The following is a 60,948-nucleotide window of genomic DNA, read 5'->3' on the forward strand; positions in this document are numbered from 1 at the left end:
AAACCAAAGTCGCCGTAATCCTTTTTTGAAGGTAACTAGCGTCTCGTCTAGCAGCAATGACATGACAATATTGATAACGGCAATACTTTATGATCATATGTCTTACGTTTTAAAAGAACGTTTACATATTTCTCTATAAATTTTTCCATAGATAAAAAAAAAAAAGAACATTTGTCATAGCACGAACCTCTGTTATCACATATATCATTCCGCGAACTCGATACACTCATATAGGTAAGTGCATTTATTAGCCATTCATCATAATTTCAATCAATAAGAGGATCTAGTTCTTGCAATATCGCATGTCGATCTAGGGCTATGACAAAAGCTACCTGCATATGTAACCCAAAGAAAAAGTGACTAAGATAGATCATTCTATAATAAACGGCTAAAATATACAATTCAGCGTTGCACCGAGACTTTTTTTTACTGTACTGAAATATCTATGTATCTATTCACTTGAGAACAGAAGCTTCGAAGAATGAAGCGATCAGGTCTTTTTGACTAAATTACGATAACTTGATTCGACCTTGTTACCTGTATTCCAACAAAGACGCTGAACTAAGCATACAATAGAAGGTAGTATCATAAACGAAATAGATCAGTAGACTATCGGCAGTCCGATATAACATCATCCATCATTTACTTTACACATAATCGTAATTATCGGTTCCACCCTTTTTCGCTTCGAACAACCCAGTTCTTTGCACTTCAAAAAGAACTATCAACCATTTGCAATACAGGTAACACTGCCTAACGTGCTAGGGACATCGAAGTTTGATAAAGCACCTCGAGGGTGAGCATGCACAATTCGATTCCTGACCTATCTGGCATATAAACGTCCGTAGTCATATTGTCAAGAATATTTTTTTATATTAACAGATGTAGCAAACATATCATAGAGCCGTTTTCCTTCTTTTCGGTGAAAACATAAACTTATCTCGTTGGGAGGCGAGATGCAAGTTAGGTGAAAAGGATATAAGGTTTTTCCCGCTTGTGTAGTTACAAATATTATATTCGTACACACGTCTATCGAATAAGAATGGATAGATGCATCTTCTGCGGACATACGCCTCAACATGCAGCGCGCAACTCATCGTTTTCCCTGTCTGGCCGCGTGCGCATAACCAATATATCATGTACACGCAAAAAACGCTCTCTATATAATAATACGACTTATAGTCTTCTTGCCGCTACATGACCTTGATCAGCCTTGGTCTTCAGCTGCACTTGTCTACTGTGATAGGCGAATAAACCATAGATAAACATTACACGCCTTATTGAGAACGAAATCACGTTCGTTCATTATCTTCAAATTGTAGGATGAGGTGCTGGCGCTGACCGACAGGTGTGGCAGACGTGGCAGATCGAGCCTCTAATCTCCAATAGAGGGGAACGTTGCTTTTTCATCTACGCAAACGGCATAAACCATAACCACATAATAATGACAACTTACAACAAGCAAAAATAACAATAACTATTTCGTTCAGCATTTAATGCCACCACAATTATATGGTTTTGCACTCAGTTTTTTAGGCTTGCGTATAAGGACATGTAAATGACGCTAAGGTCGCTTAATTCGAATAAATACACGAAGCTAGTATGTGTACGTATTTTCAACGTGACTTCATCATGAAGTGTATGCGTAAGCCACGATGGTTAAACCAATGAGTCAGCGAATTTTCGTTCATCTCTCGCTGAGCTACACACTGACTAGCAATTCGGTGTACGTAATCCGACTGTATCACTAACTGTGTCACTTGTCATGCTAAACTTGTAACTTTAAGTAAACGTTTTAACACGTTAAGAAATATATAGAATGTGTATTTGGATAAAGTACGCTTTACGTCGGTACACTACTGGAAGTTTAATATACTGGTAAATGATTTCTTTCGGCTATTTGTTGCTTGAATAAAGGGTCAATTATATTTCAGATCCCTATTCAACAATTGCGAATAATAACTGATTGTTTATAGCAACAAAAAGCTAGCTAATAATAGTAGAAAAACTTATATTGCCCTTGTTCCTCAATTATCCGATCGCGTTCTTCCCCGATACGTTGAACGAGCGTATTTTCTAGTGTGGATACCCGTCCGCACGTTCTAAAGGCGAAAACAATGCAGGATCTTTTTTTAATAGAGGCCAGTGCGTGATTGCTACTCTTTCGTCGTGGTCCCTGTTTCTCTCTCTCTGTATATGTACATCTTTTTTTTTCCTTTTCGTTAGTCTATGATAGATAGTGCTTGAGTAGTGAATAATATGGATACGATCGTCGAACTTACATGACTCCAGTGGCCGTCTTACGGAAGTATGTGTTCATCGTAAAATTTTTTATGTTTGTAGGTGGGAACAATGTCTTCTGATCCCACCAATGAGTCAGATCGATGATTTTTGGCCCACTTCGTCGGACGATATTTGAAGCCAATCCCACCGATACTGCGAGTATCAAAATCAGAACCAGCTTTGTATAATATGACGAATATTTTTTGCGTGCCATCATTCTAATAAATTGCTCGTTGATCGTTTGTCCGTCCCGCTAAACTTGAGTCAATCCAGGTTTCACTTGTAATCAAGTTTCTAATGGATTGTAACCACTTTTCTTCATTAAATCCCGTTCGACTGTTTGAAACCGCACAGATTTAGCCAGTTATCGAAACGGTATTCGAGATACTTCTTTTACTACCTGATTTTTGCCTGATTGTTGCACTTACTAATTATCAATATGTATTCTATGTATATTTTCTGCTTGATCCAACTTGATTTCACAACTATTCACCATAATCCTTTTGCGGCAACTTTTATTTATCGTAGTACCACTTTTTGCGTGTACACTGATATATCCTCATTTGAGCGGGCTAAACACCAGGCTGTTGTTGACAGCCACGCACTATGTGTTACGTCCTGGTTCCCCTCATTTCTTTATCGGCCGCCTCAATTGACGCTCGTTCAGCCTCATTCATGTGCTTCAACTACTTGGAGACAACGATAAGTTCATAGTAAACGATAAAAGATACGTTTAGGGGATGCGCAGTCCGACTGCCACGATTTTTCAGCCACCCTGCAGCTTGCAAACAATCGGTCGAAGTACAGATTCATTGGTTGTGGTATGAACAGTGAGTACCAGAAAACAGGAAAAGATCCTCTATCGCTTTGTTAGGATGCTCCGCACCGCAGAATTGATGTGTTCTTGTTATACCGTAAAAATCACTCTCCGATATCCAGTTTGCGCGTCATTCATCTCATAGGCATCGGCATCATAGGAAAGCCTGTATCATTTACAAAAGGTACGTCAAACCTATTACCACCTTCCTATAGAATTAACTACCTCAGTTCCACCAGCTCGTCCTGCTAGCTCTCTTAGGACATTGTAGTGCTACTATTCATTTCAATGTGGGCGATAAGATCTCCCGTCTACCGGCAAGTTACATCAGCCTGCCAAATAGATTGGGATCGCACAGCGAAATTGGCTTGATACGCTGTGGTCTTGTCGAAAGAAGGGGTGTCTTTTACATGATGTTATGTGCAGCAGGAACTGCGGAGGGCTGCCGATTGTGTGTCAACCAAGGGGCAAAGCATCCAATCATTTATCCAGCCAGTCAGCGAGCCGGCCAGCCAGTCAATCAGGTCACTAGAGACCCTTTCCCTGGCCCACTCTTGCTTACAACACGGGGCGCCCAGCCACCGGCGCGTACGGCTTATTCACGCCATAGCACTGCGAAGTCCTTTAAGAGAGAACCCCACTATATAGTGAACCTGGGGCTCCATTCAACGCTGGCCTTGTGTTGGCCTACACAAAGAAGGCAAATGGAGCTACATAAATACATACATACGTACACTACCGTTACTAGTACATAGTGCGTCGTAATGCGAGCACTACAAGATGACACACAAATTACTACACGCTACGTATCTGCGCTGTAGGCAGTTTTCACGGCGCTATGAATGAAAACACTAGGGGTGCTAATTAACTATGGGAACAATAAAAATATAAAATAGTGACCATTAGAATCATCATTGCCGAAATGACTATGGGCTATGGACAACAACAAGAAGTAACAAAAGAATAAACCGAACTAAACTGTTAACGGTGAAAGTTGACCGAGACGGTCAATTTTCTGAGCGAACACAGCCATCATAAGCTAAAATGGATATCGATAATAATCAGATGCTTCGAAGCTGCCAGACTGCAAAGATCAACAGAGCTATAACGTACTTGATGAACGTGTGTAAGTTAGATTTCAGAGGCAGAAGCGAAGCGAAAACCTAAAACTGGCCACGCTTAGAAACCGGGTCCTGTTTCGTATAGCTCATCAGGACCCAGTGTAGTACGTAGATAAAGTGGCGCCACAAGATATGCGGTCTAGTATACCCATTACCTATTTATTACTTTTCATGATAGGATTATTCATTTTATTGACCTTTTGCTCCAGCCAAAAACCCCAAAGGGAACTTTATGTTGATCCCGTCGTCATCAAGTTGGGAACCTTAACTCTAAGTTAGTCTAAGTTGTGTTCAGCAAGTGAGCGAACCAACTATGCGAAAAGAACGAAATTGCCCCGATAATTTGGCAGGATAAAATCATTTCGGCGAAGGCAACTGATACTTTCGTTTTGTAGCCTAATATCACATCACAAAGCTGGAGAAATACGAAAAAAGCTTTTGTGGGGCAGGCCTTTTTTTAGGAGTAAAAAGTTTTCTGATTTTGTACATTGCGTTTATTAGACAGAAAGTTGCGTTATAGAAAAAAAATAAGTTTCACACAATCTTGGAATTATTGTAGCGAGAGACACTGTCAAAATAATATTCCAATTCTCTACTGCTGAAAATTCTAAAAATTCCTGCAGAAGGACCTCATGCTTAAAGTAACGATGTGGCCTCAAATCATGGCAGTAATTTTAATGATATATTGCCAATTATTTTTCTAATTAGTAATAACATTTTTGTAAAGAGTAAATTTAAAAAACATTACAAGCCATAGGTGGCATATCGAAGTAATTGTTATGTGAAGAACTTGCACGGCAAGCGGTGCTTAACAATCGCAACGGAGCCCGAGGATCTCACGTACGAGAGGTTTCGTTAAACGTTACCCGGTTGATTTCTCAGTACGTACTCGATACACACGTATATTTTATCTTATACTGCCGCTTTTGTTATATTACTTCTCTAAACTGTGAACATGTACTGACTTCGACGATGATAGAATTTCATGGGAGACGACACCTTGTGGCGTTAGTATGCTTCGACTGCCGCTCTAGTACGAACCTTCTTGATGAGAGGTCATTCAAATCTTAGATAGATGATAGAATTAGATCTAACTAATTTCAGTGCGGCAGGACACGGCCGGGCTTATGGGATAGCACGGGTTTCGCGCTGAACAATCGGAGCTGCAAAGGGGTCTCTAGTCTTTACTTCGACGCGAGCACCGCTAACTGCCCTACATTCTCACACTACAGATCTGTCAAAAACAATTCGATTATTGAATTATTTGCAACCATTTTATTCTCCAGCCATTTGTGGACGTTTAGGCCTTCACTCCGAGAAAAGAAGTATCTTTCGCTCCCAACCATTCTTTTAAAGTTATTAGTTAGAGTGATCGACGAGGTAACTAACTATATCACGAAATTGGGTTTGACCCAAACAATAATTTTACCGTAAAATCCGTTGTCATTGACATTCTGGTTCATGTCATAATGGACGTAACTTATTTTAATGGAATTAGTTAAATATCGGTAGTATTATATGCGAAGCTTGTATGTCTACTAGTGGCAGAAAAAACTCGTAATAGATACAAGAGTGAGCTTTTCTTTTTTTGTGAAGCCAAATTATGCAGAATTTGCAGTTTGTGCTGTTTACTGATATCCGTAATCGACTGACAAATCCGTAGCTAATTGTTAATATCATAATTAATGTTTGCAGGTATACAGCAGGCAAGTGTTCTTAAAAGTTCTTAGTTCTTAAAGGTCACAACTAGTACGGGCTGGCTGGAAATTATAACGCGATAATCATTCACTACTTCACGAGCTTTACAAGTGACGTTTTTTAGAAAAAAACTTCAGCAGAAATACTTTTTTGACTAACCATTAACATATCTAAGCCAGCTTCAGATTCTCTAGTAAAATATATATATATATATATATTTCGGTTTTTAACACCGGTTCTATACAAGTGCAAATGGAATTCGTATTAAGAACCAAATTATTCGGAAGAAAATCACTAGGTGTCAGTTAATGATCAAACGGTCTTCTATTGTTAAGGTTGTATTGCATCTGAATCAATCACTCTAGTTGACTAGTTCAGAATGCTCAGCTTTCATTACACTCTAGGACAGCCTATTAAACTGAGCTCAAAAGGGCTTGCTTCATCGGATACGATATCTAAATGAAAACTTTCTGTAACACTGTACCTTAACAAAAATAGAAGATGCAGCGAATTTACGTATGACAGATATCTCATTTCCATCATTTACCACAGCTTTAATTCGGGCCTAAACATTATATAAAAACATTTCAAATATCCCCTTCAAATTCTGCGAACACCCGGATAATAAAGATACGAATAAACAAGTCAACATTGCCATATCGACCCAGATTCAATCTCGCTTAATAACGCTCCACGGTAATCCAATAGACTCAAATTCGGTCTACTAGACGACCATATGCGTCCATCCCAGGATACTTTGGGTTCTTAGTCAGCCGATCCCGCACTAATCGATCTTTATAAGCCAGTCTACCATCTTGTTGGAACACGTATGGCCTTCTTTCGGAGTCTTCGGCCATCTACAGCTGCTCAGCTGTTCATAAAGCATGCAGATAAATTTGCTTAGTGATACGTTCGCCTTTCTGGAACAAGTATGGTGGCACGGCGTTTCCTTCACTAGATATCTCACCCAGAACATGAAATAGCCGAAAATTCATATCTTCTAGCTTGTTAAGCAAGTTAGCAATAATTTATAAGGTTCAAGCTTACATCGATGATGATGACTTTTCGTCGGAGAAGGTTTTAAACGACCTATTCGTTTATTCTTGAGAGCACCAGATAGCAAAAAATATTATCTAAATCTCCTGGTTTTATAATACTCAGGGAGCATCTGTCTGACCTTTATTACCTCTGACGTTTACCTGACATCTTCGTGAATGATGTGTGATATCGTATGCGCACTCATATCATATCTCTTCACTAACGCCCCGATTCCATTTTTATCGGCAGAAAGTACCCCCAAATTTGCCACTGTCCTTTTGTGTTTTCTGTAATGGACTTTCGGATGTGCTCTGGTCAGACCATGTTTTACTTCCTCTGCGACCACGTACCCATTAGCGATGCGGTACTCAGTTGATTTGAGATGATGGAAGAGGTTTATATTCTCTGTGATGACTCGGCCCACATGTAGAGATTAAAGATAACTAGTCCTAGCTCAAATACTGAACCGCCCATGATGGGAGAATGACTAACATGTTGTTTGCTAAATTTGAGAAATACTCGTCAATCTAGATTCGAAAGCAGGCGTAAAGGCAGTTCGTTTCCTGCTGAGAGCCAGCTGCTTAAGGAAATGTCTAGTGGCGGTACCGGACGTAAAACTCGAAGCAGACGGATGTTACAGACAGCCAACGGAAGAGTGTCCCAAGCTCGGTGCCGTATTTTATATGTATATACATATATGTATATGTATGAAAAGTGGGCCTAAAGTTTGTCCGAGTTTTCACTTCAGAGTTGTTAAAATAGCAGGAGATACACCAATTTATTACCGTAATAAATAACGAACTCACCTATAGAACACATTTGTATCCGGGCCACCCCAATATCGTCCTTCTAGTTTGTATGATACCATAGTGGAATGTCATGGCGTTAGTATCTACGGTACTATAGATATAGGGTATCTAGTCTTCTTGTCCCTCTATCCCTCTAGTTACAAACAAGCGATGGTTGGCAGATTGTCTTACGCTAAACATAACCATGTTCACAGTTCGTGAGATACCGATTTGAAGCAGCACTTGTTTCTTCGTATAGACTACGGACGATACTTCCCGGCGACTAAGATAACACTGAAGTGAGATTACAGAAACTGCAGCCCGGGAAATAAGACGAAGTCGTCGCGGTATGGGACACTGTGCATGCTGATCGGACGATTTTAACTTGACGTCGCGCTAAACGACGAGAACTCTACAACACATTTTGCAGCTGTGGGGTTGCATGGACAACAGTATATATGGAACATCCTGTCCCTTTACGTAGTCCTTGATGAACACGGTAAACGACTGATGAATACGATATTGAATTATGCAGGATCGTGACTCAGAACTGCCTGAAATGGATAGGCTTATGCAAACGGTTCCTAAAAGGACGCTTAAACGACATTGTTGTCCATGTGCGGGTGCGTATGAAACGTTCCAGACCGAGATAATGTACCAGTAAAAATACTATCACATTAGCTCGCTTTAGCTTTCAATTTCGGGGGGGTATTAAAATAGAATGGTTAACTTCTGATGCCATTGACTATTCTGGTCATTCAACTGGTCTTATTCGCCAATTGGATAAAATCGTTAATCGCTGATCAACTGTATTTTTAATGTACCTCATCTTAATATTACACCTTATTTTTACTAAAGTGTTATTATAGTGGTCTTACTAAAGCTGCTGTACAGTAAAATCCGTTTCTATTGTGATCAACTGCGTATCTCCTGCTACTTCAATGAACGCAAAACAGTGACTCCCCAATTGTCCGAAACTTTTAGCCCATTATATAATTATATGAATGTATATATATATATATACATTTTGCAGAGCGCTGATTGACAAAATTCGTTTCATCTATCGAGTTCTACGCCATTCCCTAAATACCATTTTATACGCCATATATAAATACGCCAATACCTAAATACCGAATACCCTAAACACCATATATATATCATCTTGCCTCATTTGTATACAGAGTACGACATCTCCATCGAAATGGACTTCAGCATGCTGCTTGTCGTAGCGGACATACGTTAATCCCATACTGCCAGCTACCAGAAGAACCTCAGTTATAGATACACGTAGATTTTGCGTAAAAAATTAAAGGTAAAATTAATGAAAAGGTGAATATCAATTGCCAACTGAGTCCTCAGGTTGAGCTCTAACGTTTGATTTTTATGCCCACTGTCTATTGCGTTTGTTGGCCATTTGAACCCCTGAGTTTCTAAAACCTTTGCTTTATTACTATCTCACAATCTAGTTTCGCTGAAATGTTCTTTGTGCGGCATATTTGAGCGACACTCAAAAAGGCTCTGCTTAATTAATGGTAACTGGATTGAAGAGGGATTGTATTTTGCTTGACGAGTGGTGAGTCGTTTAGGTTTCCGATCTCCTGTGTTGGATAATAATTATTTTAAATATACACGACCGCTAGGAATGACATTTCTGCCACATACAAACATTTATTGTTTTTTTTTTTTATTTACGTCAAATAATGTTTAGAAACAAATAATAAAAAAATATATATATATTTTAAAATATATATTTTAGATCGTACTGTCGAACTCCTGCAATAAACAATGAGTTAGCACGTGTTATTTGTTGAATATTATTTGCAAAAGAACGATCCTGCTAGTACAGAATGCTCAATATTAATATGAGTTTTGTTTAGAAACTACGATTATCATATTTTCTATTATGGTATGATTGATTTTAACCGTCTCCGTCAATCGTAGGATTACTGCATTATTACTGACGAGAAAACGTGTCGATATACGTAAATAGGAACACTTGTGACGTAAATAGGAACACACTTGACAGAATCGAACAGCTCAACAAGAAGAAAGGTTTGCGTACTAAACATGGGGTCTACTTGTGCAGGTGAGGTTTGAGATGATGTTCAATAACAGCAGCAGATGTAAGAACGAGACCGCTAAGGCATCTCCGTTCCCACAACGGATATTGGAACTCTTTAACGTTGAAGCAAATCACAAGGGTAGGTTACTGTGACTTCGTCCAACACTTATACACTGGAGTTCATCGGCATCTACAAATTAGGCAGTATGGAGTCAATCGTCAGGATCCAGCTACGATGTATACGCGTCCATCATAATTACAAAACGATATCTTTTGTGGCGTCCCACTTTGTAAAACGTAAACAATCTATCGTCACACGAATCAAAATATCTGTCGTCTCTGCAATAAATCATTGCAAGGTCCAATAATGAAAATAGCGCAATTGCTACTACATGTTTATGTTCTACTAAGACGAAAAATCTGACGACCCCAAAGAGTAAAAAACTAGCGTAAATCGACTGATGGAGAACCACATGGCGCAAAAAGGGTCAACAGACAATTGCAGGAAAGACGTGTACAATAGGTAACAGGTGGAATAGACACAAAAAACTAAATAATTCAGGTTTCATATACGGTAGCTACGATGACAGAGATGCTGAAAGCACTGTACAGAAGCAGTAACATGAAAGATCAATAGCACAAGATCAACACAGAGGCATAAGGAAATTAAGAACACGAAAGCAGCTCTAGGGACGAATGAACGCACTCATGGGATGATCGAAAGGGGTATGGGTGGAAGGCTGAAAAGGAGAGAGATAAGCAATGATCACGGAAAAGTAGCCGCGAGTCACAATTAAGCTGTTAGTGATCGTGGACTCAACAATCCCATCCATGTCCAAGGAGAGAAACAACACTTTTAAATGTTAACAATGCTAAAAAAAAAAATAAAAATACATTTAAAAAAAGAGGTCATAGAAGCAATTAACGTGTGCCATTCTACAGCACAAACGAATTCAATGAGACGTTACATATCGGCAACGAACAACAGTCAGCGGATTGGATGTAAGAACGCGCAAAGGTCACCAAAAATCTCAAAAAAGATTATATGCTTTTACGGTTGACTAAAGTCGGCATTGTGGCCAACGCTGTGACCGGGTGTCTGCAAAGCTTCGTCGAAAAAAAAAAAAGCGAAAAGATCCGAAAGCTCCAAGAAACTCTGCGTCCTCCCTATTATTCGGAGAACTGCCAGGCACGGAACCGACTAGATGTCGAGCAATGAGAAGGAACGCGAAGCCGGCCGCACAGTAGAGAATCGACAGACTCGATAGCTGCACCCGCAGACGACGGAGAAAATATAGAAATCCAATTCAATCTATGATACCACTCAAAGGGGGAAAAGTAGCGTTCGTCTATAATCGACCATGGAAATAGGGCCTAGCTGTAGCTCAAAAAAAATGCCAGCATAGCGGCAGACAATGAACGAAGGCAAACACTCATAGTATAGGAATAAAGGAAATATTCTGAAAGATCCAAAATAGGGAATCTATCGTTAAGGGACCGAAGCAAGCAATCAAAATGCAAAGTAGTATATAAAATGTTAGCATCGAAGAAACTGGCTTCCCTGTGGGCGGCACACGTGCACATGCACACACACACAATCACTGTACGTCTGCTGCCATTTACAAGCGTAAATTTTAAATAAAATGCTGCAATAGAAAGTAGGAGTAGAGTCGATTTAAAGGTGTGGGTCAACTTTATTGCACACTGAAATAATTCTGCTACAAATACAGATAACAACAGCGGAGATCGAGCTAGATAAGTTACGAATATTAATTTCGGAGTGATAAATATAAGCCTAAATTGCACAAAATATGTAAAGGGTAATATACATATCGAGAAGAAAACAAAAAATAGGGCATCCGTTTTGCTTAAGCCAATAAAAAGCCCCGAATCTGTGATCAGATGATGTACATAATAAAGTGAAATAAAAGCTGTAAAAAGTTATTATATTTTGATAATTGCGAAGGGAAGAAATAGGTAAGCGAGACCACAAAAAGGAGAAAAGCCGAATGTAAGTTATAGATAAGGAAAAGTTAGATTACGCATTCACAGGCTGTCATAAGTGCACCAGGAACAGATGTGCTATTATCGATGCAATGAAAATATTCAGAAAAACATAGCCAATAATAGCAATTGCTAAAAGAAATGTATCAAACGAAATAAGAGTAGATGCTACTATTGAAAAAAAAAAAAAGAAAAGAAGAGAAAGCGCTACCTTAAGTAATAAAGCTTTTTCAAAGTATGATAAGGCTAGGAAAGTTGACAACTTTCTAGGTACAAGCAAGTTGAGTAATGGTTCTCAGTGTAAGAGAAGCTAATTAAGTTTTTAATAACAGTGGTCTTATAATAATAGCTAGCGTGATCTTAAATGTGTTTTTAGCAACACTACAGAATCGATTCTAGAAAATATTTAAAAATAGGAAACTTACCGGATCGAGGCATAATGGTTTCTATTTCGGGCGACGGTTGAAATATACTTTTTTTAAGACCTTTTTCACCAAAGGTATGAACTGAGCAAAAAGAACAATAGCCTTTACACTGAACGCACCTGTAATGCAAGTTATGGTAAAATACGGACTTGATAAAGCACGAGTTAGTATATAGTCTCTATAAATATATATATATATATATATATATATATATACATAAAAGGAGCCTTATTTTTACACACCAGTGGAAAGTAGTATTAAACATACTTTGATTAACATAGTGTCTCAGATAAGTGTACGGAATAACGTTAGTATTGCACACTTTAGTTGATCGAACCGCCAGGCTGAAGTTAATTTTACCTACGGAGTACAGCTTGGGTTTTTAGGGAGAATGGTTATTGGAAATTATGCAGTGACTATTAGGAAACTGCAAAAAGCAAAAAACGTGATAGACAAGCCGAGTTTAGTAAAATAAATGACGACCAGAAGCTAAACATCGCCAATCAGAACATCTAAACTTTTTTACGAGAATAGTAATAAAAATAATAATATCACCTGCTAAATTCATGTGGGACATGCGCGGAATGCTCTGCCGATTTAGAAGTGATTTTGAAGATGTATCGTTAACTAAAAACTAAATGCAATCAAAAGTTCTCGCGCTTTTTTTCGGAAAAAAATCCCCTTGTCTCTCACTTGTCGTTTACTTCTGTACTGACACACACTTAGTACGGGCTTTGTCGGCACTCCCAGCATACTGGTATTGTATTATAAGTGCAATTTTAACTTGAGACAACTTTTTGCAGATGAACAAATAGCATTTCCGACGCTATCTGTGTTATATAGTTCGTCAGGGTCGAAAAGCTACCCGAGACAGCCTGTGGCGTTTGTATTGCACGAGATAACGATATTGTCGCTAAAAGGACTGCTCCTAGATTTTACTAGATTCAGAAATGCTATTCGAAGCCTAGGGAAATCTACTGACCGGTTGTCTGAGTTTGATGACAGCCATCTGAAGGCGCTTTTGAAGCAAAATGGCCAACAAACAATTCGGGTATTTGCCAGAAAGATGGTCTGCTGCTGTACGACCGTTATTAGTCACTTGAAGTCCTTTAGGTATGTATAGAAGTTCGTACGTTGGGAACCTCACAAACTCTCCAAATTCAACACGGAATTACGGGTTAACGATGCATCTCACAGCCTTACCTGATGTAGAGCGTCGCATGGTCACAACGACAAGTGACACCGGTAAACGGAATCAGTACGTCAATAAGAATCAGCAACCGGAACGAGAGGCTTCGGAGGGAAGCCAGGCCCTAAAGTTGAAATTGTTCACCTGAGTGAGCAGTTTCAATGGAAAATTTTATCACATCCTCCATATTCTACGGATCCTGTGCAGACGGATTTCCACTTTTCGAGCAATCATTTTCGTAGCCTTTGTCACGGATCAGGATCACAAAAGACGCTTAGGAAACTTCTTCGAAATAAAAACCACTAGCATTTGGCGAGGCAGCATACATCATACGATGCATAAATGGGCGAAAGGACCATACATAACATAGTAACATATTGTCTCAAGAATATAATTATGTCATGTTTTTGTCTCTTTACATAACAATATGTCGGAACAGTCAATGAAGGCGAGCAATGAAATTAGTAAGTTAACAACACCTTGGAGTCGATTGAGCACTCCGAGCATTATTGCTTGAAGGGTCGGCTATAGGTAGAACGGTTAGCTCCGGTAAATCAGTTTTTACCATGTCTACTAAAATATTCGTGGCCATTTTGACATTTCTAGGCTGCAGATCGTTTCTCGTAGACGCCTTTAAATCCTGGCAGACAGCCAGATGTGTACCTGTGCGGCCAGATGGACAACTTATCCTCCTGAAATCTGGGAGTCGTGTCTAAATTCCGTTATTGCTGTTTGAGTTCGGCCGGCGAGCTAAGACAGGAGTCTCTCAGTTTTTGTATCGGGTGCTTCAAAGGGAAATTAGCGCCGAAGTTTCCTTGGAGGCAATCGTGTAGGTCGACAGTCGTGTAAATTAGCGAGCTGTCGTAGGACAGCCGACCTACGCTGCAATATGCTAATAAAATCCAGATATCGAATAAATTTTATTTAATTGTTATCCTTCTATAATTAGTTCATTAACTGCGAGCAATTTCTACATTTACCGCTCTGTCGGCTACCTGAACTAGCTATAGAAATTTGTTATGCGGTGCAGTTAGAGTTTCTCTTACATGCAGAAGTTTAGAGCATTTCTTCTACTATCGTCATGACTGCATGGTCTTGATTAAATCTGATTAGTTTTGTTTAGTATATAATTATTTTCAAATACTAAGAATATTTTGTCAAATGAACCGCTTTGTATCGTTGCAGCAGGACTGCGAAGCTCATCAAACAAATTTCCACCGAGTACTTTTTGGGTGTTTGCAGAATTGTGAAGTTCGTACTGGTACGGATGAGGGTGCTAAGGACATATCATTGCTCGTGCGTCTTGTTGCAATTCGTTTTACGTTACTAATAGGGGAAGGGTGGGCCGTCGACATGTTGGAGTTCGCTAGCTAGACCACGGAAGGCGAGGCTACCACTGCCACCGAAGTAAATTTGAGCTGTCCATCTGAACGTTGCCAGTCAAACATGAACATTACGTAGTATAAAAAAACTTGTCAATATTGTTTTCGGCGTTCGAGGAGAACCGATCACGGATTTTAAAACAAAATTACGTTAGTGAATTATATAGATGTCGAAGTTGCTGCCAATGAACGGCTCTGTTAAGCTGAATTAATAAATAGCCTTTCATACTCGTAGCGGGCATTGTGATTTCACGCTTACCATAAATGTTGTCAGCTAAAAATTAGCTCGATACATATCTCGATTTCGTAAGCTTTGAAATACAGTCAAACGAATACGAGTCAGTTTCTGGCTAAAAAGTGCAGTCTTCTCGTGCTTGCTTGAATCTTCTTGTGCAATCGATATGCTTTACGTAGACTTGCTGTTAAAGCGGCCTCAGGTGTAACCCTGTACCCTGAAGATTAGATTGCACAGCCGGGAAACAAATATGGCTCACTAACATCAGCCCGTAACAGTACGAAAAGACGTATTATTGCTTGCAGATAGCCTAGGATTAAAGCAGAGTTATTCAATACAAAAGATTACTTTTTTCTAACTTACTTACTTCAAAGTGTGCCTCTGCCGAGAGTTTATCGTTGCGATCTATCTAGGAAACTAGATCTGAGCGGAGTGCGAGCGCATCGGAACAGGAGTTGACGTCATCGAGCGTTAGTATCAACTACCCGTTGAAGTAATCCAATCAACTGAGCTGTTGCTGTGGTAAATGATGGGTGAAGAGTAAGCTAGCAGACGCTTTTCTGAATAACCGGATGTCATACAAAATTTTCGTTTGTTCTTTGGAAGCAGTCGAATAGAGGTACTGATCTATATTGTCCTTAGCACGGGTAGGTCAGGTAACAGGGGAACATTCGAGCAAACGAGTGGCAGCTTTGCGTGAGATCTCACCGGCCTGAGGTTGGTCAGTAGAGAAGTGACGTCGCTACATTGATGACCCGTAACCGAAATAGCAGACTGAACAACAGTCTAAAATTGAAGAGGACTTATTTGTCTCACAGTCAGTATACATTGTTTTCGTTTTCTACAATGGCCCACAGTGATCACCTTTTGTCGCTATAACACACTACGCCATCATTGTTACATTACTAACATTCATAATAAACAATACTAGGCTTTCCCTTACAATATTTGTATTTAGCGATATATAAAAATTAGACGTCGTTAAGTCTGGCCTTTTGATTAAGGTAAAAATTGAGCTTTTTGTAGGCATGTGATCGTCCGGGTGAAAATCCGAAGGTAAACTTAAAACAGCTAACCTGAAAGGCACACGCATGCTTAATGCTGTTATTTGATTCGGGCTAAAAACTTCTATCTAATCAACAATTCGAAAATGTGACAATTCCAGTGCTTGGTGGACTAAAAACAATATGCAGAATTAGAGATAGCTCTAAATCGAGAATCAAAAATGAGACAAAAAAATAAGAAGCAGTGAATAGCCGATTGATAGATACATAATGCTTAAGAAAATTGCTAAAAAATAACGGACCGAAAATGAACAAGAGAGATTGAAACTGTGCTAATTTGATTCTTTTTGATCATAAATTTCGTTGCTTATTTCAAAATGAGTTTCAACAGTCCGTTTGAAAAATTGCGCGCGTTTTTATAATTTTCAGTTTGTAAATAAAGCGCAATTATCTATTGTTGATTTGAGCAGAACGATTGAGCCGCGACAGAGAAAGAGCTTTTGGTGGCATAAAATTAGTTAGCGATTTGCAAACGAGAAAATGCGTAAAGGCAGATAAAAAAATCGTCTGCCTGTTATTGTGAAGCCGTCAGTTATTAGGCGATACTGTTGTTTAAATCAGGTCTGATCACGTATATTACGCTACAGTCAGCGATATGTGCTTCTGCTTGTATAACGATGATACATATAAAAAAAAACATAGATCAGCTAGGTTGTGGCGGCTTAGTCTATCGGTTGATTGTCGTAAATTAGAATAGATTTATGTAAATACGCCCTGAGGGAGCTGAAGAGACGGGAAAGTGTACTTCGTTTAAAGGGGTTTGATCGGGGTTTAGCCCACGGATTTGAAGCCAATCATTCTACGTACCGGGTAGTTATGAGACGGCAACGGCTACCGATAAGCTTACCGATGAAAGTCATTCTCAATAGTAGTTTTGTATCACGGCTATTGGGTTCACTAGCTTATAACAATACAAGGTATCCTATATCTCTGAACTTGATGAATTTGTGTCACAAGATGATTTGCTTGGTACCTTTCTGTTCAGCGTTCTGAATGTTCTAGAGCATTGTTCTAAAATTTATACATATCCTTATATATGTTAACATGCTGGCGTAATTTAGCACTAGCTGTTTTTAACAAATATTGAAAAGTATAGAACGTTCATATCCTTTAAACTAAATGGTATACGCAGAGCTTCTTTGAATAATATTCGGAACGCGTAGTCGAAATTGACTTAGTTCCAATGACCGCTTCCAGAACTTCCATTCGCAGAAAAGCTCATGCAATTACTTCACGAAAACAACTTGTCTGTCTATGTTATATCTTCCTCCTACTATTTCCTCATCAATGACCAAGATTCCTCTAAGCATTCAACACTGTTCACTTCTTTCAACGCGGAATAACTGGCTTATCGAACGCTTTTATTGTCGTTGTTGTTATTATTATTATAAGGATTTTTTCAAAAACTTTCCATGCAAAAGCAAGATGTGCCCAAATGGACTCTCTACGCTTTAAGAGGTAGGGGGGGCTTACTTAATCCATTTTCCACTTTGAATTAAACTCATAATTGTTTCAGGAACAGGCTGATCCCTTGATCGTAAAACGGGAATCTACTCATTTACATTCATGGCCATTTGGTTTCTAAATCGATTTCGATTCTTATGGTGATAATGACTGCTGTAAGCGCCTCAATCAACCTAACCGGGAAGATCAGATTTTAGACCTATTTATCACCCGAAAACTTTAAACTCGGAGGCGGCAGAGCGGGATCCGCATAGACTAACTAGCATCAAAAAATTAATACATTTGTTCAATACATACAATAATTAAATTAGTACATTATAGTAATCATTTTATTAGGTTATGTTTTGTAACTCTGTAAACTGCAGCATCGGTTAAACCATATATTATTTATTAATTAACTAAGCTCTATAATTAGTAAGTCCGCTGTATTCTCGACCTGCCTCAACAAAATTACGCTGCCAATATGCAGAAAACTATAAGGGTATTGATAAAATAGGGATGGTTTTACAAACCTCGGGAAGTCGGCTCGATTTATGTTGGGTTTCATCGACCCAATACAAAAAAGGTGCTAAACCTTCATATTGCCTGTACTATAGTCAAAACGCTAACCTTAGACGTAAACGCACTAGAGGATCTATTGTACAGTTGATTGTGAATAAAGTGCCATCCTACTAGGTAAATTTGTTAGTGGTGCATGGCCTAAAAATTGGGAGTTTCGTTTCCAGAGTCAATTCAGAGATATGGCTATTTCTAACGTACCTGTACACCAAACGACAATTAGTTCCCACCGCAAGCCCTCACAAATCAACAATATTAAAAGGAAACATACTAAATGTTCAGAGTTTTATATCTGGCACCATTGAACGGGAGAGCTGGCATCCAGATTAAGCGTTCTGAAACTTAACTATATTTTTCGTTTGCCGGTCTAGCTGCTATGTCTATACTAGACTACTTCATCTGCTCTTTCAGAAGAGTGACCAAAATACTAGCTAATACAGTTGCATATATAGGTAACAGCCAAAAGAAAGCTGTTCAGGAAAGCCAACAGAGGCAAAACCCTGTTTCGTACTAATATCAGTTGAACATGACATTGAGGCATCAGGTATTCATTTCAGGAATTTCCGTTAATGCTGTTAGGTTGCCCCAAACTATTATTTCAGGGATCTTCGATAGCAGATATACAGAGACGATTTTAGTTAAATATTTTCACTCTAGTATATATACATAGGTTTAGGATCATTGGCTCGTAATATTGATCTTTTTTGATAACAACACACACCTGTCACTGCGCTTATCAGTCTCCTTGTGTGAACACTCTTCAATGTATTCGTTTAAATGAAAAAAATCAAGAGAAAAAAGATATTATATTAGTCTCATATAAGATTCATGATTAGCACGTTGTTTACTACAGTTATACGCCGGCTATATATATATATATATATTTAGTTTTACTTTTGTCCACATTTAGCTATGTCTGGCTATTCCAAAGGCCGCATTGTGCCTTTGGAAGTAACTATACTATTAGTAAAGTTCTTGTAAACCTATGCTCAGACGCATTAATCAAAAGAGAAAGCATGCGCAGGCTTTCACAAGTTCTCCTGCTGCCGCTCCTTCACCCCTGGCAATGAAACAAGATAATGATTTTTGCGCACTTCGGCCCAGTTGATGGCAAATTGATTGTCCTAATGAAAACGCAAGCTATTGACAATAAGTAATACAATTATCGTGTGATTCTATTGCGTGTTTTTTTTTTCTGCTCCACTCAAGCTTTTTATGCTCGTGATAAGCTGCTCCCTTATCGATTTTCGCACCCCAATAGCGGTATCTAATGTATTTACAAATTCAATACGATAACGACAAATCGTTGTTGAACTTCCGCTTGATGAAAGCGCAGTAAAATGGAGGAACGATGGAGGAAATATATTCTATAATTTATACGAACGTATTGATATATACGTGATGCTGATCGACGTTAAATAGGAAACAACAAGCGCTGGTATTACATTAGCATATTGCATATTTTTTTTTCGTTTGGCTGTGTTTGTTTCTTCAGTAAGCCAGCCCATGGGGCGAGTAAAATTTGATCTGAATGAATGGCAACACTTCTATACAATAGATGATAACACATTAGTGTCAGAGAAATATGGGCATAAAATAAAAGATGGGGTGGCAATGCTTGCCGTGGCCTTGTTTCGCGTTGTGATTAATGAGCGAATGCAAATGTTCCGCTGTGGCGGACTGATACGACAAGCAACAGCGGACTTCGGGTGACAGTAATATATACAAAACTTCGGATTCACTTGTATCGACCATACTAGGTCATGGTAGTACGACATACATTGGATTTTGAACGCGGTACGGCGGCTGTCATGGTTGTACTGCCTTGCCACGATCAGCTGCTTCCGCTGACTATTGACGTGCATTAAAAATATCCAGCACTACGTAAGGCGATGTCGGTGAATGATTAGGCCACATCGTGTCATGCCATAGCGGGAGCGAGTTGTAGCAGTTAATATTTCTTAATTGTATCAGTATGTAGAGCTGGCAAACAATAAGGACAATGCTATGGCTCTTCGGACCCGTTTAATTCATACATTCTGCGACGAAGCTGCTATTCTTCCGTTGACTAAGGACACGCCTCGTGTTGCACTGTACGCACATGCTCTCAGGCGTTACGTCTGCGTATAAAGGAAGAGTAAACCGTATTTAAATGGAACCATGTTCAGTGAAGTTCAGATGCTTATCTAAGCGTACGAGTAAACCTATTTGTGGCTGTCTATAACGTGGCAAAGCAACGCTTATAAGCTACCTTACTTAAGCCTACTAGATATGACTTCTTCAGTCACGCCATAAGACTAACATATCACTAACTAGCAATACCAAATGGATTCGTGAGCCCTCTGGGGGCTTTTTACGGAGATTGATTTGGGTGTTACTGTCTTCCCTGAATGCGTTCGAGAAGGATAAATACACACGTGCATTTTCAGAGGTTTTATGTAGAAATAAACTGTTTTTTTGCGTTGCTTTTGCAACCACATCAGTTTTCCATGTCTAGTGAACTAGGCTTACTGGTGCAATAAACAATCAGAGTTAAAAACTGTGAAGTTCGAAGCAGGCATTTTTTGGCCGACAGTTTCGAATCTGAACGAAGGCCCCAGGTGATATTAGGTGTAGGTAGCAGTAGAGTCAGTAAAGAAAATTAGAGAAGCCACGAAGATCTTACTGTATACTAGTAGTTACGTCTGGATCTATTGTTCTATACAACAATTTGAGAGTCGTTCAGGAATGAACAAAATCAGGGTTTGCCAGCGCATTTGTATGACAGCCATTCTATAGCAAATGTCTAGTGATTTGGCAGTGGAAGCTTGGTTTTCGATCATAAAGAGCCATTTGTCGCGCTTCAGAAACTGCTGCTAGGGCTGATACGCACAGATATAATATTGTTATTATCCTACGGAAGAAGTGAAATATGGCACAATAGAAATACCGCTAACTCGTGAGCACGGGCCAGCTAAGGGCAAGGGAGCCACTGTAATTATCAGGGTGACATTAAATCATTGATAAGATAGTCAACATGGCGGTATTATCCACCTGATCTCGGCCAGAAGAAATGGTGACGGCTGTGGATAACGTAATGTGACCATAAAAGCTGATATCGAGATAGTCGTCTATTCGTCTGGGTAGATGTTTCTTCTGCTGGCTCCTATGCTAGTTGTAAAACTGATCTATAGAAGAAAAAAACAACTAAACGACGTAAAAAGGTGACAACTGGTCATAGCAAATTAGCGATTTAATCATCTAGCGGTAGATAATTACTAGTACCCAATTTATAGCTAGAAGAAACAACCGCATAAAACAATCGGGTGGCAGTCTTCATCACATTCGATTTATATATAATAGTTAAGTGAATGACTCTACGCTTTGTTAGTGGAACCGGAGCCCTTTAAGGAACAGGAAAGAGTAACAAATGTTATCGGTCATGAGATAACGGTTATTATGTTCTCAATGGGTTAGTAAGGTAAGACTTTTCCAATAATATGAACAGTAATAGACATACTGTAACTATATCGCTCTTAGTTGCTAGTTGTAGGTCGGCCAGCACCAATTAGTATCGCTTTTTTTAACGGTGTCGCCTATTTCTATGGGATCATAGTTAAGTTGAACATCGATGACACTCGTAAAGTTCGCTGTGAATACTCCGTACACCAGAAGGTAGGTAACACCAAGTTAAGATAGCAACGTATTTCATCTCCGTTAGTTTCAGCGGTGGCCTTGGTAACAGGCGAAGCGAAAGTAAGAATTACAAAACGTGTCAATTAATTTCCATTTCATAGAAAATACCAAAGTAATCCATAACGTGTGCAGTTTTGCCCCGCTGCAAATGTTATCCCGGAGCCTTTGGTGCTGGAGGTAAAAGACACGCCGATACGAACGCGGCTAAGGCGCAAAATAATATCATATGACCTGGTTAAATGTTTTTAGCTTTCGAAAGCTAGTGCTCATTGTTATATATGTTATGTAGAGATATACATGAAGAGGGTACGCCCATATCGTGTCAATATTACTGCTGATGATTTCTTCCTTCATTTATCTGCCATATAATTATCTGTCTAACTTGATTGACCCAATGCCCGAGGGACAGTGGGTCGCCAACGTACACTACAGTTCAAAAGGTCATTACAGCCTGTGTACTGCATCGCTTGGGCTTCTATTTACGATAGTGCACTCATTACTTATAAAAGGAGGAAAGAGGATTTTGTCTAGCGTATATGTAGTAGCTACCACTAGAGACAGCAGATGGGTAACGAACGTTCCGCCTTTGCTCGAAAATAACCAGAAGATATTTTTTTCAAATATGAATCCTTCTCAAACTGTCGCTGCTCTTACCTTTATCTTTATTAGTGTGTATGGCGTTTGTTAATCTTCCTTGTGATCCACTGTAGTAGAAAATTCAATGGGTCATAATCACCGAACAAGCAATGCCGAAGCATATCGATGACTGGTATGTTAGCGTTGCCATATTTTGCTAAAACCCCTTTTCGATCATAATGCCAAACGCATTGACATATCCCAGTTATTGTGTTGTAAAAAACCAGAGTCTTAGCGTCATGGCCGGCATTTGCATTGAAATAGTAATAAATCCAAATATATAACGGCGGTCCACAGGTCCAGACTTGTCGAAGTCTGATAGTTCGCGTATGTTTCTTGCTTCAAGGATGTTCTTCATGCTACAGGATGTAGCTATGCTTCTAGGCCAGGGCAAGTGTACTGAACCTTTTACTGAACGCCAATATAGTCTGAAAATTCTAAGTAAGTGGTAATGCTTTCATGGATCCAGCGATAGTTCTTAGAAATTTCGAATGCGCAAAGATAGGACGGTCGAAAATCGTTTAGAAGAAAATATGAATCTATTGAAAAATTATATGGAAAATCGTCCACTTGTGCGAAGCTGTTGCATTGCAACACTTGAGTTGTAAATGAACGACAACAGATATTTCGACAAATCAGTTTCTAGCTTCAAAGTTACTGAGGTAAACCAACCCAAAATCAACCCATAGGTATTATTAGAATAACTGGATAGTCGAGAGGTCTTTGTCCTGACAGGTCCTAACATGCTTCGAAATAAGCAATATTATTTCGAGCACTACTATGTGGCCCCAATATGGGCAAATTTAAAACTGAGAAAAATACGCGACTTTGACCAGAAAAAAATGAAGAAAATGTCTTCGTAAATAATTCTGCTAAACATATCAATAAACTGTAGGTCAATTGGTCACCTAAAATTACTTGAAAACAATCTGTCCTATCTCGACCCATCGGAGATTTACCCTTCTCCCTCAGGGTCGTCGGCCCTGGGTGGCCGCCTTAAAAATGCAGCCTTTTTATGTAACTGGAAAGAAAAAACAACTTCAACTCAATTCAGATGAAGGCAGACGTAAAGGGGATCGCTGGTCGACCCTAATCACACTTCTCAACTTGTGCGTGCATTCTAAAAAGTAGTTTGCATTGAAGGTTACCTTTCATTATACGGTACAATCTGTGTAGACAGAGAAGTACTCTTTATCTGTCCCTTGACAACTGTAAAATCACTGTAATTGTTGTATATCAGATGTTCATGGCCTTTGATTCAGTTGGACAAACAAACTGCTTGTAGGCCATCACACGGATTGATGGGAAATTTTGAACGCGGAAGCTGAAAGATATTGTATACCGACACTATATACATTACTACATTTTATTAACTAGACCAATTAGACAGTTTGATGGGACGTTACATGTTTGTTATGGATCCATCTAAAATATCGTATCGTAGTGTTCGAAAAGCCCTCGATTTTATATCAAACATACCTTCGTTATCAGTGCGTTGAATCTCTCTATAGTTGCCAGCATAAAATACAAATTACACAACCCAATAAAAATGCATTTACGCCTATTGATTTTTTATCCTTACAAATATATATATTAACTCCTATAATATTGCAACTGCATTTTGCGCATGACCTGGACGAGGGAAAAGGACGAGCTCTCCGTGCATCTGGTAATCGTGGCGAAATAATCTTGGCCGTCAAGTCAGCGGTCCACTTGGGTTTGCTATCCCTCCATCGACGGCGGCTGCAGATAGTTTCCTTGTAAACGCACCCATTATTGCTTTCATGACCTGCTCATTTACTGCTGTCGCTCAAGAGTACATAGTAGTATATGCATTTGAACGTGCGTGCGCCGTATGCTTTCATGACACGCAGGTAGAGTTTCGAATCTTAAAGCCGCGCAACCCATATGGACATTCTTTATAGATATCTAAGCTTAATTTCAATAAATATTCAAGCGCAACAATTTGCCCAATCCAAATATATATTTAAGAGTTTGTTTAGTATTATTAATAATAATTATGTTGATGTTGTACTAATCATTTACATAGATACACTCAATTAAGCCGAATGCGATAACAATGTGTGGACGGCGTATAATCGACCGACCGGTTGCCGTACCGGCAAGCCGCTTAGTTTGGGCCTGTTTCTGACCTTCGGCATCCGCGTATAAGCAGGGCTGTCTCGAAACACACGTATGTTCTTTTTATGGACACACGAGTAGAAAAATTTTCGGAGACTGAGACTAGCTTCTATGAGTACCATGCATAAATACAGGATTTAATGTTTGGCCCCAGTTAATACTCCAAGCACAGGTCACTTAAGTAATCCGGGCTTCTGTGAAAAAGCTTCATTCAACACTCTGCTGAAATCTTTACATCGAAATCTAAGATAGTGAAATTAAGCATAGCGTCAACCACAAATGGAGAAAAACTATTCTCAGAAATGAAGGGATTTTTTTTTTTATATAATAGTGGAAACATTAAATTAAAAAAAAACAGAGCTTATAAGGTCAATTAAATTGACGGGGCCATCTTTCTTTTATTGACTACATATGAATATATATTATTAAAAACATACGGGATACACTACAGCAAACACAAGACCTGGCCCAAGTTACTAGATCCATTAACTATTTTAACATATTTTCCTCGAAAGCAATTAGCAATGATTTTATTGGCAAAAAAGCAGATTTTTTGTTTGATGTTACATGTAAACTTTTACAGGCAGCTAGAACGCATGATAAAGGTAGTCTACAAGCCAAGTATCTAAAATACTTAACTTGAAAAACGTCTTTATTATGGAGTGTTTGAGTATATCTGATAGACCACAATATCCCTTTATTTTATAAAGTTTTTTTTTTGGCACAGACATGTGTTTGTGAAGCCCCGAACACCGTCTGTGAGAGTAACCACAAAGCTGGAGTCGCTGTACGCGTGTTTCTCCGTACCAAGCAGTGGGCAAACGTGTGATGAAAAGTATCTTCTGTACCTTCAGGACAAAGCACGCAGGAATTTGATACAGATTTTTCTATTTTATGCGGACAGAAGAAACTGCTGAATTCTGACGCGAACCAAGGGGTGACTACCCACTATTCGTCTTATTATCTGTCTAGTGTCCCTCTCTATGGATTCATTAGTGGATCTGTCCATATGCTTGTTTCTGTTTTGCCTTTAGGTCTCAGGATATTAATCCTGTCAGTACAGGACTGTGCTGCCTGAGCAATTCGTTTGGGTTACTTTGAGTTCTTGTGTGCTTTGAGTCTTATAAACCTATTTTTTTAAGGTTTTTGCTCCTAAACGATCTTGTAAACACAAAAAAAAAGCCCCGTTGAGAGTTATGGAAATCTTCATTGCAATAAAAAGCCTCCATTTATCTTACTACGGTCCATAGATGTCAGGCATGATTTCTGTCAATCGTGTTGAAAGTTTTTCTACTGTGGCAACTGGGTAACGCATGTGTGCCAGTACCCTGGTGTTCTGGTCAAGGCTGATGACCTGTTTTTCTTCTCTTTCACAGTAATCTTCAGCTCTGTACATTTTTGTCTTCCAATTAAGAGGATTTCCGTTTTTTTCCGATTTGATCACTCCGATTCGGTAATAGCTCAAATCCGGTCCATTCTCATCCAATTGCTATCATGATGGGTGCTTAGTTTAAGTGTTTCTAGCATAACAGTCTAGTCATTAGTGCAAACCAGAGCTCCGTTCCCAAAGGTAAGTCGGGAGGTCGAAGAACCCGAGTCATAGGCGACATTTCATATGAGAAGCCCGACTATAGACTTCTAAGAGACCCTTGTGTTAATGCTGAACGTAAAGCCCTTAGTAGTGAGTGGCCGCTAGCACGTCCTTGACAAAGATTAAAGGGAAAGTTAACTTTTTCATAAGTGGTGCAAACAAGGTGTGGGTAAATGAGCAAGAGAGTGCCAACGGCCTCTCTGCTTTCATTCTTTTTTTAGACTTTCGTTGGGTTTTTTCTGGTCATCTTGTAGATCTTCCCAAAGGTTTTCTTGTACCTTTATAAAGAAGACCTACTTCATTTTTTTTGATTCCATTTCTGAGCTTTGTCTTTGCCCTGCTGTATGCTATTTCTGCGGCTGTGTTTTAACCACTCCTTTGACCCTTAATCGGTTTAATTTATCGTACGCTACTATTACATTCTGTGTAAATCTGTCCGACCGCTTCGTTTCTTCAGTGTTTTGACCGAATTGGGATAATGCGCCTTAAATGGTTAATACTTATCTTGCAGTTATAACATATATATTATTACAACCGTTACATGTAATTTTGTTCTCTTGTTTTCTGTAAGCTTCTGTCAATCTTCTTCAGCAGTTACTGTTTCTTCTGTCCAAGGGATAGCCATGAATTTTCAACAGATATTGGTCTGTACACTAGGGGCCATCATACTGCATAGCAGTGTCTCCTCTTCTGCTAGAGCCCTTCACCCTGTGATCTTATCTGTGTTCAAAGTGTGTGATAACCCTGTCAATGCAAGATAAGCTCGTTGGCTTCTTGCAAACAGACGTTCTGTTCCCAATGATGACTAAATTGTATGTAGCTGGCCATTCAGTGAAAATCTAGTCCCCTTGATCCTTACGTCTTGAGTTTTGTGCACTGAAGCTTTCTGATATAACGACCGGAGTGTTACGTGTGTTTACGAGTGGTTCAGTTGGCTCGTCCCGGTAGTTTATCGTAGTTCTATTGGGACTACTGAAGCAAGTTGAGACCTTGCCCCAACATAAAATCAGGATTTATGAGTATTTTTTTACTGCTATTTAATAACCAAATCAATTATAGTCTTTGATTATGTCTTCATTGAATTCACATTTATGTAATTTAGCATAGGTCTATGTATCTTGGTTCTAGGTGAGGCAGAGCTCTTGTAGTAGAACTAAAACGACCTAATGTCCTTCATCACAGCTACTTTTCCGGGTCTTAGAAGCTTAGATTGCATACTGACCATCAACTTACAAGAAAAAATAGTAACGCTTATGCTATATGCATTTCCTTTGGCATACTTAAACTGATCGCCTTGGAAGGTTTTTCCAAAGCGGTACTCCCAGTATTACAAGTAATATGCTTAAACTTACATTGGACAGCCCACGTATGAATAAAACATTCATTTGTGGATGTTCATACCATGAGAACAAAAATCAGGTATGTCCCGTAACTGTTAACGGGGAACCTAGCAATAAAAGGATATTTATCAACGTTCTTGACTCGTACACAGAGACAAAAATCTTAGCCATATGTAAACTGATATTTCTGTTAATATTTAATTTAAGCGAAATATAAAAGATAATTTAGTTCATTAAAAATATAAAGAAAAATAAGTGTATTAGGCGAAGAGTTTTTCCAAGGATTCGTCGCGGGACACGCAGGATCTGTCGTTCGTGAGGACATCAATGCACATGTGCACGAAAAGGAGTATTAAAATTCTCAATAAAATATGAGGAGAAATGTTCAGGATTGAATTCGTATTAATAACCATCAACAGACGCTAGCTGGAATCCCTACACTTTCAGCTTGAATTCTCATAAACCTGAAATGCAAAAAATTATGCACGTTCAAAAAAAAATATTTAGGAGATTAGAATGGTCCTATGAGTTACTTTTAGATCCAATACTATGCAACAGAAAGATCTCCGATAAAAGTCTTCGCAGTTCTAGAGTGTACTTCTTTGACGCTCGAATATACTGAGGGCACAGATTAGGCCCGGGGAGAAAAACGTATTTGGTGTGAGCTATCCGCCTGTCTATGATGATTTTCACGACGTATTACTTTACGTTACTGCCAACAACCCGCTTAGAGAAGTTAAGCTGACTAAATGGCACACGTCAGTAGGACTAAAAGCAGGCGCAATACAAGGTATCAAACTTATTTCTTGGAATAACTTAACGTACCATGCATGAGCACAACCGTTTTTGTTAAATCCTAATCTCTACATACTTGCTTATTATATATAGTATAGTTTGGCGAATGCAATAGCGCACTCAACCCACCTTCACAGACTTCACTTTAGCTGATGCTCAACAAAGCGCATTTTAGCTTTCAAGGCTATAGACTGGTAAGGGAATTCTGATAAAATAAGTCGACGAACGTATAGCTAGCTAGCTAGCTAGCTCATAACGCACAAAGTTTCAGCGGCAAAAGAAAGCCTATACGGCAGCCTCAAGTTGGCGTATATTCATTAAAACGCATCGTTCGAAAATATCTATTATGTCTAGTTAATGTCGAAAGTCTAATGTGGAACCGGACACAATTCTTAAAAGATATACTTGGCAAATATATATATATATATATATATATATATATATATATATATATATATATATATATATGAAAAAGCTACACTAGCTTAGTACACCTACTGTTTGACGAGGCCCCCATACGATAAGGGTAGTGCATACCTATGCGAAAACCATAGAAACGCTGATTAAGATAGAGTTCCGTTATTAAATATCTCAGAAAACAAAGAGAGGCCAACACAGGCCACTCACTAGAGAGATATTGCTGAGAGGACATGGTAAAAATTTCTATTGTTTATACTAACTTCGAGGTTGACGATATTCTTAGAAAGTCAAATTATCTTCTTATCGATTGCACAAGCGCCGAGTAAGGCCTACAAGATGAATTAATTCAAACAAATATACTTTGTATTACATATTTAAGAGAATTCCTATACTTACTTTACAGTTGAGCCATCCACTCACATTAGTCCTTTGCAACCTCGCCATGTCTGTATGAGCTTATTCTAAACCGAAATCGCCGAAAATATCATATGCATATTTTTACTATTAGAGTACCTCTATAGAAAATATTTTCTACCCATAAACGCTGTATATATCTGCCACAAATACTTAGACTTCAGCTGTATCGCTGGTTCGTGTATGATCGGTTGTTCTTGGTTAGATTTTTTTTAATAATATTGTAAGAAAATTTATAATTTTAATTTATATTTAAATTATATAATAATGTTATAAGCAAATTTGGCGCATTTTGAAGTGAATATCCTTTGAACTATTTGTGCTAGAATGATATTTGAATACGTATTAGAGATATTTTCCTTTAAGCTTTAGACATCTGTCCCAGCCCTCTGGAAGTTTTTGGACAGCTATACACCTACCATTCCTGCTTCCATACCTAATTTACATATCTACGGCCTTTCGAAGTAAACTGATAGTGGAGCATTTTTGACTTAGAGTTATCTTTTTTAGTGCATCGAAAGATCCGTAATCACGCGGACTAGAATAGATAAGCTCAAGCTCATCCCTTTGCTCAATTTAAGAAGTAATTGAGACAGGACGATGATGTCTGGCGTTGTAACTGCGTGCCGTCGACTGCCACGCTAACGGATTTTTTTCATTTTCACCTAATACCTCGGAGTACTAGGTGCCCCTGATGTCCACTGCAAGCACAACTATAGTCTGAGTAAGAACCTATTCGGCACTGCTGTTGAACTCATTAAGTCAAAGCGATGCTATTCACTCGCCTAATCTCTCTCGGAATCGTGGTAGAGGCTGAACCGTACCTTGTCTATGGCGAGCGTGTATTCTAGGTGGTTGTTCATTGATTAAATTCTGCATGCGCAGTACACCACATGCATTTTCAACCTGCCTGTAATCAATTTATGGAAGACCAATGTTTTACCCAGTTTTCAGAATTTGGATTGTGAATCTGTGATACATTACATGTAAAATGCCAGTTCTGGCCGATGGCGCCTTCAGACCTCAAGCTTTGTTTTCGCGAAAAACCTCATTGATTGCGACAATGGCGGGCTGGTCATTCCGGTCCGGTCGTCGGATAAGCTCCTCGCTAATCTCCATCACCCTCATCATCTGAACGAATTTCTCCTGGGGCAAACATAGCCGGTTTTCAATCACAAGTTTTTAGAAGACTGAATCATTTACCAGCCAGATTCTGTTATAGCTTATTTAATCTTAAATCCACCGAATTTGTTTGTAATAGCTTGCCGTTACACCGGGCATATTGAAAGAACAATCTTGGATTTGTATTAATCCGTTTGTCGATATATTTGCATCGCTTACAAAGTTAGTGTTTCAGCAGTCAAAGCATTCTTTAAGTTTACGAAGATAGTGTTTAAAGTATACGTATTGCGGTTCCAACTTAAATTAGTGTTTTTTCAAAGCACGTGGATCGGATCCTATAACGAACATCACAGATATATTGACATCTTTTTCGTCAAGGTTAAGCTATGCTTTAAGCATCAATTCCCCATGAAAAAGGTCAATAGAAAAATAATGTAAATCCCAAATCTTTATGAAGAGTGAAAGAGTAACCTTTTCAATTTAATACGCATAGGAAGAAACATTACAGAAATCTCTGCAGCAGGATACAAGAAGTTTTTTTTCCATGTGTTTCCACTTTCCAATTATCCGTACCGTTTTTGTCCTTCACAAAAGTTCGATCGACCCCAATAAGGCTGGAGTTGACGCACCTATTAGAGTAAATACAGTATGACAAATCAAGAACAAGAAGAAGAAAACAACAATAATTTACTGAATAGAGATCTTATCCGTTAATTATTTTCTACGAAAAAAAAGTGATGAAGAATTAAAATGAAATGATGATTTGATCGAATAATTACAGAAATCGCTGTTATATAGAATATTTCAATGGTTTCGATACACAGAATTCACAAGTGATGTCATTGTTCTTCGTTTAATCGGCATATATATATATATATATATATATATATATATATATATAGTTTTTATTTAAATGGATTATATATCAAATGAAATAACAGATTTTTAATGTAGCATTTCAATACAGTATTTCACATGATGGTAAATATATGGTCCCATTGTCTGTGAACATCTACGAAAGTTCTTAATAGATGTATAGAAACTATGAGAAACAAATTTTATTATTATAATAAAAATACTAATAACTTTATTCATGCAGATTGAGTAAGATGTGCTGTTGGTGGAACTTGAAATAGTGCCTTCTGATATAATTCAACCAAAGACTTGACCGCAGAGTCTATAGCCTATATGCAAAATAAATTTGCCCAACAATTAAATATGTAGTTTATTGATTTAAAATACATTCCATACTTCATTTCACCGTAAAATACATTAAGGCATACCCATACAGCCCCGTCGTCTTTGGTAACCCAAACCCAATGCTAGTCCATTCGTCCGTAACAATGTCTGATCTATTTTACGCTTTACGGTAGTCAATATTTTTTTGTGACCGTGAAAGGCTCGTCACTGCGATATTCATGGACACATAGGCAACAGATTTAGGTCATTTATCAGTGCATGAATATTTTTCGGGTCAGAAGAGACAGGATTTGCTTTGTTGGCCCGGACACCGGCAGTTTTGCTTTATGATTCGCTTACAATGTCACAGTAATTTTTCCAATCCCGCTTCCGTTCATAGACGAGTTAGCCAAGCGACAAATATTACGGCGAGCTGTTAACATCACAAAACAAACAAAGGGGGAATTCATTTTTCATCTAAAAACCGATCTTAATCAAGCTGCTGGACTCGTTTCACTGAGAATTCATCCCTACACCCTCTAGGATAACGACCGCTGTTATTTTTCTAATCAAAAATTGTATCAGTTGACCGTTGAGGCGTGAAGCGGCGCAGCGGAGCGTTAGATACAAACGAACATTCACATTAAATAAGTATATATGTAGGGAATTATATTACATGAGGTAACACAGTCTAACAGTGTCTTTATATATCGTTACTAAAATCTACTAAAACGTAGATAAAGTACTTGCTAACTGCGTATGGCCGTTTGCTAAACCCAGTTTACGACAATGAAAGACCGCGAGTGATTAAGCAACGACCGTTCTAACGACTCTATCAGTTTAGTCATAGTCATCTATCAATATAAAATGGAATTAGATTGTAAAATGGCGTCGTATCACATTTACCTAGGGTTAATTTCTCTAACTAACTGGCACCCGCTTCTGTAGCTGTAACCATGGAAATCGGGCGGGACGGTTAAATAATCAAGTGATCTGCCGGGCGGACTCTTTCCTGTTTCACTAGGCCGCACCAGACAGTACATTAATTTCAATATTGAAGAGTTTTTCGGTTGATCTTGAGTTTGTCAACTGCCTCCCACTTCATATTACACGAACTATCACTGAACTTGGTAAAATCACTATCTGTTTCCCATGGTACCAATTTGATGCTCATAGCCGTAATAGTACCATATGGTAGTGTACCAGGTAATTCAAAAGCTGCAAGGAGAAAACATCGAATTGCTTACCAATTAACGCTGACAGATGGCTTTTTGAAATCGAACTCCTATTTCAAACTGATGATAGCACTGCATATGCTACCGAAGCTATAGGTTTGAGTTTTTTTTTTTTTAGTTTAGCCATGATATCCAGCAGTTCCAGTAGTCACTTCGATGCAAAAAGCTCGCTCACATGTCGATATCAATAAAACCAGATATTGAATCCACTTCTTTGGGAAGAAGATAAGGATTCATTCGCAGGACCGTCCAGTCGGAGCCTAAAGGTCAATCGATACATATCAAACGGCTGGAACTGTTTATATTTTTACATATATCCTACCAGGCGCAAGGTAAAACAATAAAAATGTGAAGGTTAACTCGCATTAACCACAAGGGTTTTCTTTCTTTTATGCACCTGCAAGACATATTTTACCTGAGTCTCAGTGAGACATATATTAATGTCCTAAATTCATCATTGCCTTTTTCGATCAGATTTACGTCGAGAAGTTGTAATTATACTCTAATTCTGAGCTAAGTATATCTGAGAGCGTGAAACGCATAGGTACAAGGATTCAAATGTGAACTTGCAATTCATTAATACTTACAGACGATAGGATAGTAAAATGGCTTGCCAACAGTAAGTTCGCCCTTTTTCTTTTTCGTCTTATGCTAAATCGAAATAATAGCCGCAGCCAGATATATGTATGGCCTCTGCGATGTATGTTTGTAGCAGATAAATGTAGGGGTAAATGCGAGTGCCCAAATGCGGCTTCGCGTATTTCTCGAATGAGTTCGTACTGATAAGCTAAGTTTGTAAATTTATGCTTCGTAATTATCTAGTTTCTTACAAGTCTAGCGAATGCCTAACAGTACTTCTGCAGTCAGAAAGAAAGGGAGTTTGACAGAAATTCGAATCTCCGTATAGAGAAGGTTGTCTGTAGTAGTTGTGTTTTTCCGTTAAAGATAATTTTTCCCGTCTTTTAGTAGTATGGAATCGCTCGTTTGTGTTTTATTATTATATATCATATTATAGGAAAAAAAAAAGGTTAACAATAGCTGTTACGTAGACTAGTAATGAAATCATTAGCTTCCGATACGTACAATGCCAAATTAACCGATTTTCGTGCAGCCATTGTTAGACTTGTCTTTTTTTTCTTTTTTTTTTTTTCTAAGAAATCAGTTTAAGAAACAAGTTTTAATAAATCAATATTTTATTACAAAACATTTCGCTTTGAATTTTTTTTGTGATAAAATACCTGAAAATTCAAGGTCCCTAAACGATTACATCTTGCTTATATAGGAAAGCCCTACCCCAATATTACTATATATCCCAACAGGATCGGGAATCAAAAAAGGGATGTTTTTAAAAATGTATTTCTAATAAGGTGAGCCGCTCAGTTTCGTTACCAATGTTTCGTTGTTATAATTTACCCTGTTCAGGTCGGTCGCACTATGCATCGGGAATTCCGATCGAGTAAGTTGGCAAATACAAAAGTGTTAAACAATCTTTTACTGCCTGCTTAATCATCGATAACCTAATTGCCTCTAGTGATATTAACATGAGATAGAGTGACGTTGATGAACGTAAAGCCAAAGATCCAGGCGACTTTTCGGTTACGAGATAACTTTTGTCGCTGTCCTGTGTAGATTCACTGTTTATTACAATATGATAATATTCTTTTTCTCTTAACACTTTCTTACTTATCTTTTGAAGAGCTCATCAAGTAACATCCTTGCAGTGCAATATGTTCGTCTTTCGTCTCAGCATCCTTGAGGCCGTAAAATAACTTCTATATTTCTCAACAGATGAGCAATCTGCCTTAAATAAATTCTACTTTATTTAGGTTCATTAATACAACATCGAGGTCGCAAACTATTTTATCACTATGAACTATCCAAAATAATAACGCCATTATCCCTAGAGTATACTATTAAAAAAAAAACCCGATAATAAGGTTAATTTGGGATTAAAATTTTTTTAAATAACTAAAGATTCGTAAGGTCTTTTTGTAACGTCAAATAGTTTCATTTCGATGCTTTGCCGTATGTATTTAATGAATGTATGTCGAGCAATGTATGCTTGTGTGATGTTGTGAAAACGTTTTGATAATTATATATATATATATATATATATATATATATACATGGCAATGCAGAGCGCGTTCATAGTCAATCGAACACTTCAAGAATTTCGAAAATTTCGAGTACGTTCCTCCGTCCGAACAGGCCACATCATCCTCAATACAATCGAAAGTGAGCGCGGTTTCAGCACTGGATAGCAACAGATGATATAATGAGTTTCCTTACTTTTGCATGTTATGGGCGATAGTCCACATGAAGCTAACACCTGCGCATTAGCAAAAGCATCAGCAGCAATTCTTACACGTGGACTACAGTATAGTTCACTCACTTTATAATTTCTATTTTCAAACGCCTTTACTTTTATACCGAGACGCACGACCTCATTTGATTACTTCACCCTTCCGGTGATTTTCAAAAGGGACAGAAGATGGTTTTTAATTCGTACTAGTCTGCTTTGACACCGGAAGTATTGTATTAATAGAGTTACATCGAAATAAAGCTATATGGTAAAAGTTGTTTTTGTTAGAACGAGCTTTATAAGTAAACGTCACGTATGTAGGAGGGTCCACCACACGCATTAGATATATCAAATGCCAATTGATTCGTAATATGGACTCAAAAGGCGTATGAAATACTGTCATTGTGTATAGCCAACTGTACAATTCACAGTATTACCATAACTTTACGCTTTATTCCAGGATGGACTAGATAATCTAAATTACCTACTTATATTTTGCATCTATTTCTGTATTATGTATGATATATACCTGAAAGAAGCTTTATATCTAGCTTAATAGGATAGTGAACGCTTTGTTTCGTCTTCCGATTGAGACGCAGCGTAATTCATATGGTCCTATGTTTTCATGTGCTAACGCAACTCAGTATCGGTATCGAACAGGAAAGGACGTCAAGGCTATCGGTAATGGCAATAGCGCTGTAAATGTAAATGCTGAATATCGGAGATGATAAAATGTTTCCGGATGTTTCGGCGGGGCGGGAGAGGCATTTTATATAAAAGCCAAAGAAAATATTTTTAGTTCTAGAAGCTGGGCCAGTGTAACTGCCAGAATCCATACGAGTCAAATAGACAGCAACAACAACAATAACTAAACAGTAAGTTTTTAGTATTTTATAGAAGAAAATTTTACACCACTCAAAGCGCTGGTCGCTGGGTGAAATTCACAAAAATTCTCTATATAACTCTATAGACCTGCATAGCTGTCGCGTAGACGACCGTATGCTTCAGGATGAAATCGTAGCAGAGTACAACACTTAAATTATATAAATGTTTTTTTCTCGACAAAACTTTTCTTTACTTTTGGGGATTGTAGTACAAAAACGACATTTTGGTGGTCTCCTCACCTTAAATTTGGCATTGCTTTATTGTGCCACGTGATTAAAACCTCAGTACATAGAAGCATTAAAATGTCTGAAATTTATAGAATATTCGATAGCGAAAACTAGAATCCGTTCGAGAAGTTCTGTCGATACTGCTGTTAGATATGGATACGGAAGGAGGTGGAATTATGGGCCAACGATCATGCAAGACTACCACTAACCACAACCACTAATAATTTCGTGCGTAGAAATGAGTTATTCTACATTATCTGCCCGCCTAGGGCAAGCTGTGACTGTGGCTAAAGAAAAATTATAATTCGCTTACCGTGTGAAATCGGGCTTTGTATGGCCTGAGCACCTGTGCATTGATGAGCCGCGCTTTGTTTGGCAAGGCCTGCAAAATTAATTTGAACGGGTTAGCTACCAGGGTTATAAAGTTTTTATGGATATTTAGGTGATAATTATTAAGGGAAATTTTTACCTATTACTACGCGTAATCTGATGTTTCGTCCGAATGATGCGTTATGCTAATAGGGTTCTCAGTCTCTCTCAAAGGCAACTATTTATGACACGCTATCGACAATGATATGTGGCACGACAAATACGAAACTTCACTTTAATTTTTAATGCGACAGAGGCCATTTAAATTTATCAATTTCTCGGTAAAATTTTTGTTTTCAGTGACATTTATTGCTTGTTCTCAGTTTGCCTTTTATGATGTAGCTTTAGGGGAAGAAAAACTGATTGAAAGCAAACGTTTTCATGCAGTCAGAGCGATCTAACTTATTCAATAATTTGGCTATGCAAGGCGTAGTTTGTTTACCGTCATTGCCAGTCGTTAGAAATGCACTTCAGCAATAGTCGACAAACCAGGATCCATAAAACTATAGCGGATGCAACCTTCCATGTCCGATATCTCGACCAGACGGATGTGGCCCACCAGATCTCCAGTAAACACCATAAACTGGTACAGCTGCACTCTGTTTTACAGTCATACTCTTCCAGTTAGGTTGCATCCACCCATTGATGTGGCCACCAGCGATAATAGTAGAAACCCCATTTTTATCAGTTCAACAAAACAATGGCTCACTATTATAACGTGACAGCCCAGACATGCAAATATCTTTCACTTTCATGCAGTGCCGATTGGCTCGCTTTCTTAGCTTTTTCATTTGACCGAGGCAAACGAACATGGTATTTTTACGTACACTCGATTCACGTGTTAACACTCGTGGATTTGGAAATGAGCCGACTTCCGCCATAGTTCTGTACACATCGTAATTTACCTTCACTTAGGATCCACCGTAAAACTAACCTTTGAGTCTAACGTTTGTAATTTATGGAGCCAAGATACTTTTACTAGTAGATCCATTATTGTTAACGAACCGTCTCTACCGCTGTAGTTCTAATATGGAACTCATATTCGTAAACCATTCGGGTTTTCCACATCCGGACAATGCCTTTGGATGAACATGAGTACAAGTGCATCTAAGAAACAGAAGTCGCAAAATGTCGTATTGTTGTTATAACTGTTGATACTGGCCGACCCAACAGATTAGCAGTAGAGGGGCATCTCACGCTCGTCTCCTGTGGGAAGTCACCCGATTGACTTATCGTTTTGGACTTGTTTTCATTTAACCCGCTGTCTATTCGATGGTACAAATTCAATTTAGCGCATCGATCACGCCGTGGGTCGGCTGAGCGCATGTCTGTATGGTAATACATGCAAGCGTTGATGCGGCATAGGAACGGGCACAGAAAAAGACACTAACTGCAGGTGGAATTCTACACGATATGTATAAACATGTATAAAACAAGAGCAATACTTTACCTGTTCTTCCTCGAAACGAATTGATAAGCGGTAGTCGATAGAAGCTCGTGCGTGTTTAGCGCTGATTGGCTAACCAACGTCCTATTCCCTTTTAGAAGCTGAGGCGTATTTCGGTACACACGTAAAAATGAACAAAATAGCCATTGACGGCTTCCTGCTGATCTGTCTTATCGTCGCGTGAGTTTTTTACCGTTAATATCAGTTTGTCGTTACCTATTGATAAGGAGAAACACATGATAAGGTGCTGCTTGACATCGTCGAAGACTATCTGAAATATATTTAATTATAATATCAATCCAAATCCAAATTGAACATTGAACGCTTTTGTTGAAATTCTATATAAATAACTGTTCGAAGGTTTCTTTCAGCAGAATTCGTACCGTATGCTTTGCTGATATACTTCTGAATCTCCTGCGTAACGATATCTTTCCATATCGGCAAGATAAACCTAAAGAAAGCACTGCGAAAAATTGCGCTGACCGTGGTTTGTAGCTTCCTGAAGAGACAAACTTTTTAGAAATCGTCGCAGACCGTGAAAAATTTATTCTGTATCTCGGATTGCTGATTTTTCTAACTAGCTGGCTTTAAAATAGTCGCATGTCTTAGGTGATAGGAGTCTTGGGTCGGCGTTGGTTTCTTATATGGAAAGCTTATATCTGACTGTAACTGACGTAGCAAAATTGCCTTTCTTCAAACATCGCATAGCGCACTTTAGAGATGAATTAAATTTTTATACAAGTTTACTATGTTTGCCAGTTTTACTACGCTGAAGAAATAGATGCTGCCCAGGCCCATTCTGTACTGTTTATGGCCAGTATGGTTTATCGGGAGAAATAGCCCAAAGATCGTTCTGTCGCTTTCGTTTAGCAGTGGTCACCCAATCACGAAAAAAAAGTCGATGACAAAAAAGGAAGAAGAAAAAGAAAGAGAGGCACGTGAGTGGCCATGACGTAGCCAAAAAAATTAAGCATCCACTACTAAGCAGTTTTAGCCCTTTGGGAAGAAGCTGGCTACGAAGGGAAGCTCGACATTTAGGCGTCGCATGACTCGATGCAAAAGACTTTACTCAATTCCAGCTCCATCTGCAAAACTCTACAAGAACATGCTGAAATCGACTCACCTCTAAAGCGGTGGATTATATCTGGCAAAATATGGATCACATCCGACAATGATGCGCGAAATAGATCATGATCAAAGCTAGAAAAAACTCCATGAGCCGTGACAAAGCTCGACAAATAATTCGATGCAGTGCTCTTCAGCTTGAATCTTGTATCATCAGATTATCATCCGAAATTTTTTCATCGTATTAATTTGGTTTCAATATAATGATACAAAGATTACCCCGTCACAGTTTTTTTTTTGTCAGAACTTGTAGAGTGATGAATGGTGTGACCAAAAAAACAGTAGGAAGTTATTAACATGTTTAGATTCGTAATATTTTTTTAAAATATAAAAAAATAGTTTCCTTACTTTTGGCGCAATACTTTTTTGTTGCTAAGGAAAATTCCTCTTGGAGAATATACATACGATGTCGTATACATAGATCTAAAAATGACACGTAGAGCATGGCGCTGAATGCCAGTTGTACCGTATGGATCTTTATTTCAAAGATATTTTTTCACTGCTAACTTGGGTTGATTCTTTTTTGCATCTGCAGCGTATCAGCAGTGTCTGCACCCGTATGCCCTGATCTGAACTGCACTGGCCAAGCTGCTTGCGAATTTGTCGTTTGTCCATGCGGGAGCTATCGTCCAGAATGCTCGTGCTGCGACCAGTGCTTTACGGTGAGCTACACCGAGAGCGTTGGCTGGGTCACCGACCCAATTACGGTTATTCGCACATACATAGTAATTAACACGTAATCAATTCAGGCATCTGTTAATTAGGATACGTTATGGGGAGTTCCTGAACCCCCTATAGAAATAAATGTCTATTCTATCTCAAATATCTGCATGTATAAACAATGTGTAACGGTTTCATGTACGAAACAGCAAAAGTACGATTTGCAATACTCTAATGGTGAAACAAGGCTTTGAAGGGTACGTTATCTGACGAAAGCCGAAGAGTGTTGCTCCCTAAGAGAAGAGGATGTGGGATCTTAAAGGCACAGAAGCGTTCAAGTCACGACTATTATCTGTCGAGCGCTAATAGAGTAAACGGATCAGCTCACAGGGAACAGATGGTCACGATTATTCCTGACACCCTAGGATATCTCACAAACACTTATTATGCATAAAACAGGAGCAACTGTACCACAAACTTGACAAAGCCTAGAAGTTTATAGAGCAACAAAAATACGTGTATGTGTTAAAACGTTTAGAAGGCCATTCGTGTCCTAAACTTTTTTTCATTACACGGACTACAGGAAGGAGATTCTCGAAGGCAAACTTCAAGTAGCGACTTAGCTTCCTGCATAAACCTGCCCTAGTCTAACAAACGAAAAAGCAAAAGAAGTAGCAAACAGGCCTGGTTCGATTACTTCGAGAACTAAAAGTGATTTACTAGTTTTTTTTGCCTTCGTCCTGCAGTGTCCCGGTGCTTACTGCAGCCTCATCCCGCCAACAGTGTGTTCCAATGGAATGTGCAAGCTACACGAAGGATTAAGCTTGAACAAGGCTCTTAACAGCAGGGGACCGCATGGAAAGTGCCCGTGAAGACCTGTCAAACGGACTGAATCTGTGGCCGTGATCAGGTTCAAATAAATGACGTGTATTACCTCAACTATAGGAATATATAGGAATAGTTATAGGACCTGTTGATATAAAAAGGGCTGCAATGCTCAAGTATATAAAAGAAACTGCTAAAAGTTCAGATTTCTGACTCAGTCATTAGAATAATTGTAATGTCACGTCAAACGAATTGTTCTATTGTTTAGCCATTGTATCCTATAGAATAATGTTAGACTATAATGTTTGGTTTTCCGAATACTCTAGAAATCACGTGTTCGTGAGCCTGACACTAGTTCTCATGAATCATAGGAGAGCAGGAGGAATTATTTACATTAAGGAGTGAGGCTAGACTACAGTTCCCGTCAGTCGACTCTGGATTTCGGTGGGGACATCACTTTTATGAATGTGGTCATAGGTTGATTGTTGTACGCTTATAATCCTCTGTATGCCATTTCCCATATTTTAAAGCAATCGCCAAAATTGCTAGTCTGAGATATGCGACTACTGCTGCCGTGAGATTCAAATGTTTATAGCATGGCCAAAAAATTGTCCTTCGAAGTACCGAAAAAGCTGTTGTTTACATAGAATAGCTGCCTCTAATCGATAGCGACTTATCACAGCACACGGGCCGTTACTGTTGATTTCTCCTTGGGGTTGATTGATGGGGGGTGAACGGCTATGAAAAGGCTTTGCTCACTACACGTAGTGAACGGATCATTGAATTAAAATATAGTAATAAATCTGCAATAAGCTAAATACGGCGAAACACGTAATTTGTGTTGTTTATATCGAAATTGTTATTAATTAACATTATATATTGTATTGTGTTTATATATTTACCGATGTGCTGCAACATTAAGCTCTGGTGTTACGCCAACAAACATCATTCATTGGGGACGAGTTCGATAGGTGAATCAGCAACCCTATTTAGAAACTTTCGATTTTCCCATTTTGTTGGCGTCTTCACGGCACACAATCTAGCGACATAAATGTAAACTTATTCGACGATATCTGAGTAAAAGAAAAATTTAAGGGTGGCAATTGCTGCCTTTGCGTCTCGAGCTCTGAGTAAGACCGTTTGGGTCTATCTCGATCGCAGTGAAGTAATCCTGACGAATTTCACGAAGTGTCAGTGTTAAGGGCTGGATTCATAAAAGCAAGAATAGTCTTGACTCGTTGTCGAGTTTTTGTAATCACTAGCTATACTACAAGTGGTTAGCGCATCGTATCGGTATATCGAGTCCCTGTCATTTTGTTCAAGTTATGCTTGCAATAGTAGACTACTTAACTCAGACCTGTAACCTGTTTCACCTTGAATTCGCCAGTGTCGACGAGTACAGAAGCACCGAACGATTTTATGGACTAGCTGGATTCCTATTTCTATAAACTATGAGTTATTAACTTACAATGATGCCTATGTAGCCTAGCATATTATCATCAATATCTAGCAATATTTAACAATGCTGAATCCATTGGACAGCAAACACTTATAGTCGTTATAACGATACCTATAGGTAATTAGCTATAATAATGAATCTGGATGACGCTTTCGGGAAAAAGTAATGTACGTAACTTGTTAGAGTGCCTCCTACTAATTAGTGTATATAGTATCTTTACGATGTGAGTGAGCGTTAATTTTATATAGCTAGTTACAATGCAATATTGTGGGACATACTGCATGGTCTCAGTATAACTATACAATAGCGCTTGCAGGGAAGTTCGCTGTTATAGCAACAGGGTATGTCGATCATTTGCCGCAAAGACTTCAACAAATGCCAACGGCGGACGCTGACTCCGATCGTCGCACACTTGTCTGCCGTACAATAGAACGCCAAAATAATATCTATGAGTCATATGATTGCAGTTGCAAGCCTCAATAATACAATGATTTATTCGAAATTATTCTTTATCTGAACTTGAGTACGGAGAATACGACCAAAAAATCTATGCGAATGTATTTGCTGTTTTTTTTTTTAATTTCAATATAATATAATTTTGTCACCGAGGCTCGAAACTATGCACCTTGCGATTACCCACATTCGGGTGGCGAAGCGCGTTGGGTTATCTGCTACTACGCTTATAAGTATACATTTCTCAGTATACATTTAAGATCGCAAACTATAGCAGCTGATAGCCGGATTCGTAATCTGTGCTGTAGGGTGACGGCAAGACTGAATTTCACCCAAACAGATCCTGTCTGAGACTCGATTTAACCATAAAGGCTGGTCTGCGTTTTTCGAGAGAACTAAGAGTAAAACGATGCTATATATTCTTATTATTGTACTTTAGATAATAAAGGGACGACTATTTGGTTGGGAGTAACTTCAAGACGTTGCCAACGGGAAACAACAGGATGGGTCGATTTCTGGAATGGCAGTATGTTCTTCTGCTGAAGTTTGTCCATCACTCGCGTGCGTACTATGTCTTGTTTCTTTTCTCAATACCTATATACAGCGAAGTTATGTCACACAATCTGAAGGCCCATTCGACGTCACTCCACTTAGAGATCAGCTGCTCATCGAAGTTCTGTTGATAACACGGTTATACTATTCGTTGCGTGCACGCATAGATTATTCTGGTAAAGCCACAGGTGTTGCAAACCTTTTTCGACGATTTGCGGGGTGCAACAATGCCTGAGGTTACTCCTAGTACCGAACAGAGTTTGCAATCTACAGTTGTGTCGAGAAGACGGTCGATAACGTCTTTGGCCCATATACCACATCAGTATCATTTTTTTGGGAACCTCCTTCGTGGATGGTCCGAGGATTCTCAATTTACAGTAATCTTTGACCGGTGAACAAACTTAAGGATAGAGTTTGCATTGCCATTTCAAACGCTGTACACGAACCAATGGCCAAAAACTCGCTTAACCTAACAGCTGCCATGCAAAAAGACAAGGAAGCTTGGCTTATTATTGAAGCGAGATCTTGGATGTAAAAAAGTTCCAAAAGAAAAATGTATATAAATGCATTCAGTTACTTTGTTCGAAGTCATTTCAAAGCCAGGTATGGCCGTCCCCGTAGCACTCTCATATAGTTGTAGCCGCAGGAAGTGAAACGCAGCCCTCCGTAAATTACCCCAGGACAACAGTTTTCCAGTTTTATATTTGATATCTCGTTTGACATTGCATCAGGCGTCTTTGTTGGCCCACGCCTAAATTGTTACAGGAAAATACAATACCGTTTCCCGGGAACAGAAGTTTTCTCTGAACCAGTTCTTAAGACCGTAACCCCTTCGCCTTGTTCCTAGAACGTATGCAAAGTAAAAAATTCGGTTGCACCTTTGTATGTCTAAAGATAATCCTTGTATTAAAAACGCATTAACAAGAGACTTTCCTCAGTCTACCTGCTACCATGAGCACTAACCTGACAACACCCTCACTTAGAGCTTGGGTGTCCGCTCGTTATTTAAAGAATGGTACATTATAGCTCTTAAAAAAAAAAAAAAGAAAAAATAAAATAAAAGCCACACTGCGAGTCCAAATTCAAACGAAAGGCAATTATATAAGATTTGAGCTTGACATAATCTCTATTATTTAAAGGAGTTGTTTAATATCCCCCAAAACGAATAGCTGAAGGCACAGAAAACCTTGTTATCGATTCTGCTCTGGCGGACATAATATATGATGATTTCTAAAAGATGGAGATGAACGACGGCTGGGCATATGAAAAAAGACTTCCTCCGGTTAATTCTACGTGTTCGTCAGACGGTGCAAGATAACAGACATCTCATATGCAAAAGCCAAAGGAATTACCTGAACAGCTGCTACTCAAAACAAACAATAAGCAGTATTACCTAGAAAAAGGCCCATATGATACTATAATGATAGCATACTCCGTGTAATATATTCCAGTAGAACAAAAGATAGCTATCCATTGGCAGGCCTTCGTCAGCCAAGAAAATATACAAGCTATAACGACTGAATAGTTTGCCTTGGCCCCGCGCTGGGCCAGCAAGGTCGTTGTTACAACCGAAGAGTCAACTCACGCCGCCTGCTACAGTAGTAGAGGCAACTTTGGATGTAGTCGAATGCCTCCGACCTACTTTCTTCAGGGTAAAGAACACTTGCACAAGATTATTGCGGAGCTTCAGTACTGACCATAATTGGAAGTGTTGTCTCCACTCACAAAAAAGGGATTCATTATTGAATAGAGCTAATATTTTCCAGCAGAAACCCCATATGTGTACACAAAAAAAGTACTCGATTTTGTAGGATCCATGGCTGTTTGCTAAGAGATAACGAAGTCCTGAATGAGAGATGTATTGAAGATAACTAATCGTTTGGAACATAACTTCAATAAAATAGCCTTGAATTGTTCGATAAAATAACATAGCAAATTTAATAGTATTATGTTTTTTTGGACTAATATTTAACAATGTCGGTCTTCAGACATCATCTAAATGCCCACAATCCCTATGGATAAAGTAGTAGCGTAATTGTATTACATAAATTCGTACATCTTTGCGAATAAAATAATGAAAGCCTTGAATTGTACTTTTTTATTTTTATGTTCAATTAATTCACAGTATACTTTTCTAATTAGCGAATGGCCTTTTTTGCTGGCCGCCAGATATGCCGAGTCCAACACTTTGGGACAAATCTCTTAATCCCATGGTGTGCGCAGCCGAACTCCAAGGACCCAGTATTTTATGGTAGTGACTCAGTGAGCTGTTGCTTGTATCCATGGGTATTCACTCGACATGACTCGTCCGCTAACGGTATTCTGTAAATTGATGGGTGCTATGCACGCTTATTTACTAGTTGAAGGGGGTATGAAACTGGAAATTTACGACTAGATATCATAGATTTGTAGGCTTATATGACGTTGCCGGCTGCGAAACTGCATTAACAATGAGACGTATGTTCCCTACAAGTTTAACTCATGGGTCTAAAGAATAAATGAGATAATTATGATATAGCATATATTAAAACAAAGAAGAAGAAAACATTTGCGCACAGAATCTTATCAAAGCCATGCGATGGTCGAAATATTGTAAGTGAACTCGTTGATAGCTAGGCGATACCTCGGCATTTAGTAGTCGGTTAGCAATAACTGTGATTAATTAACATGTTCAGAATGTATAGAACAGAAGGGTTAAGTGGGGTATAGAAAGACTCCCTTTTATAACAGATAAAACCCGAGCTCGGGTCATTGCGGTCGTCGATGTTCGTAAATACTAAAATAAAAAAAAAAAAAAAAAGAGGTGATACGACCGTTTTGTTGGCTATTCCCAAAGCTGCTTATTGAACACATACGTGAACGTATCGTTTGCCTGCTATCTATCTCCTTTATCATTAAACATACATACGTAAATTTATTTTATCATTTCCAGTGTACATACTCGCTATATGTATGTACGGATACATGAGCTGGATCGGTATGTACACTATCAAACAGATCTCAACTAACCTCGTGTCTATGGTGTACTGTCCATACAAACACACTCCACTTGAAATGGGATACACAATTGATTGAAAGTAGCAAGTACGGCTTACAAAGCCTCTAGGATTACAAAGTTTGAGCATGAGCTACTCGCCAGATAAAGTTGTTTTCGCTAGCTATCAATGTCGTCCTTGATACCAATAAACATCTGTTCGTGTACTTAAATTGCTTGAAAGATTATGAGACATTTTTATACTCCGATGTTGAATAGTAACATACCGAGAGGTAATCTCTCAAGGTCAAATTCTCCCATGCTGAAGATGCAATAATCTGATTTCCAATACCTCTTTAACTCTCCCCTAATGACAATGGCTATTACGAAAGTTCCTCCGACGAACTACGAAGGAAGTATTACGAAAAAATACATCGGGAACATTTCATAAGCGTGATACGCACTAATCATTTTCGAAAATCCGATTCGCTGTGTGATGACTTTCTATAAGAGTCTAAAGTTTAATTTAACTTAGCTTTGATACTCTAATTGAAACGTGTTTCGTCGGTAGCACACAGCTGATGAAAACTGATGAACTATAATCCTCCATCAGCCTCGATAGCACTTCCATGCTCGCGATGAAACCTGGTATATATTGAAATTAACAAATACGTAATTGTGTTCTTTAAGATAAACGTCAAAATTATGTAATGTTTCGATAGATTTAGTCACAACATATTGCGATGCACAATACAGGCGCGATTGATCGAGTCAGCCATACTCTATTATTATATAGATGTACTTCGATTGGCCATCGGACGGCTAGCAAAAGATCAGAGATGTGACTAACTTACGAACAATACCTTAACTCAATATCGCTTAAACACCGTCGAGAAAAGACAGCGTTTTCGTATTGTACTTTCGATGGAAATATAGGAAAGTGCTCCGTCACTATTTCCAGGTTATGTATGGGGATTTTCGAACCCTGTAACAAGAGCAAATGGTGCCGTTCAGGGCTACATGAGAGAAATCATCTTATGACAGAACTTTGGCCGTCCGTGAGACAAAGCAAACCGTTATACGAAGCTTTGTAAAAGCTTTGGGCCGCCAGACAAGCTGTAAGTAAACAAATAAGCCTTTGTTTAGCAACGGAAAACATGCGCTATGCATCGCCCAAACGTTAGCCAAGGACGTGCCGAAAACGTTGGTACTTTTGTTGCTAAAAGTTGTAAAAAAAACTGTGACGTACACCTCAAGCTTTGACCCCAGCAGCAGATCATCATATTGATAAACCGAAATCAAACCCTTCAGCAATCTGAAGCAACTGATGGTAGAGCATGGGTAAGGCATGCCTAATAAATATGACACCCTCTCTCACTGAGACCCATTCTAGCGGAATTTGGATATGACATGTAACATGATTTCTGTGAAATAATGTCATCCGATAGCTACTCTGTGTCCTATTGTGTTCGGCCACAATACGGTCTGATAAACTCAGCTCAAAGGGAGCACTGAAAAGATCACCATAGGTTTTCCCTGCTATCAGCCTACGCGTAGAAATCGATTCGTACCATAGAGCACGAACTTGATTTATCGCCTAACGCATCCGATAACTAATATACCGTAAGTATAATAACATTAAGAATAATGGATATTTTCGTTTTCCTAGCGCACCTAAAGACGACCATGTCGACAGAAAATATAATGCTTCTCTGAGCAACTAAATGTTCCTCTAAACCCCTTGTTTATTTCCTTATTTTTTTTTCATTTTTCATATATTCATGAATTATTTAACGTGATATGTGTTGAATCTATAAAGGCTAGGTACTTACTTAGCTTTTCGTGCTGACTCGAAAAAATAAGGCTTTTAAGATCTCAAAATGAGCTTTGACTTGTTTCCCGAAAGGATTTACGAAATCCTCCTACATAGATAAATGTACTACAACAATGTTCTACTTGAAGGTTAACGATTTTCGAGTTCTTTTAGGTTTTTTTGGTGTTAAATTATAACAGGTCATGTTTTTTTGATCTCATAAAAATCGTCAGGTTTTAATTGTATCCTAGCAATAAATTGATTTATAATGCGTTCGCCATCATTCTTCACCACCCCCTTCCATCTCACAGCCAATTAAACTATTTTATCTCGACAAAAGTCTATACATATAACGTAATGATAAAAAAAAAAGTGCTAAAGGATCTATCGACGCGGCTATTGAAGGTTTCTTTTTTATTCGAAAAAAGTTGGATCAGCAAAAGCCAAGTTGGAGGAAAAAGTTGTTCATCTGGAAAAAGTTAGGATCGGCAAAAGCCGGTAATTAGCCGGCACAAGGTCTAATATAGAATATGACGCATGCAAAACAACCTTTCGGTCAAGTTCTTTAGAAGCTAGCTTTGAAGATTTCTGTAACGTGCGGCCTGAAATTGTCGTGGAGAAGGAACAGTGCATCACTACCAGATTACACTGGCACATAGTAAAAAGTCTTTTTTTTTTCTTCTATTTTCTATAGGATATAAGCTGCCAGATTTTTTCCACAATTAGTAGTATTATATATTACGGTGTTTTTGGTGGTGTCGTCAGAGTCCTTCTATAAACAACAAATAAAAGGTGGTGTTAGGTAAAATTAGCTTGCTAATTAAAAAAAAAAAAACGATATGCTAAAAAATATAAGCGATTGCAAGCACAGGTTTAAAGCCAGTATGCTCTTATAAAAGGCAAGAACGATAGAATGTAAACTGTTGTAATTGAACACAAACACCCTAAAGCTGCCTTTGCGAAATCGAACAGAAAATAGTTGTGCCTAGTTTATCCGATTACCGCCGGATTTTAGCTATTCACTGTGTCTTGGGTTATTCCACTAAATGCAAACTACGGTTGTTCTAAAATGAAGATCTGATTTAACGTTGAGCTTAGACATGTTTTACATCGACGTGAGGGTACAATCCTTCGTTATCGGTACCAGTTTTATACGAAGTCTGGGATTGTATCTGCGTGTTGCTCAGTACCGAGCGAGATATTAAGAGGCAATAAAAAGTGAAACACTGAAGTTACTAGTTTTTTGATGAATCTATAGATCCAAGATACCTACAAAGAATGCTTTCAGACGCTGCTTACTAATCATCGATGGCGACCGAAATCATGCATCCTCCAGTTAGAAAATGCACTTATCGACCTTTGTCGACCACCTTTGAGTTGTCCTCTTAAACATGGCGTTCTTATCGTACACGGCACAAATATACAGGTCTCCTGTAGCAGCTTTTGGCAAAATGCTGTTCTGTAAATGCATTTGTTTTATCAGGAATATATATTTTTGGAGCTAGAACTAATGAAATCATATTTTTCAACCCTTATGGACTTTTCAAATGATAACCCTATAATTTTTTTTTCATCAATTACAAAGACATTATTAAAAGTGGCTTTTAAGACATTGGGCTACTCCGATTCGGCCTTACATTTGCCTATACCTGCAGTGCATAATAAACCAAACAAATGACGACTAAATAGGCTTCCAAGTTGGAAAACAGGTAGGTCTAGAGTTGAATCAAATCTAGCTTTATTTGGAGAGTTACTTTGTCGAACCGTGAAACTCCATTTCCTTTTATCGACTGTAAATCGATGACCATACGGTGCCCTACTGGAGCCCTTGTCGTGTCAGGACCTAGTTTCTGTCAGTACCGCTGCGGTGCCCTCCTTTCTAAATTCTCATTTGTTCTGGTAACGACGCAAAAAATGTCATACCCTTAGATCCACGTTCGGTCGCACGCACTTCTGTGAAAATTAGGCTGCAAGGACACCTAATCCCAGAAACTTTCTTTTTTTAATTAATTACAAATTAATGGTAGTACACAGAAAGTGACTTATCTTGATAACTAATTAGGTTAGCTGGAAAACACATATGCTGGTCCTAAGCCAACATTGGCTCTAGGCGAAGTGCACGAAACGAATGTTTGAATCAAACTATTAAACGGCCCAAAAGAACCTATCGTGAACTATGTGATTATGAGAACCCCTAGACGTGCCATGCAAATAGAAAGATGTATATTCGGTGTTAAAAAGTCCAAAGATCGTGAAATAAAAGAAATAGGTATCAGTTCCAGTTCACCCGAAATGATCTTTCACAATAAAGTCATACTTTTTGAAAACAAAGAGAAACAAAATTGGTAAGTATGTATTCCTATGGCTACCTTAAGTTCTACGATATACACATTTTGAAGTAATAATAATCATCATCATAAAAATTGCATAGAAAGTGCAGTTCGGCAAATATTAATTAAATATTATAATTAAAAAAAAATAAATTTACTGTTTGATTTGAAGGGACAAAATAAAAAATCGGTTCCATGTTCCACAATATCCTGCTCGTTGCTTATACCTGCATATATGGTCGTGTACAACGGATAACTAATAATCTATTAGTTACAATAGTTCGTGCTTCATCAATTTGTTTAAAATAATTTACTTTCTTATAGGTATAATACCCTTTTTAAGTGAAACTGACTAGGTGCAACCAAGACGTAGTTAGTCGCGCGTCCTTCGTGTGGTCCGTTGTATACAGAGGGTTCGGAACAGCGATACGCATGTTGTCCTAGCAACGGATGTCCACCACAAGCTAGAAGGCCTCTCCCCGCTGGGACTCGCGTCCTTAACTCTGCACTCGCACAAGTAAGTAAAATATAAGGACTTAAATATCACAGTACCTATATTTTGAACTAGATTTTCAAAGCAGTCAATTTATTGTCGAATTTCTGCAGACCACAGGATCTCTCCTACGATGAGTCGCGTGGCGCAGATGGGACGATACAGGTTGTCATCCCTAGACGACCTTAACAACGTTTCATTCAGGTAGGAGCGTTTATGTTAGCTTTCAATTGAACTCAAATAAGTAGTTGACAATGAAAAATGATGGATGAGAGTGAATAATAATAATTAGTAAATCACTAAAAATCTCTACGTATTCTCTATAATTAACTTGAAGCCCAACGCTTCCCATCTGTGATAGCAAATCAGCAGACACTAGCAGGATAACCTAAACTGCTTTTCTCGGTTTTTACCTATTATATAAGTATTATGGTGAACTTATATAATACACTATGGCTATCGAACGAGTTGAACTGGATTCATACATTCATTGCCAGCAAGGGACGCACTGGACTAAATTATTAACCATTACATGTATTGTTAGTTAATACAGTTTTATCCAAGGACACATATTGTACGATATGATAGAATGAAGTAAAGGAACTACCGTAGCTAGGCAGCCTTAATAAGCTAGACGAATAAAGAGAACCATAGCTAAGTCTACAGCTATAGGACAGAATTTCTCCAATTTATTTGTGTTGGACTAAAATTGTCCCTCATGTCGGTCCCTCACACGGTATTCAGCGCAGCGACTTAATTTTGCTTCAGGGCGTCTTTGGAGCGACGTTCGACGGCGTTCGATTTTGGAAGGGTAGGATACACAACGGCAATTTCTGAAGAAGCGGAAAGCGTGGAATTCCGGTGGCAGGAAGCGATTGAATATCCCGGTCCTTGTACTATGCTACGTCCCCAGGAAATAGCTCAAAATAATCCGGCCCCGCGTCGAATTTTTACAATAACTCAGCAGATGATTGAGAGTAACGCGTTCGATGTAAGGCAACCTTGGCTGCTATTACTACCAGTTGATTAAAAAAAGATCGCATTTTAAAATTAGACTACAAATAGTAAAAAAACACTAATGCAAAACAGTACACAAATATGTACTTAGTAGATACTTAGTTGTTAATGGCATAGGTTAAGCCTCAACCTCCCACGTACCTGGGTTATGTGCTTGCAACAATCTAGCCAGTAAGCTTTACCATGACATTTATACCTAAAGTAATCCAGGCTAACCAGCAATAACCTTCGAGCTTTTTACCAGGTTCCTGAACCCATCGAACTTGAGCATGAATCGTTTTTGGGAGAGCGACGGAAATATAAAAATCAAAAAAAAAAAGCCCGAGGGAAAAAACGAAGAGCTGCTGGAGAAGAGAAGGCCGGTCCACCAAATCTGCTAGTTTTTGGTCGAAGTCGACAGCTTTCAGATACGGTCCCCTTATCGCAAAAAATGCTTGTAATGGCGCTTCTGGGGCGGAATCGACCAGCCATACAACGCTTGTAAGTGTTACAACAGCATCCTCTTAGCTGGCTGTGAGTCACTGTTCCATCACTTAACAAGTGCGGCATTCGTTACTATTTATTTTATTAGTACCTAACTAAAGTTCCTGGGAGCACAGGAATGTATTTGTCAACAAACGAAGGTTGCAAAACATATGTATGATGTATATAAAAATATATATATACACATATATAGATGGTAACGATAACATTATGAAATATATTCACACATGTATATATAAGTAGCGCGTGCTCGGAAATCTCTGAGGCACATTCAACGCAGTCGAGTGAGTATGACGCATTATACTCAAGCGGACTAATTATCTGCGAACTGCGGGTAATATTGGACAACGCCGGTTATCAGCTTTGTGTTATCCCAGATTTTTCTTTGGAACCCTATCTTGTCAGAACAACCCACTCAGAAGGTGAGTATGTAACCACACTATAAGGTTATCCCTCTAAAGTATATTTTGTAAATACGCACAAAATTAAAAAGTACGTATTATACTTACATAGTATAATCTAACTGTTATCAACGCTTCCATCAGCCAAAAGAAGGTTTTACCGTCTCGAAACGAGGCTTGCTGAACAATTCGAAAATTTAATCTAGATAATTGACTAAATTTTTATGTTTTTTTTTATGTTCTGTTGAACATAGACGATCTCTATACCTTCGTTAAGGTTTTTTCAACCTCTTGGTTGGTTTTTTAGGGTAAGGTTTTTTTAGGGTATCCATTCTGATCGAAGACCACACCTCGTCAAAGAGAGAAAGAGACATAATGTTTTCTCTGACAAAATAATGGCACCATTCTGATATAAATTTGACGTCACGTTTCCATTGTGACCAGTTTGTGCCTGATAAACCAAAGCAACAAGAGTATGACATCGGCTCTTGTCTACAAGGACCCGTTACTCCCGCATCCAGTAGCACTCGCCTACCACTCTTTTACTCGAACGCGTTATGGAAACTAACAAGAATTACCCTATCTAGTCGTATGGATTGGCGCTGTTTTAAATCTCCATAGGCAACAAACGTTTTATTTGGTTGTCCCAGCTTCTAATGAAGGCTCGGGCCTGTGACATAAATGAATATAGGTACACACTAATAAATATAATTAAATCCATAAACAGATATAGAGTTAAGGCCTTGATTTTCAAACAACAAACGGATTTGTGCTAAGGAGTTTAGAATTATTTTTGCGCAGACTTGTTAACTTCAGGTATATTTATCATCTTCATATAGAAATTCATTCAAAATTTTTATGTGATACTGCACAACGTAGAGCCTAATGATCTACGTGTATGTACATATGCCAGCTTGCTGTTTTTAGACATATAGTATACATGCTATTGCGCCAAGGGAGTATACCTCAGATGTCTCAGTATCTCAATATTTGTAGGAAATGCATGACACGTTCCGCGGAATTTGGGCCTATTGTGGCAAACAGCATTACGTAATATCTTCAATAATTTTTGATAGCGCCCTTTTAGCAGCAACAAAACCGCATAAATGCACAACTCCGAGATGGTGCAATGAGACGGTGAGAGGGAACTCGATTTTTGACCTAATCATTGAGAAGTCTGGACGCGTTTCTGAAACGAGTGTTTTTCTCTCACGTAATATCTGTAAATCCTTGTACCATTACTTGTAGTTAGAGCAAACCCGGTTTCTTTTCAAGTGAATTGTAGTAAAATTGTTATCCGCTCCTGAGAGCAAAGTCTGCAAGCTTTCCAACTTTAAAGGGGATTTTCAAAACAGGTCCAGCGTGGCTCGTGTGAGCCTTCTGCTAATGCTTCAAGAGTAAATCAGCAATTTTTTCACAAAAGCTGTTTTCATTTGACAAAGCAATAAGGGATTACAAGCTGCTCTTTCGTTGGGCTTTAATGGAGAAATACGTACTGTTTTATCGACCCTTTTTTAAGCCAACAATATATAGGATGGACACATACGCATATCTATTTACTAATGCCGTTTGTTTGCTCTGCTAATTCGGTTACTATTGGTTAACGTGATCTGACAGACGCCTACTGTTTGCAACTAAGCCTTCTAAAGGATGACCTGGCACCGCTTCAGCCGCCTAGTGAGGACGGTGTTGCAGGCGTAGGATCTGCAGTTCGATTCGCCATCTGCCCAAGAGAGACCATCCTCCACAAGAGGCGTGCACAAATGGCCCTTGCACAGCCAAAAGAAAGCCATGTCAGAATCAGCATTTTCGGCGAAATTGGTTTGTACATAACAGAGAGAGCATTTGAAAAACTATCATTTCAGTTTCATAATCCTATTGAAGAATTGATCATCTTACTTAGTGCTGTTTTGCATCCTGGCTCCAAGCTGGCCTAGTTTCACTGAGGTCGACAGGATGTGAAAGGAACTAGCGAGGGTCATGCTTTTCTCTTGTTATGTATTTGATTATATTAACTGGCGGTTTCTGAGCCAAATTTGAAACGAGCGTTTTCTCTATATTATATTATAATTATTACTGAACAAGATATGCGTCATTGTAATTACCACGTCTTCTGTCATTGTCCTGGTAATACTATAATCCCATCGTTGTGCGACCTATGGGGTTTTCGGGGTGAAAAACCATGATAGGTGGTTATTGCAAGATTCCACTGAAATTGAACTAGCATCATTTTGAAAGTTCTGCAAAAACTGAAACAGATATTACTCCGATGGTCTAGAATCTCGATTATATGACAAATACTCTTTTACGTCAGGTTGTATGGCACCCAAACATGAAGCTTTCTTTGGGGTCCGCTTTTTCAAACGGTCCAAAACTCTTCGGCGATAAATCCCTAGTCCCTTGGTGATATCATGGTTGCTTACGTATCGGTCTTACTCAGTTCTCGTACTAATTTCATGACCTTTTTCCACAATTAATCGGTCACTATGCGGATCATCTTTAACATGAAAATTTACAGAATGAAAACAACGAAACCACCTAAGCCGTTTACTTCGATAACGCATTTTAACTATAAACAGCACTTTACGCACCTTCGAGGCGCTCTACCTTAAGCCTGAATAAAAACATTTCAATAAGTTTAGAATATATACTATTGCCAAATCTGAGCTTTCAGGTGAGGCTAAACACGAGTCGACTAATATTATTTGAGATCTGTGGCCTTAAAGCAATCTAGCATCCACAAAATTATATATGTATATATATATAGAGACGATACATCCATATGGATTACTTGATGGCGTCTAGTGTTGCACGCCTTGATCCCAATACTAGATGACCCTCCACCTCACTTAAAGTTTGCAAGTTGACACTCGCTAATTTAGACCTTTGTGGATCAATTAGTTCACGACCCCGCGTAAGGAGCAATTTCTGATAAGCTGTATACGAAACATTTACGAATCGGCATAGTCAGAAATTTATATGACGTAACGCCCGATCTATAACGCTATGCTCAATACCTCTAATAGTTATATCAGCTTGGGTTTATAACTCGTGGATGGAAAATGTCCATATCATTTGTCTTTGTTTGGCTTCGTACGCACCGAAATTAAGCAAGCCTTTTAGGCAGTCCAATGAGCCCCTGAACACGGACATGGTACTTCAGATCGAAGATAACTTTGAATCAAACTTGGAACTCAATATTTCATTTAAATTATTTCGCCAAAAGCATAAATCACTTATATATAATTTATATAACGTCTGCTCGTATATGTTACAGAGTGCGCAATAGGTTTCCCGAGAAACCAGAGCATATTTGTTCTGTACACCTCGTCTTCTCCAAAAGGTGAGTATCCTGAAACGTATATATATATATATATATATATATATATATATAGCGCACGATCGATCATTTCCAGCATGCCTGTTCTTCGTTCAAATCTGTGCCTTTCGTTCAACAAGATGCACAAATAAGCAGTAGAAAGACAATTTTGAGCCTAATTAATCCTCGATTTGTATACCCCCAACGTGCCCGGAAAGATCGCGAAAACCCTTATATAATTTTAGAAAATACGCAGCGGCAACTTTAACGAATATCATTTTGACGAGTTGAGCTAAACCGCAGTGCTGCTATAAAATACATTTAATACAATCTGGATGTAAAAGTATATCTTAAATTCTTTTAATTGTCTGTGAAGCAAACCAGATCTAGATCGAACCATACTGGTTCAGAACTACTACATACTTTCTTGATATTGCTTTAAGCTCCGTTCTATAGCTGAGAAGGCAGATGTTGCAAATAATAGTCTATTGACTACAATGTTCTGGACTAGAATCAAGTTCAGATTAAACAAGAACTGAATACTATTATTTAAGTGGATTTCAATTAAGTGTACAAAGATTCTTGCATGTTTGTATACTATACTTTAGTTTGTTCGATATTTGCGAATTTGCAATTTCTGAATCGTCTTATAGGCTGGAGCCTGTTGGGCAGCCGGCGAGAAGACGAGCTCAACGCGACCTTCAGTGCTACTTCACTACTGAAACGAAATTCAGACACGGGATCGTGTGAAACGGTAGCAGTTCTTGGACACCCATTCCACTTTAATTTTACTTCGACAGACGAGAACAATACGCCAACGCTACATTTTAAGGTATATAAACGCATTATTACCATAAACAGTAAATGTTCTGTTTAATTTTTCAACGGCCCATTCTGTTGGACCTTGTCTTCTTTCTAGGAACGTTTACGTATACGTTTACAATCCCCGTTAATGCTGTTAGATAGAAGCTGCCTTAACCTGTTTGGTATAAGCGCATATAAAAGTGCTTAGATCAATCACTCAACCCACGAATGGTCTTCATCACAAAACGGTCCACTTGAATATTTAATTTCATATTGATATAGGCAAGAAAAGTAGCCAATAACTTGCCATGTTCTTCAAAAGAACCTGTAATCAAATATAAAGCGGACAACTAGAGTTCAAACAGACTAAATAAACTTTTACTTACGTCTAATAAAGGTACTGGTGATAGCCTTTCGTGAAGCATTCCTGTTCTCGCTGTTGAGTCTGTTCTGTACTTGAGCACAACAAGCTGACAGGCAGGAATCGAACAGAAGTTTTGTGCTGGGATACCATAGTACTTTAGCTAGTATAGTTGGCCTCTGAAGTGGTGCAGAGGTAAAGTGCCTGTTTACGAAACTTGAACCTTAAGACAGAGATTTTGTTTCGCGTCGTAGGTCAGCCTGCTAATGCAATGCTGAAGTAGCTCCAGAAGTAGAAATCGGAACATTCACTCTTTCCAGTTAGCAGAAAAGAAGCAGAAACAATGAACTGCCATTGTGGTCCAATAGCCTCTAGCTTATTTCTGCTTCGGCACTGTTATGAGTGATCAGAAGGCTATGGCCGCCGAGTCGGAGGGTCAGCGTACTAGAGAGCCTGTGTTTTCGCCACAGCGCTATGCGTCCTTCTAGAACTGATTCCTTAACAGGGAAAGAGAACGGAAAGGCTTGTTCCGTTCTCCTGATGAAAACATCATTAGCTGTGTCATGATGTTGCATCACTTATTCCCCTTTTAAAAGTGACGCCATATTCAGACAGAATACTTTAAATAAAAATTAGAACTGAATAGTAAAACGAATCCGAAGGGTAGCGATACGGCATGCCTTGGTAATTTGGACTTCGATTTTATTAGAACACTACACTTTTTAATTATTTTGGGATTAGGAAAAATTAAATTTGATGGGATGTAGATACTAGCAGCTTACCGAAGGAGTTAACGATAGTTCTAAAAAGTCCTAAGGTTGTCAGATGTTACTGGAAAATGGTTTTTCCTACTACAAAAGCTTGGAGAAAAAAAGTTCAGACGACAGCTACAGACATCCTATGCGTCCTCGTTCAATAATTTCTGACAACGGTCTTTGTATGACCAATAACCATGACCGGGATAGAAGCTCAATTCTGAAGAAGCAGCCATCAAACCTTACAATGTATACAATCAAATTGATTTAAATGGAGTATTTTTAACGGAGGCCAACTCAGTCATAGATAACTGTCTGAACGTTTACGATCTTCGCAAAAATGGATAATAAATCAAAAGGCCTTTGTCGTTTCATCAGCGGCATTACGCGTCAGCTATCGTTTTTATCATAGCTTTTCATGGTGGGCATATACCCTTCCTTTCTTTAATGAACAAATCTATCTGTAGACGAAACCTGACTAGATTTGTTCCTATGTTTATTAGAAGCTGATGCAGGCAAAGAAAGCGTTTGTCTGTATCATAGATATCTACAATTATACCTAACGATTGTAATAACCACTGACGATTGCAGGTTGTGCACTTTGACCCAGAAACGGGTCGCTTCCATACGCTAGGTGAAGGTAGGAGTATTGTCGACCGAACCGGAAACAGTGTCCTACGAGTGCCACTTATACGCCGTTTACCGGAGGGACTTGTGGCTCGCCTGAAAGAAAGATTTCTCGGAGGCGACCCAGTACTAAGGGGCATCGTCATTAATCAAGTACGCTAAATGTTTGCAGGTTCAACGCCTGATCAATACAGCTCGGTCCAAACTATTTACCTTCTGTGTATAGACACATCTAAGCATACTGAAGAAAATGATTAATTATTTTCATTATTATTATCACTGGACGAACAACAGTAGATATTCCTGTTAAGTATTTTCCTGTATAATAAATAGACCGAGTTTGTTGTATTAATTAAGGGGCGTAACTAGCCCCGAGGTAATATTATATAATGGCCAGTAAATAATAATATGGCAAAATGGATAACAGTTATCTATCAATATAGCTAACGATAACTAATTTTTCCATGGATGATTACCTATAATTTAGTCACAGTACTAATGCCATTTACTACTTTCAGACTATTCCTAGGGAATGTATTACGGAACCAGCTGGAGAGCTTGCTATACGGATCCAGGTTGTTCGTCAATCACAAAAGTATCGTCTCGAAGATTTGCTAAACGAGTCCCGTCTTCGTTTGCTCAAATCATCTGGGTAAGCATTACAAATGATTCCCGCTGAATTTTAGTAAAGGAAATATGTACGACCTTTCTGTACCCCTTCAAACTTAGACTTACTTTCCTATCCATTGGTCGACTCGATTTGAATAGATCGCACAATCAAACTGATATGTAAACACACATTAAGGTGCGTTTCGCTTGTGGATCAGACATCTTTTATCGTACGACCCTCACTATAGGAGACAAATTGTAATGCTTCGACAGAAACAACCATGAACTATAAAGTCGACACCAAAATTATGATACTAGGCTTGACATCCTATTCCACATAGTTTTTTGTTCCGTGAACATTTCTTTTTTTTTTTTTTGTTTTATTTACATTTTCTGACAGCTTCCTCATGTAACGATTGTCTAAGATCAATCTCTTCATGCATGAAGCTATAGCCACCGTTTTAATAACAACTTTTTGGCGCCTTCAAAGGCCGACAAACCCGCTTTGTCCTATCGCTCTTCGCTCCGGCATTCTTGTCAAAACAGTAATAACTGCATATTAAATGGAAGAGCCCCGTAGGCAGAACGCTACGTGCTCATTAACCAGCTAACTAATATCGTCTGGCTTCTTTTTAGACGGACTCTATCCACGGTGCAAAGTACCCTATCGGCATTCCAAGAAGCGCGCGTTCGCATGATCCAGGCGCGTCAAGAGTAGCGACTCCTTTTCGATAGACCAACGGTCTCTTCGGCAGAGAGAACGAACAAGACAAACAAATATTCTCTACCCTACTTCGGCCTGATAACGAACTCACGAAAAACCGAAGACGAAATAAGAACGGTGACAACGGGGACGCATCGTCGCTTCTCGCTAGAGGCAAACATTATGGAGAGAACACTATGCACAATTCCTAAGTTAAATTCCGTCAGTGTCAACGTTCGCACAAATCAATACGTGTGCGTGTGAATGGCAAAACATGTATAGTTCTACTGTTAAAAATACTGGACGAACGTTAGGGCATTCCATTCGCAAGTTAGACTGTAACTCACTTGAAATATTTCAAAGTTAAGTACAGCTCGTTCCCTACCCGGTTCGTCGATTAAACGGCAGATCTCTGTAAACGGAGGCTGTATTGTCCGCCACGGATAGGTTCAGCATCGAACGTAACTTCAATATGTAAAAGCAGTGAAATGACTAGTACGGGGCAAGTAAGGCTTAATTTGTAAGAGCTCAATGCCATTAAATATCGAAATGTGAGAATCTTCAAGATCCTCCTTGGGACAAGCTAAATTCCTTTCAGGGCATCCAGTGAGTCCCGATGGCTATGATGCTAACTACAAACCTCCATAGATCATAGCTTTGAATCTTATTGCGCCATATATCCTTTTGAAATAAAACGTGTTTCGATCTTTATCTGACTGACTGCTATTGATTAAAAAACTTCGCCAATACGAAACTTCCCACTTCTTGATGAAGCGGTGTATCATCCGCTGGAAAGATTGAAGAAGATCGTAAACAATCATAAAGGACACTGAACATCTTCAGTGTCCTTTCTGATTGTTTCCGTGATGTGTTCCTTCATAAGAATAAAAAAAATGCTGACCTAATATATTAGTAGACGTTGTATTTGGAAGTGCCGGCTTGGGCTATAATATTTACGTTTGTTTCTTTTACGAAAGAGCTGGTAGCATATACAATAATAGTGACGATGAAGATATTTGTTGCTTCTCTTTTCAAGGTCATTGGCAAACCATAATGAGTAAAAGCTAATGATCGTTTAACTGGAGAATGATACAGGGCAAAAGGGGAGGCTCCTGGAGGTCCGCTGAATAATTTCAATTTCAAGTTATGAGTCCAAATTTCCTAGTCACGATCGCGTTGTATCAGTAAGTGTTCTCCACTTAGTAGTTACTTGAAAAACGGGCCCACCATGTTTTACGTTATATACTATAGGCTTTTAAGCGTCAAACAAAGGAAGCC

General features: G+C 38.7%; 3 protein-coding genes and 2 long non-coding RNA genes across 17 annotated transcripts in view; 2 read left to right on the plus strand and 3 right to left on the minus strand.

Annotated features, from left to right (window-relative positions):
• Nucleotides 1–3,564, minus strand: part of LOC111251510 (uncharacterized) — a 21,621-nt gene extending 18,057 nt beyond the window's left edge. The window contains exon 1 of the mRNA XM_022808150.2: nt 2,283–3,564. Coding sequence (XP_022663885.1) covers nt 2,283–2,500 — 218 coding nt within the window. The 5' untranslated portion in view covers nt 2,501–3,564. The remainder of the gene's footprint in view (nt 1–2,282) is intronic.
• A 5,834-nt stretch (nt 3,565–9,398) lies between these two features.
• Nucleotides 9,399–15,884, minus strand: LOC111251401 (uncharacterized). Of its 2 annotated transcripts, XR_015328632.1 has the most exons (4): nt 15,410–15,884; nt 12,237–12,355; nt 9,808–9,997; nt 9,399–9,518 (listed from the first exon to the last, which is right to left on the minus strand). It is a non-coding gene; the product is annotated as an uncharacterized LOC111251401 (long non-coding RNA). The 2 variants fall into 2 exon arrangements; XR_002673750.2 differs by lacking the exon at nt 9,399–9,518 and having other exon boundaries at nt 9,525–9,997; nt 15,410–15,882.
• Nucleotides 15,885–21,439: 5,555 nt separating this feature from the next.
• On the plus strand, nt 21,440–41,352 carry LOC111251847 (uncharacterized). 4 transcript variants are annotated; one of them, XM_086990345.1, is made up of 4 exons: nt 21,440–21,588; nt 38,006–38,087; nt 39,568–39,694; nt 40,439–41,352. In XM_086990345.1, the coding sequence occupies exons 2-4, from the start codon at nt 38,038–38,040 to the stop codon at nt 40,562–40,564; spliced, it is 303 nt and encodes a 100-aa protein (XP_086846471.1). In that variant the 5' UTR covers nt 21,440–21,588; nt 38,006–38,037; the 3' UTR covers nt 40,565–41,352. The 4 variants fall into 4 exon arrangements, with proteins under 4 accessions (XP_086846471.1, XP_086846470.1, XP_022664629.1 ...); XM_086990344.1 differs by lacking the exon at nt 21,440–21,588 and adding an exon at nt 21,612–21,782; XM_086990343.1 differs by lacking the exon at nt 21,440–21,588 and adding an exon at nt 35,762–35,854.
• LOC147755239 (uncharacterized) lies at nt 24,737–37,888 on the minus strand. 8 transcript variants are annotated; one of them, XR_015328585.1, is made up of 6 exons: nt 36,903–37,888; nt 36,405–36,473; nt 30,770–30,892; nt 30,126–30,287; nt 29,124–29,188; nt 24,737–27,976 (listed from the first exon to the last, which is right to left on the minus strand). It is a non-coding gene; the product is annotated as an uncharacterized LOC147755239 (long non-coding RNA). The 8 variants fall into 8 exon arrangements; XR_015328584.1 differs by having other exon boundaries at nt 30,735–30,892; XR_015328583.1 differs by having other exon boundaries at nt 30,126–30,892.
• Nucleotides 41,353–50,493: 9,141 nt separating the features above from the next.
• Nucleotides 50,494–60,579, plus strand: LOC111251885 (uncharacterized). 2 transcript variants are annotated; one of them, XM_022808971.2, is made up of 11 exons: nt 50,494–50,615; nt 50,705–50,795; nt 51,360–51,582; nt 51,853–52,088; nt 52,332–52,513; nt 54,110–54,313; nt 55,770–55,835; nt 56,465–56,643; nt 58,323–58,511; nt 58,877–59,010; nt 59,604–60,579. In XM_022808971.2, the coding sequence occupies exons 2-11, from the start codon at nt 50,725–50,727 to the stop codon at nt 59,683–59,685; spliced, it is 1,566 nt and encodes a 521-aa protein (XP_022664706.1). In that variant the 5' UTR covers nt 50,494–50,615; nt 50,705–50,724; the 3' UTR covers nt 59,686–60,579. The 2 variants fall into 2 exon arrangements, with proteins under 2 accessions (XP_022664706.1, XP_022664707.1); XM_022808972.2 differs by having other exon boundaries at nt 50,495–50,615; nt 52,335–52,513.
• The last annotated feature ends 369 nt before the right edge of the window (nt 60,580–60,948 follow it).

The sequence above is a fragment of the Varroa destructor genome, unplaced genomic scaffold (assembly GCF_002443255.2).
Source record: "Varroa destructor unplaced genomic scaffold, Vdes_3.0 BEIS01000005.1, whole genome shotgun sequence".
NCBI classification, from domain to species: Eukaryota; Metazoa; Arthropoda; class Arachnida; order Mesostigmata; family Varroidae; genus Varroa; species Varroa destructor.

Bases quoted from the DNA above. Each gene is read 5' to 3' on its own strand.
- LOC111251847 (XM_086990345.1), top strand. From the start codon at position 38,038: ATGAACAAAATAGCCATTGACGGCTTCCTGCTGATCTGTCTTATCGTC. The intron at 38,088-39,567 runs GTGAGTTTTTTA...TTGCATCTGCAG, and splicing joins CTGATCTGTCTTATCGTCGC to CGTATCAGCAGTGTCTGCAC. The intron at 39,695-40,438 runs GTGAGCTACACC...TTCGTCCTGCAG, and splicing joins GCTGCGACCAGTGCTTTACG to TGTCCCGGTGCTTACTGCAG.
- LOC111251885 (XM_022808971.2), top strand. From the start codon at position 50,725: ATGAGTCGCGTGGCGCAGATGGGACGATACAGGTTGTCATCCCTAGAC. The intron at 50,796-51,359 runs GTAGGAGCGTTT...ATTTTGCTTCAG, and splicing joins CTTAACAACGTTTCATTCAG to GGCGTCTTTGGAGCGACGTT. The intron at 52,514-54,109 runs GTGAGTATGTAA...GTGATCTGACAG, and splicing joins CAGAACAACCCACTCAGAAG to ACGCCTACTGTTTGCAACTA.